The sequence below is a fragment of the Podarcis pityusensis genome (assembly GCF_964106645.2).
Source record: "Podarcis pityusensis genome assembly, chromosome: 5".
Classification (NCBI taxonomy): Eukaryota; Metazoa; Chordata; class Lepidosauria; order Squamata; family Lacertidae; genus Podarcis; species Podarcis pityusensis.
In genome coordinates, this window is record NC_138032.1 from 65115464 (window position 1) to 65187552 (window position 72089).

Sequence of the window (72089 nt, forward strand, 5' to 3'; positions counted from 1 at the left end):
ACACTGCATGAGTTGTAAATACGAGAACAAACTTTGGTTCCATCTTGTGGTTTGTTTGGAGTGAGGCAAAGCATGAGCCTGGGTTTGTCCTTCATGCTAAAGCAGCAGTAAGGAGACCAGAGAAGGGTCAAAGTGTCTGTGCAATCCTCTTAGGCAGAGCGCACATTCATGCTCAGTCATAGTTGGGCTTAATGCTACATGAAAACCATCTCATTCTTTCGGAACAATCAGTAAATCCAGACAATCAGTGCTGGATTTACAGCCAGGCAGAGCGGCCTGCAGCCCAGGGTCTCGGCCACTTGCCATTAAAAACAAACAAACAAAAAACAAACAGGCAGATGTTACTATCTAGGCTCAGTTGCTTAGTAACATTAAGGACAAGAACAAAGTTCAGGAACTCAAAAAATCATAGAATCACCAAATAACAGAGTTGGGAAGGATCACAGGGGTCATTGAGTCGAACCCCCTACAATGCAGGACTTTTTTGCCCAGTATGAGGCTGGAAGCACATCCCTGAGATGTAGATTGACCAGGCAATCTGCACAATTTCCTCTTCATGGATGGATTATGTGCACTTTCTTGCACAATTTCTGATGAATGCCCAGTTGTTATGCACAGTAATAGTTCAACATGCGCATTAATGGTACAACCCTCAACTTAGATATGTTTGTGTTTTGCAAGTGTGTGCGTTTGAGCAGGGAGTCTTTGCAGACTGTTTTTAAACTTTTTTTATCTTCTCTCTTTTAGTCAACACCACCTTTCTACAGTGTACAACGGATGACTCTTCCAACAGCTGTCTGGAGTGGTGGTAATGACTGGGTTGCAGACTCAAAGGACATGGCCCTCTTACTGCCTCAGATCCCAAACTTAGTTTACCACAAGGATATTCCTGAATGGCAACATCTGGATTTTATCATAGGCTATGATGCCCCACAGCGCATGTACATAGAGATAATGGATTTAATGCAGACTTATAAGTGAATGTGAAATATTCCTTCAGAACCTATTACTGTCAATCTGTGTTGATGAAAAGCACTACAAGATTTCTTAAGATTCCATTTCTCATACAGGTTCATCACGGTCTCAGTTATAAGAAAGATTTGCTTAGTAACCTTGCCTTTTCTAATTCTGTCAGTGACCATGGGTGTTCCTCCATTGTTTTAGGAGCGGCTAAGATTCTTTGTTGCTCTTGCTTCATCATGCTGTGTAGCAGATTCTTGTTCTAGCACAGCATGCCTATTGAGGGTAGAAAAAGTACTTGTGGTGATATCCCAGCCTTGGGATCTATCTGCTCTGGGATAGAGTGCTGCCTTTTCTTAGCTCCCTCAGCAGTTTCTGGTCTAATCTCTCTCTCTCTCTCTCTCTTCCTCTCTGCCGCTGAGTTGTGGACTTTAATTTGATTAGTTTCTCTCTAGATTGGAATCCTCCCTTAGTTAGCAGTTGTATTGCTGGAATTTTCTAGTTAGTTTTTCTTATCTCTAATTTTCACTTTGGATAGAGAAAAGGGGAGAGAAGCACTAATTACAGAGGAGCCTCTGTTGGGATATGTCACTCGCATATTTCTTAACAAAATTCACCCTGGAAAGCATTCCCTACCTTCCCCTTCTCTCCCCCACCTCTCTCTCTCCCCTTCAACTCACAATGCCTACGACAGCAGTGTCTCACACCAAATGTAACTGACTTGTAGAAAAGATGGAAAACAAAAATGCTAGATGTTCCTTTGTTATTGAAATATACTCAGAGTCGCAAAGTGATTTCATGCTCTTTATTCAGCTCATAGTGGTGAGGAGGAATGAATGAAAGTCCCCTCACAGTATCCGCTTTATATACATTATTTACACAATGGGCTGCACATGATTGGCTAATTCCGGAATTCTACTGTAAGCCAATCAGGTTGTGGATTCACTTCTATCTGGAGCAGGATTGGGTGGTTCCTGCCAACCAATCATACTGCTGCATTGTTCTAGGACCAATCAGACTGCTGCATTCTGAATCCTATTGTTCTAGGACCAATCAGACTGCTGCATTTTGGATCCTATTGTTCTAGGACCAATCAGACTGCTGCAGTTTGGATCCTATTCAACTCAGTACATAACACCCCTCCCCTCTAAGTTCCAGTCCTGCCCGGGAGGTCGCATTCATAGTCCTCAAGGTATGCCGGCGGCCTACATGTGCGTTGCGGCCTGGGGTGTTCCCTGGACCGGGCTCCAGGTTCTGGCTCGTGTTCCAAGTATGCTGGCTGTGATGGGGCTGTTTGGTCTGGTGCAACCAGCTCGCTCAGTCGTGGTTCTGGTTCCCGTGTCCTTTCGGCCTCACGGGTCCTCTCTGTATTTACTGATTCTGCCTCTCCTGCTGGCCCCTCCTGCTCTATGGGCCTCACTGTCCCGCTGTTCCCTTGGGACTCCTCTGACCTGTCCTCCTCCTGGTTTTCTCCTGGGAATCGTCACCGTATCTGGTCGCAGTGGCGGCGCCAGCATTGCCCCCCATCCGTTAGCACCTCGTACGACATGGGGCCAGTGACCCTGGTGACTGTGGCGGGTACCCATGCTGGGCCTGCCCCAAAATTCTTTGCGTACACTGGGTCCTGGGCCTCGAAGGTCCGGGGGTTCCTGCCTTCCCCCACCACTACCTCATCCTGAGCTCTATCGGGGTGAAGGCGGTCCAATCTGATTGCAAGGCGCCGACCCATTAGTAGTGCAGCGGGGCTCCGGCCATTCGTTGAGCTGGGGGTGCTGTGCTGTGCTAGAAGTAATGTGGCAAGGCGGTACTCCCAGTCCCCTTGCGTCATGCGGCGAAGGGTGTCCTTGGTGGTCCGCACCATGCGTTCTGCTTGGCCATTGGTGGCAGGGTGGAACGGCGCCGAACGGATGTGGCGGATGGCGTTCTGCGCTGTGAAGGTTTGGAATTCTCCTGACGTAAATGCAGTCCCGTTGTCTGAGACGAGAGTGTCAGGGAGCCCGTGGGTTGCAAACAGCCTGTGTAGTACCCGGATGGCTGCGGACGTGGAAGTGGACGGTACCAGTGCGACTTCCAGCCATTTGGTGTAGGAGTCCACCACTATGAAGAATGTTTTCCCCTGAAAGGGGCCAGCGAAATCCACATGCAGGCGTGACCATGGTGCTCGGGTGGACTCCCAGGACTGGACTGGGGCCCTTGGGGGATCTGGGCGGGATTCTTGGCAGGCCTGGCAGTGTTTGACCCAGGCCTCTATCTCTCCATCGATCCCCGGCCACCACACATAACTCCTGGCAAGGGCCTTCATTCTTACTACCCCTGGGTGTGTCTCGTGTAGGGCTGTGAGGACCCTTTTGCGGAGGGGCTGGGGAACAACGACTCTGCTTCCCCATAACAGGCACGCCTTGTGGGCCGACAGTTCATGTTTGCGGGTTGTGTAGCCGGCGAATTCTGGCCCGGGGCTGCTGCTGGGCCATCCCCTCCACACCCAGTCCAGGACCCGGGAGATGACCCTATCTTTCTTGGAATGGTGTGCAACTTCTTGTGCCTGAATGGGGCGGTCGGGAAGCAGCTCCAGGCTCATAACCTCTTGTGCAGGTGCTGGGTCAAGGCCTGTTTCCGGTAGTGGTAGCCTGCTGAGGGCGTCCGCATGGCCCATCGCCTTCCCAGGTCGGTGAATCAGTGCATACTGGTAGCTGGCAAGGAAAATTGACCACCTGAGGACGTGAGGAGACAGCACTTGGGGGGTCTGCTTTTCGGGAGCAAACAAGCCAAGCAACGGCTTGTGGTCAGTCACCACGGTGAAGGGCCGCCCGTACAAGAAATCATGGAATTTTTTTACTCCCTTCACGATTGCCAGACCCTCTTTGTCGATTTGCGAGTAGTTCCGCTCGGTTGCGTTGAGTGTCTGGGAAAAGTATGCCACCGGTACCTCTCTTCCATCCGGGAGTTGGTGCCCCAGGACAGCGCCAATGCCATAGGGTGAGGCGTCGCATGCTAGCACCACCGGCAGCCTCTCCTCGAAGTGTGCCAAGACCGAGTTTGAGACAAGCAAGTCCTTGACTGCCTGGAATGCGGCCTCCTGGTGCTGGCCCCACACCCAAGGGGCCCGCTTGTCCAGGAGTCTGTGTAGGGGCTCCGCTACCACCGCCTTGTGGGAAAGGAAGGAATGGTGAAAGTTCAATAGTCCCAAGAAGGCCTGAAGTTCAGTCTTGCTCTTGGGCGCTGGGGCACCACAAATGGCCCGTACCTTGTCCCCAGTTGGGTGGACCCCTTCTGCGTCCACCATAAATCCCAGAAAGTCCACCTGAGGCACTCCTAGTAGACATTTTTCCCGCTTCACCTTGAGACCCGCTGTCTGGAAACGGTGCAGAACGGTGCGGAGGCGGTCCTCAAACTCCTCTGGTGTGGGCCCGGCAATCAACACATCATCGAAGAAGGGGGTGACGCCAGGAATCCCTTTAAGGAGAGAGTCCATTAGATTCTGGAATATGCCTGGTGCCACGCTGACACCGAATTGCAGCCGCTTTACCCTGAACGCTCCTCTGTGCGTCACAATCGTCTGTGCCTCTGCTGTGGCCTCATCTACTGGCAGCTGTTGATATGCTTGGGCCAAGTCCAGCTTGCCAAAAATTTTCGACCCAGCCAGGGTGGCAAGGACATGGCTGACCACTGGCACTGGGTATGCGTGGGCCGTGAGGGCCTTGTTTATGGTACATTTGTAGTCTGCGCAGATGCGGACCGAACCATTAGGCTTGACGGGTGTGACGATTGGGGTTTCCCAGGGGGCATTAGGCACCGGCTCCAGCACTCCTTGCTCAACGAGTCGGTCCAATTCCTCGTCTATACGGGGTTTCAAGGCGAATGGGACCCGGCGGGCCTTGAGCCTGACCGGTCGTACTGCGGGGTCAAGCTGTAGCGCAATGGGGGGGCCCGTATACTGTCCCAATTTCCCATCGAAAACCCCTGGAAATTCCTTGCATATGGCGTCCACGTCCACTTGTAAGCTAGTGTGGTTCACCCCAGTGACAGCTAGCCCCAGTGGTCCAAACCATGCCAATCCCAGTAAGCTAATGTAGGGGCCCTTGACCACAAGCAAGTCCAGTTGCCGCGTCTGCCCTTGGTATTGCACCCTGAAGGTCCCCACCCCCATTGTGGGGACCTTATGTTTCTGGAAGTCCCGTAGGGTGAATGGGGCCAGCCTGAGTTTGGGACCCCCAGTAGGACACAGTTTCCTTAAGGTCCTTGCCGAGATTATGGATAGAGTTGAACCCGTGTCAAGCTCCATGCGGCATGGGGCCCCCTCTATCTGTACCTCTACATAAATTTTCTCTACGTTGGGGTGGGGCAACTGGTATACCTGGCAGTCCGTGAGCTCCGTCGAGTTGCCTTGGTGCGTTGGGCCCCGGGACCTGGGGCTCTTGTATTGGTCATCTGATGCCTGGTGTCGGGTGGGCCGAGCCCGACACACTGGGGCAATGTGTCCCGATTTTCTGCACTGCCTGCACTCTGCGTTGCGGAAACGGCAGGTCCTCCTCTCGTGACTCTCCCCGCAGCTTGCGCAGTTCCCTCCTTCTCGTCGAGGCAGCTGTGGTCTGTGCACTGCTTGAGTGCGCTGCTGTACTCGGTGCACCTCCTCCCTGTCGGATCCTGAGTCGTCGGTGAGGTCTTCGTGGTGGACCCTCGGTTGGGATGGCAGGCTCGGCCGTGCCTCTTGCGTCGACCTCTCGGCAGCTTCTGTTGCCAGGGCCTCCTCCAGAGCGACCTGGAACGTTAGGTCCTTCTTAGCGTAGAGGCGTCGTTGCAGCTTCTCATCCTTCAGGCCACCGATGAGGCGGTCACGAAGCATGTTCTCCAGCTCTGAGAAGTTGCAGAACCGGTCGGCTTGGCGGAGAGAGGTCACAAACCCAGTTATGGTTTCCCCAGGGGCTTGCCGCTTTGCGTAGAAGGCATTTCGACCAGCCACCACTGAGGGCTGCGGCAAAAAGTGCCCCTTCAGCTGTTCCATTCTTGTTTTGTATGGAACAGTAGCGACGTCTTCAGGCGCAAGGAGAGCCCAGGCAATTTCAAACGTCTCCTCTCCGCAGACGCTGAAGAATATTGCCCTCTTCTTGGCGTCTTCTTCGTCGGTGACCCCTTTGGCTTCTAGGAGGAAGGTGAAACGGGAGGCGTACGCTTCCCACTCTCCAGATGCTGGGTTGAATGGCGAGAAGCTGCTGTTGGCTGCCATTCTGAGTTCCTTGTGTCCCGGAGCTGAAGCCTGGATACACGGTGCGAGGCAGCGGTGCGGCAGGTGGCGGTGCTGCGGTGCTGTGTGTGGCAGTCAGCTCAGCGGGATCCCATCCTCGTCGCCAGTGAAATATACTCAGAGTCGCAAAGTGATTTCATGCTCTTTATTCAGCTCACAGTGGTGAGGAGCAATGAATGAAAGTCCCCTCACAGTATCTGCTTTATATACATTATTTACACAGTGGGCTGCACATGATTGGTTAATTCTGGAATTCTACTGTAAGCCAATCAGGTTGTGGATTCACTTCTATCTGGAGCAGGATTGGGTGGTTCCTGCCAACCAATCATACTGCTGCATTGTTCTAGGACCAATCAGACTGCTGCATTCTGAATCCTATTGTTCTAGGACCAACCAGACTGCTGCATTTTGGATCCTATTCAACTCAGTACATAACAGTTATCCATGAAAACCCTTCCATAAAAAAACAACCATTGCTAGGATGTCTATGTGCAGTTTAGTAATCCCTCAGGGAATTAAACCTTTGCCTTCCTCAGAAGGATTTAAATCCATACATCTTTAATGGAGGTATTGAGATGCAACTTAACTTGCATTCTCATCACAGTAGTCCTGATGAAGGGAAAAGCCTTATCATCAAACTTGCATAATAATGTATATCTGAAAGTAAATCTGATCGGCTTCTGGGGTTGGCCGCGAATGGCTGCAAGGTGGAGCCTTAACCTCTGGGAAAGGCTTGATCACTAAAGAGGTCCGGGGGAGAGCACAAGGGTACTGTGCCCCCAAAAGAAGCCCAAAAGGAAAGTTTGGGTGTGGAGCTTCGGCAGCGCTGTTTTGCAGATTCTCCCGTCCCGTCCTGTCCCATCCCGCCCCATCCCCCGCGTGAAAAGACAAAGAGGGAGAAGTCATGGGATTGAGCGAAAGAAAAGCAGACTTCAGCCTCAAGGTGAGAAGCCTTGAATTTTGGCCAGGACTTTTTTAAAGCCACATTGGATAAACTAAATTTTAGACATTTGGAAAAGAGATAATTTGGCAAAGAGACGCCCTTTCTTGCTATACATACTTTGCATGGAAACAGTTCATAAATTGCTCCTTTCTTGCTATACATACTTTGCATGGAAACAGTTCATAAATGTGAAATTGAGGAAGACACACTGCTAATATAAAAAAGCTGAAATTTGGATAAATTGGGCTTAGATAATGGATATAGATATTTTAAATTGTGGTGGATTAAAACTGAAAGTAAATCTGCTCTCTGGTAAACAGGAAAGGGAAAGCGGCTTCTTTAATAGCGAAAACCACCCAGGTATTTATTTTGTTTAAAACTTTCAGAAGGGACTGACTGGAATGTAACATACTGAAAGTCTTAAGAGTTTCAACCGTGGCGAGTTCAAAACAGATACTGAATTGGATTTGTAGAGAGAGACAGCTATTAGCGGGTAAGAGTTGGATACAAATATATCCCCTTTTGACTTTAGTTACAATAAAATTGATGGTTATATACTTTACATGCTTTATATCTGTTGTAGATAAGGCAGAGAAGAAACTGAAGAAATCCAAGTGTGTGTTTATTTTGGGGAGTGAAGATCGCTCTGTGTTGTTGGCAGACATTTGGGATTAGGCTGAATAGAGCTGAAGATTTTTTTGAACCTCTTATTTACCTCCTTAAGTTTTGGATTACAAACTTGAATTCTCTTTGGATCTTCTTTTGGTGATGAGTAAATGGCCACTTGTTGCTTGCTTCCCATAAGCATTCTGCAGTGAGTTAAAAAATGGCCAGTTTTGGAATGCTATAACTAGAGTTAAAGGGTCAGTATTACCACAAATCTAACGAGTCTAACGAGCTGTAGCTGCTTCTTCAGTCTTCTCCTCTTGCTGTTTGTTTTTTTTTAAATGAAAATTAACATTGTCCCAAAATATAGAGCTGTAGGACTGGTGCGATTGCCATGGCGTTTGACACTCCCCCCCCCCAGTCGTGCAATTTATCATGGATAATATGGGGGTAATTATCCCTGGTGACCCCCCATGGCAGGGAAGGGGGGGATTTCTCACCTGCGGGTTGTCCGATATCTGCCACTCACTTCTTTTATTAAGAGTCCTCCTGGTTTAAAGTGATGGTCCATCTAGTCTAGTATTATGTTTCCACTGTGGGTAAGCCAGATGCTTCTGGTGACTTTACAATTGGGAAATGAAGGAATCAGTTCTCTACCTCCCTCCCTCCCCCCTCCCTCCCCCCACAAGATCTAAGCTTTCAAAGGATATGGATTCTAAGTATGAATATTCCAATTTCATTAACATGACTACTAACCCTGTGAAGTTGTTGAACATCATTTTCACAATAATCTCTGTGTTAGAGATACAGGATGCAAACTGTAGTGCTGATGGATCCACTACCAACCACATAATCTGCTCTGGATGGCTGTGTTAGGTTTCTGTTATGCCACTGTGCAGTTCTTGGAGTCACAAGACTTTATTGACATTCCAGACTGTTGGAAGTCCCACGGGAGACAGATGTTGATGTTACTGGTTTCCTCTTTCTTTGTGTTCAGTTTGTTTTTTCTCACAGAAAGCAGATGCATAATCTTTTCTGTCTTACGTAGTTAGAAATAATGTAGCAATGTAGCACATATTTCTGGCTCTTTCTGCTGCTGTCTGATACTCTGCATGAATGGAGAGTGTGCCTGAAGTTTCATTCAAAGGCTTAGGTCATTAATCACCGTTGGAGGAGAGCCTGGATGGGTTCCGAAAATACAGCCGAAGGAGTAGCCATTACAGCTCGGTCGTACGGAAGCTCCAACAGGATGGAGGGCCTTCCAGATTGGGGGGCGGGGCAGAGAGAGAGAGAACAAATGCTTGGGGAGAATCTGCCTTTAACTACAGTTTTAGGTTTTACATAATCATTTAAATTATATCACTAGTAGCTAATTGATTTGAATATGTTGTCTGATCATCTGTGGCCAAATAGCATGGCGTGTGATTCCAGATACGTTGATATTTCTGTTTGTTCTGAAAGGCATAAAACACAAGTAAAAACCATTCAAGGTAGGCACAGAGATCTTGAGCTTCCTATCCTTCTTTCAGTCTGTCAGATGGAGTGAATAAAGTATTATTATTAAGTAGAAACATGAAGAGTTGTAGCCAACACTGCACAAATGGAGTTCCACTCATGCAAAAGGTCTTCCCTTGACTTACCTATTCCCACCAACTCAGTTCCAGGTGGTCCTGCAACACTCTGGAGCAGCTTTTGAGGGTGCACAAGAAGCTGCAGGGGGGGAGAAGAGTACATGGAATTCCATTTTGGAAATAGAGGCCTGTTGCATGAGTGGAACAGCAATGTTGGATGCAAACTAAAGTTTTCCTAATGTTTCTTTGGGGTGTTGCTATTTCCTTCTAATTGGCACCCTGTCATGTAACTACATAACTGGCTGTTGAAAGGTGGTTGTTGCTGTTATATTGATAGCCACACCCCAGGTTTTCAAAGGGCCCTGAGCTAAAAAGTGTTGCCTAAACCATTTGCGCTTCAATGACCTTTCATGCCTTTCTCTCAGATGGTGTTCTTGGAGCATAATTACAGTTGCAGGAAAACCTTTTATATGACTTGCCACAAGGGGTGTGCAATTCTAGTGTGCATGTTTTAAAAAACATTTATAGAGAACTACAGTAAAAATCATAACAAGATTCTATGTCAAGACAGGTTGAATTGGAACATGGAAGGAAATCCACTTAATAGTCTGTTTTCCATTAGTTCCCTACTCACCACCCAGTCCCCAAACATTAAAATAGGAAACCTTGACACAGCCATCAGTATATAAATTCCGACTCTTCTCATAACCTCATAAATAAATGTTCAGATATTCAAACGGCTCTCTGAACCAATCTCTTTATAAAAAACCAACATTTTGAAGAACCCTTTATCTCCCTTAGGACAGCAGAACATAAGCAATGGAAGCAAATCTGTAAAATTCCAAAGAGAAAAATGAAACAGGAATGGGATCACCTCAATCAGCCATAGGAATTTAAACCGGAAGTTCAAACTCTGCCCCATTTTCAATGGATCCTCCACAGGGTCCAAGTTGGCATCATTTACTCAAAAGCAGAGACAGGTGTGCTGGGACTCTGAGAGAAAGAATGCAACTCACTCCCCAGAGAGCAATTTGACTTATGACATCTGTGCCGTACAAATACAATCAGGTTCTCATTTCATTATGATAAAATAATTCATTTTTATTTCTGCTTCCAAGTATCTTTATTATTTTAAAGGAAGAAAATGAGGACAAAGAAACAAATAATAACAAACTACATCAAAAAGAAAAATATTACGTAGATAATTATCTTAACCACTCATATCTGTTTAACATTATAGCTAAATTATATCTATTCTTATTCCCCAAATACATGTCATTCCATGCCATAATAAATAAGGACCATGTCTCCATCCAGCTACTAATAGGCACAGCCTCCTCTCTTTTACAAAATGTGAGTTCTAATAATGTTACGATTTTTCATATTTCATCAAGCCATTGTTATATAAACGATGCTGTGGTTTTCTTCTAAGAGTTTGCAGTTGCTGATTTTTGCTGCTATTGGCAGAGTTATGACCATTTCCAGATCAGAATCAGGTACCAGCAGACTTTTCTTTTTTAAAAAAGAAATATATCAGAACATACACATATGTACTGCCTGTTGACCATCAGCACCACAGCTGCTGAATGTATGTTGAGTTGCAGTTTTTTCTGTAGCAAGTATGGGTGTTGGGATTTTCACTCCTCTTCTTCAGTTTTCCACCCTTCTCTGTACAACAAACATGTTTTGCTTTTCGTATTTCCCCAACTTGTGTTCCCCTGTTCTAAAGCTTTTGTGTTCTTTTAGAAGCCATGTTTTCCCCACCCACATGCTTCTTTATTCTCAGTTACCCCAGTTGCTCCCTCAGTTGAGAGCCAGTGTGGTGTAGTGGTTAAGAGCCGTAGACTCGTAATCTGGGGAACCGGGTTTGAGTCTCCGCTCCTCCACATGCAGCTGCTGGGTGACCTTGGGCTAGTCACACTTCTTGAAGTCTCTCAGCACCACTCACCTCACAGAGTGTTTGTTGTGGGGGAGGAAGGGAAAGGAGAACATTAGCCGCTTTGAGACTCCTTTGGGTAGTGATAAAGTGGGGTATCAAATCCAAACTCCTCCTCCTCCTCCTCCTCCTCCTCCTCCTCTTCTTCATGTGGACTACAAATCCTGCTGGTACTCACAAAATGGTGACTTAATATAAGTCAGAAGATATGGGGCAATAGAGGGGCATGGCTTCCAATTCTTGCATTAAATGAAGCCATTGCATGTAGTTTCTGGGTGTGCATGTAATTGAAAGGCATCATTAAGAGCTGGATCCTGGCATCCTTTACATGCTAAACAGGAAAGGCCAAGGGCAAGTTTGGCTTATGCATATCTTGATTTATTAAGAGTAAGCAACTGTTTCAAAACACCTCTCTTGGGTAGTTTTGAGTTATACATTATACAATACACATGAGGTTACCAGTAGTTGCTGTATTGATTACAGTCCTTTGGAGAACCAGTGACCGCCATAACTCTCTGGAAAATTCTAGAAGCAGATTCACCCCATGGAGTGATTGGGAGGTGGCTGCCTCTCTGTGTGGTTGCTGTTGTCATGTGATCAGCTTTCTCAGAAGGTCCATTGTGCATGTCAACCACATTTGCAAAGTATTCTTTTTCATCTATCCAACATTAACTCCATATGCCTGGGTGGCACTGTGATCTAAACCACTGAGCCTCTTGGGCTTGGTGATTGGAAGGTCAGCAGTTTGAATCCATGCAATGGCGTGAGCTTCCATTGCTCTGTCCCATCCCCTGCCAACCTAGCAGTTTGAAAGCATACCAGCACAAGTAGATAAATAGGTACCACTGAGACGAGAAGGTAAACGGTGATTCCTTGTGCTCTGGCACTTGTCCTCTGTGCACCAGTAGCAGTTTAGTTTACCTGCAAATTGATCATTGTACTCTTAACTGCTGTACTAAATGATCTGTTACACGTTGACTAATCTTTTATTGAACTGAGACTGCAGTCCTATGCCCACTTGCCTTGAAAGGTGCCACACGGAAGTCAGTGGAAATACCTTCTGAGAAATTTGCGTAAGATGATATTAGGAGTTGGGCAATATTGAACCAATGATATCAATTAGAGACAATGTTTCTTTTCCTTCCAGGAATGTGTTGTCTGTACTTGGTGAAGAGTGGCAAGCTATTTAAGCCACACTCTCTGCCTTTTCATTCTCCAGTATAGGATATAGGTTAAAGCTCATATTCTTTAATCCAGCTTTGTGGAGTCCAGTCTTGTTCTTTACCCTGAAAGATGGATTTGCTTCCATGCACATCAAAGATGTGGCTCTTTATAATGGGGGCAGGCTTGGTCCAAGCCCTTGTTACTTCAGGAATATTTATGAAAAGAAGAACTGTACACCCAGAAGCTACTATGGATGTTGTAAGCCACCTATCTGTTATTCTTTTGTTTGCTTAACTCAAGGCATTTATGGTTATTAGTGCTGCTTAATTGTGCTATATTCCACATACCTGAAATTTGTTTTTTTATGGAATGCTGGGATTGCCAGGGGCAAGGAAATGATGATGATGATGATGGTGATGATGATGATGATTTTGAAGTATGTACCCTGCCCTCTCAATGCATGATTGCTCAGGGCAGCGTGCAGCATCTTTTTTTGTTTTTTTGTTTTTTAAGCATTCCCAAAGTAGCTCCCCACATCTGCTTCATGTAACCCCAGCACTCTTTGGGCTTCATTTAGGTATCAGCAGTAGCAAGTTTAACATCTTGCCCTATGCATTATTATTGCTCAACAGCATGAAGAAAAATCTTTAAGTGGTCCACAAAGACCTTCAGCAATTTTCAAGTCGTCCAAGAGGATTGAGTGGAGTTTGGGATACATTACTATTAAAGATGTACGGTAGTCTTCTGTGTCCAGGAGTTTTACAGTCCCAACTGTCAGAGAACTGGACTTTCTGACAAGCAGCGAAAGAGAAGGCACAGAGGAAGAGGGGGGGGGGAGAAGCAGTTAGCCACAGGAATTTGACCTTTGTAGACACAGAAACGAAGAGACACAGAGAGCAGGAATTCATCTGCAAGGCTCTGATAGTGACACAGACACAGAAATAGAGAGAATGCACTCACCCTGATCATGTAGACTCATAAGATTAGCCGAAAAGCGTGAAAATTACAGGAAGTGGAGGTGGGGGTTTTCCTGTTGGGCGAAAAGGGGGCGGAGCTCAGTCCCGACAACAGTGGCATCGGAGGAAGACTGAAATTAGTGGAGTTCCAACCAGGGCTTTTTGTTGAACCAATAAATCTTAATTAATCAACTGCCGCCTTCATCTCATGTGTGTCGGAGAGACCCAAGCCTTACACCAACCAAACCGTTCTTTTCTCCCCTGCCACCAAGGGTGAAATTATTTCTTTCAGAGGATATCCCAGTGAGACATATGAAGTGGTGACAGATGATGGGTATATCCTGAGTATTAACAGAATTCCTCATGGGAAACGAAATAACCGGAAATCGGGTGAGTGTGTTTTTTGAGGTATATATTATGTATACATGCAAATACTGTGAGGACTTTTAATTTTTTTGTTAGAAAAACAATAATTTCTTGCTTTGGAAACTTTTTACTTATTGCAAGAAAACCTTATACCAGATGAATCTAATTTATTTTTCTGATGGAGTTTTTGATGGGGGTACAAGTCTGGTGGAACAAAGGAATGCTATGGACATTGTGTAAGGTTTTTGACAAAGTCCCCCTTGATATTCTTGCAGAGAAACTGGTAAAATGAGTACAGTATCCAATGTCACTAAAGACAGAATTGGGATTTGAGTTGCTATTAACAGATTGGATAACTGGCCAGAACTTTAAGTAAGGATTGGGCGGCCATCTATTGTGGATGCCTAACGAAATGAATTTCAGTATGGACAAATAATAATAATAATAAATAATAAATTTTATTTATATCCCGCCCTCCCCAGCCGAAGCCGGGCTCAGGGCGGCTAACAACAATAAAATAGTACAACACAATACTCTAAAACGATTCATTATAAAATCAATTCAAATCAAACCAATGGCAATGGCAACCATTGGGCCAGAGTTCCACGAAGATTGCCGAAGGAGGGAGTCAGGCTGTGCCCTGGCCAAAGGTCTGATGGAACAGCTCTGTCTTGCAGGCCCTGCGGAAAGATGTCAAGTCCCGCAGGGCCCTAGTCTCTTGTGACAGAGTGTTCCACCAGATCGGAGCCACAGCCGAAAAAGCCCTGGCTCTAGTTGAGGCCAGCCTAACCTCTCTGTGGCCTGGGACCTTCAAGATGTTTTTATTTGAAGACCGTAAGTTTCTCTGTGGGACATACCAGGAGAGGCGGTCCCGTAGGTACGAGGGTCCTAGGCCGTATAGGGCTTTAAAGGTTAAAACCAGCATCTTAAATATCATGTCCTGCACAAATATAAAATTGGGAAAACCTGGCTTACCAGTGGTACGTATGAAAAGGATTTAGGAGACACAGTATACCACATGCTGAACATGAGTCAACAGTGTGATGCAATAGCAAAAAAAGCTAATGCTATTCTAAGCTGCATCAACAGAAGTACAGTCTCCAGGTGAAAGGAAGTAATAGTGCAGCTCTATTATGTGTTGGTCAGAGTACACCTGAAATACTGTGTCCAGTTCTGGGCATCACAATTTAAGAAAGATATTGACAAATGCTTTGGAGTGTAGGACCTGAACCAATGGCTTTAAGTTGCAAGAAAGAAGATTCCATCTAAACATCAGGAAGAACTTTCTGATGGTAGGAGCTGTTTGACAGTGGAATGGACTCCTTTGGAAGGTGGTGGGCCTTCCTTGGAGGTTTTTAAGTAAGGATTGGATGGCCATCTATCGTGGATGCCTTACTTGAGATTCTTGCATTGCAGAGGGTTGGACTCTATTATTCTGTGTGTGCAGAGGAGGATGGCAAAGATGATAAAGGGTCTGGAAAACAAGCCTTATGAGGAACAGTTGAGGGAATTGGGTCAGCTTAGCTTAGTAACTAGGAAACTGAGAGGAGATATGATAGTCATCTTCACATATCTAAAGGGCTGTCCCATGGATGATGGAGCAAGCCAAGGGATTCAAATTATAAGAAATCAGATTTTGACTAAACATCAATAAGAACTTTCTTACCATAAGAGCTGTTGAACAGGGGAACAGAGTCCCACAAGATGTGGTGGACTATCCTTCCTTGGAGATTGTTAAGCAGAAGTCGGATGGGCATCTGTCATGGATGCATGCATTGCAGGGGGTTGGACTAGTTGATTCTTGGGGTTCCTTCAACTCTAGATAACTATGAATCTATATGCGCTTCAGCCATCAAGAGTGAGTCACTGCCTGATTTTTTGATATTTTTTTAAAGGAGAGGGCTAACAGGGTAAATGTAGACACTGCCAGCTCAATTTCCCAATGTAATTATGTGTGTTGTTTGCAGCTTTTCCTTGGGTGAGGAGTTCAGTCTGATGAAAATGTGGTAGGAGAGCTTGAAGGCGTTGCCTTTGTTAAGCTTGATTAAAGGATGATCTGAAAACTGAGCAGCAAAGGTGGTGCATTGAAGGAAGGGCAGATGGACTGAGCCTCCTGCTTCCAGTGCTAAGCTCCATTATAAGTCAAAACAAAAAAAAAATTAAAATAAAAATTGCCCAGTAGCACCTTATAGACCAAGTAAGTTTGTTCTCGTATACGCTTTCGTGTGCATGCACACTTCTTCAGATACATGCACATGAAAGCTTATACCAGAACAAACATAGTTGGTCTATAAGGTGCTACTGGACAATTTTTTTAAAATTTTTATTTATATTTCAATTGCGTCAGTCCAACACGGCTGCCTACTTTAATCTCCATTATCAGGTTCAAAGATCAAGCAGTAAATTATTTCAGCTTAATCAACACTCTAATCAATACTTTAACAAGCGCTGCTACCTACGATTGCTCTACATAGTTGAGCTATTCACATGATACCAGATAGATGAAAGCAATCATTCACAATATTAAGGCTAGTGTTCTGATTCCTCATATAGTACTTATAAATCAAATGTGATCAATACTGAACTGATGATTTATGTTGGTTCTTAAAAATACCTCTACCTTGCTTTCCATATTGCATTTAGAAGATACTCATTCCAGACTGAAATTCCAGACATGTGAAATTGCTGGGCTGCTCTGCATCCCACGTTTATAGTAGGCGATACACACTAGTGGTCAGTGAGGCAGAACAAGCGGGGCATCATTGTTCTCCTGGCTTCTTAACACCACCATCACTGGTGATTATTGGGAAGGAGAGCAGAGGTGCAATGTGAGGAGAGCTTGGCCACGTGAGGCTGTTCTGGGTCAAGCTGCCTGTGCCTTGCCCTTCCCTTCTGCATCTTATTGGATGGAGACACTGAAATGACTTATTGTAGCTATGCTTATAACTATTAACTTTTAGGTCCCAGGCCTGCAGTGTTCTTGCAGCATGGCTTGCTTGGTTCTAGCAGTAACTGGGTGTCAAATATGGACTACAACAGCCTGGGCTTTATATTGGCTGATGCTGGTTATGATGTTTGGCTTGGAAACACCAGAGGTAACACTTGGTCCAACAAACACACCAACTATACTGAGAAGCATCAAGAATTCTGGCTATTCAGGTAGAGTGAGCTTTCTAAACCTAATTTCTTGTTTCTGGTTCCTAGTTTACCCTTTGGGGAAAATTTTAATTAGTCAAGCTCTTCCTACTGGAGCCATGTTTTTCCACCTCCTCTTATAATATATGATATGGAGGTATAGAAATACATTTCCAAGTAAGTAAAATTGGTAGTTGTTCCTTTAAACAAACAAACAACTTGTTTGTTCCTGGGGGGAATATGGTCTTGGTGAACTCCATAGATGTTAGCAGATCAGCTTAACTTCAGGTGCAATTAGATTTGATCTGGAAAGACTCAATATTGGTCCTTCTGAATCTCTGCTGGAATTTGAAGCTCCTCAGACAGACATGGGTTGGAGGGAAAGCAGAGTCCTCTCCTGCCCACAGCATAAATACTGTTCTTCCTGAAACTGATATTTTAAAAATCTTTTTGTTCTTGTATTGCACTGGGCAGAGAACAGGGCATTTTAGGCTTACACAATGTAGATCCCACTGCATATACACGTCTGTTAAACATAGGCTGTTCCTTTTTCTTTGCAGTTTTGATGAAATGGCTAAATACGACCTTCCAGCTTCAATAAACTTTGTCCTGAACAAAACTGGTCAGGAAAAAATATTTTATGTTGGTCATTCCCAGGGCACCACAATGGGTAGGTTAGCAAGATTCGTAAACACATGCTGGCAATTCTATTAGCTACATACTTATTTGTGCAGCTGCTGTTGTATATTAAATTCAAGAAACATCTTGCTCATAGTACAGTGATATTCCATGGAACCTATGGACACCTATGGAGAAGCTTCCTGAATAACAATCCCTGCATTTGGGTTTCCTGCATTTTCCTCCTTAGTGATATTTCCCATATAAGTGATGATTCAAATTGGTTAAGGGGCTTATAAAAAGTGGTTTGTCTGGACTGAGAAACTGTTAAAATCCTGGGTTGCAAACCAGTATCAAGCCTAGTTTGCAGTCAGAGTTTAGGTAACAGTTTCCCAGTCTGGATGTAACAGCAAGCTATTGTTTAACAACCCCGAGATGAAATATCTTAAGGCCCCTGAGACAAGAGGAGAAGAGAACTTGTTGGCTGAACACTCCTTCTTAGTCTGATAAATCATAGTTCTCTAACCAAACCGGTTTGAACTTCACCTCACCTCTGACTCTCACTTCATGTTTTATTGGTTCTTAGTACAGCCTAGAGTGGCTTGAGAAACCTAGCTAGATGGGCAGGGTATAAATAATAACATTATTATTAATGTTGTTATTAGCCACAGAATGTATTACGTAAGTGAATTTACAATTATTACACCACTGAGGAAATATATGCAGCACTATAAAGTTTTAAGTAGGTCAGAAACAAGGCAGGGCGTTTTCTGTTGTAATGCGCAGATTATAATGCACCATCCCTAGTAGGGTTGCTACCAGCGATGGAGTCTGCCTGCCTCCTCACACTCAGCCGCCGTACAGCTGGGGGGAAGGCAGCAGGTTGACCGTTTGGGAAGCACGGAGCCTGTGCGCGCTCAAGACACCTCATTTCTCCCAGGAGAGACGCGTGGCTCGGGCACGCTGCAGGCCCCGCAGTGAGTGTGGCCTGGCATTTTGTCACTCCCCTCAGTGGTGACACCCGGGGCGGCCCGTGCCTACCTCACCCCCCTTCCTCTGGTTGCTAGGTCAAGATGATCCCAGAGGTGGACCCCAGTGATGTCATGAACAGCTACTCTTGCTCCACGAAGTACTAAAGTACTATGAAGGGGTTGAACCATAGTGAGACTGGAGAAGCCAGTATTAGGTGCATTTTCAGCTCTGCGGCTGGGCCCACAATTCAATTGCATTTTGTTTTAATTTGCTCATTGCAAATAGCTGAAAGTCTCTAAATTTTGATAATGAACCCAATTTGCAATGGGGGTTGAATAATTTCATTTGCAACTGTAATTCTGCCTTCAATCCAGATTTTAGTTTGGTAAAATGCTCCATTTCCTTAAACACTCTGCTCCCTCTTCCATCATGTCATTGATTTCTGTTTTGAAAAGGAATTCTTGGTGATTTCTTTGCTTCAAACTAAACTAAATAATAAACACCTCCTTTAGTCTAGACTCTGCAGTCTCCACTTCTGTCAATTTTTGTCTTTACATCTTTTTTATACCTACCGCCCACTAATGCATCTTTCTTGATGGTAAAATTTCCTTGCCGCCCACCAGTGTTCGATGGAAGGAGAATTCAGCTTGTGCTGTAGAACCCCCTACCGCCCACCTGGAATCATGAAACACCCACTAGTGACCTAGTGACCCACTAGGGACCAGGTTGACAACTCCTGGTCTAGACTCTCCAGTCTGTCAATTTTTGTCTTTGCCTCCTCTGACTTATTTGAGAGCCATCCAAGAATTGCTCTGGGGTTTCTTTTTTGGGGGGGGGGCAGGAAGTCTCAGCTATGGCTGTTACTCTTCATGTGCTCTGCAGCAATACGCCTTATGTCAACCACATATGCACACTCTTAAGGCTCTCCTCCTCTTGAGCCCAGCTCAGTTCCTTTTCTTCCTCTGCACTCCTTCCCACCACAAAGCCCTGGAGATGGAGGTTAATGAGGAGAGGGTAGAAGTGAAGGAGGGAAGACACACACCCCCGCGCGTGTGCGTGCGCTCCAGAGAGTCAATGTTACAATTTACAGCCAGCTCTTGCTGAGCTTAAGCTTGCAATCCCCCTGGAGGGGACCGGGCAAACCTGGAGACTAGGTCAGCCCTAGAGCCCTGGCAACCCTAGAGTTCTGGTTTGCTGCTTCTCTTTTAAACTTCTGGCCTTTCTATTCTGTCAATTTTTCACTGTGATTTCATGTGCCTATTCCACTTCATTAACGCTTTGCAAAGCAATATGTGAGATGAAACACAACCATCCTTCCAAATACACCCTTCTCTAGACTTTGAAAAGAAGTTCTGCATCCAAGAAATGTGCACAAAAGTCATATACTAGGGTAAAAATGCATGAGTGGAAATATATACAAAAAAGCATTATATTTGGAAAAAGTGCTTTGCAAAACTGTGGGTACTAGATAAGATGGCAGACAAACCATGCAAGCTTCAAGAAAATTGCTCTAAAATGATTTTCATAAGCACTTAAAAAACAGGTGGGGCATCATCACCATCATTTTATTTGTACGTCGCCTTTCCACAGTTAAAACAATGCTCAAGGTGGCTTACAATATGAAAAGATTTACATAATTACAAATATAGCAAAGTAGTCATAAAAATAAATAAAACACATTAAAAACTACATAACCAAACCAAACAATTTCTACATAAAATTACAGATACAAAAAGTTAATACCAGAAACATGGAGAACTAAACTTCAGATTTGCTTATCCTCAGTTTTAGCTACTATTATTGCTGTTGTTTTATTTCACTAATCTTGTACGTCGCTTTGAATTTTTTTTAAAAAAGCTTCAGATTTAATTATAAATAAATAAATGTTTTGACTTGAAATGTTTGAGTATAAATGGTCCCTCGCAGGGCATACAATTCCGTGTACTTGATTGCTTTTGCATTATGCGAAAACCGGGTTTAAGATTTTGTTACTGGGTTTTTTCAAGACTACATTGCTAACTCTATTCATTTCTCTCCCCCCCCCCAGCGTTCGTTGCATTTTCAACCATGCCACACCTAGCCAAGAAGATCAAAATATTCTTTGCATTGGCCCCAGTAGCCACTGTAAAGTATTTGACCAACACGGCTTTGACCAAACTTGCAATGGTTCCTGAACCTCAGCTCAAAGTACGTATTTCGGACAAAATATGTGTTCAAACAACAGAATGCAATTATTGCTGGATGTAGCTAAGTACCATCCTTTTCCGTCTATGGAACGCCCACACGTATAAGACACCCCCTATTTTGGGGCCTCAAAATTTAGAAAATACGGGGTTTGGGGGGAGGATTATTTGGGGGGAATGTTGAAAATCGCTCACCCACCGGAACGCAGCACACAACTGCTCATGTTGCAGCTGCCCAATTGCCGCCATTAGCCCTTCTGATTCCACTTTCGTAGCTAATAGACAGGTGCCCTTGTCACAGCAAGCAGGAGTGTGATTGGCAGCCTCTGGTGGCAATCGGGCAGCTGATAGGTGGTTTCCGCTTGTGTTGCTGAAATTGCCGCTTACAGTCTCAGGCTCGTGCCAAAAAACCATTCGCCCATCCCTTCTCAGCAGTACCCGTGTATAAGACGACCCTAAATTTTGAACCTCATTTTTGGGTCAAAACAGGTCATCTTATATACGGAAAAATACAGTACTTGGGGATGCCCTTTCCATTTGACCTGAGGCCATTTATAATGCTCTTAGACCACTAAAGAGCTCAAGCTAGTCAATGCTGCAACTTGATAGCACAGTGTCGCTTTGGCTGTTCTGTGCCAGGACGTTTTTTGGGGTAAAAAGAATGAGGGGCTGGTTCTTCTCCCTTGCTGTATGTGCCATGGGTTCCAGTTTCTGCTGTGGACAGAAAAAGAAAGGTGTTGGTATTCTGTACTCGTGGATACTGTTTGCATCTGGTGCCCATATTAAATAATTTGGCACAATTCTCTACGGTTCCTAATAAAATTGCCATGAGAAACTTTTCGGTATGGTGGCAGATCACACCTGTGGGTAACTCAGTTGCCGTTAAAGCAATAATTCTGAACAGTTACATGGGAATGTATTTATAACAGTCTTGCTTTATTTACAGTACAGTAAGCCTGTGCTCCAGGGATCTTGCTTAATGTCAAAACCAAGTAGAGTCAAAACCTTTTGGGTTCAATGGCAGGTGGGATTGCCAAAGCCCTTTCCCCTGCAACCCTGCAACCCTGCCCCGTTTCCACCTTTATTTCTTTATTTCTTTAAAGTTGCGGACTTAATTCCTTATTAACAATGAATAGCTCTAGGGGAAGAGAGCCATGCTGATCATATTTACAGGCACATGCACCCATTTTTAGGGCTCAGAGACACTCGCTGATCATGTTGGAGGCTGTTTACTTGGGTCTCCTGTGTTGTCTATGTCTTCCGCCCTGCTGCTTTTAGCTCTATAAATCCATAAAACAACATTGGAGCATGGTCAGTTTTCCCGCCATGTTATAGTCACGCTTGGCTGCTATGCTACACTTCTGTCCTTTTCAGATTTGAGGAATAGCTACTTCTCATCTTCTCAGCCTGGGGATGAAGTCAGGAGACATGACACTAAATTAAGTCACTAGGCATACAATAGAGCAGTAAGGCACTTTTCCTGAAATGACTGGAGAATTAAGTGATTTCAAGCACATCTATTTAGCTACTGGACATTTGGCAAAATGTTTGCATAACTCATGTCTTTTGCATATTTGGGCTCCTACTGAACTAGTGTTCCTGTTGTGGGAACCATTACCATCTAGCTTGTTCCTGAACCACTTTAGAAGGACTCCAGCTGCACGTTGTGTACATGGCAAGATGCACCTGAACTGCATCACGTCTCTTAGATGGCTCTAATTACAATGTCTGTGTCTTAAATATTGCAGAGGATCATAACCTCCAACATTTCTCCTATAAAAAATAGGGACATCTTTTTATTTTATTTTATTTTATTTTATTTTATTTATACCCCACCCATCTGACTCGGTTGCCTCAGCCACTCAGGGTGGCTTCCAACATATATGAAAACATAACAAAACATTAAACATTTAAAAACTTCCCTATACAGGGCTGCCTTCAGATTACTTCTGAAGGTTGTCTAGTGACTTATCTCCTTGTCTGGGGGGCTGCAAAACTCCATACTCTTCATCATTTCTCTGCTGAAAATAGGGACATCCTAAGGAACAGTGGAACTTTCTCAGATCAAATCAGAAACGAGGATGGCTTCTGTAAATCTGGGATAGCCTCTGGAAAATAGGGACACTTGGAGGGTGTCTGACAGTGCTTGTGGGATTTGAATGGGTATTCTATCCTAAATGTCTGAGCGGAAGATTCTCATAACAGTTTTTTTTTGTAATATTTTGTTGCTACTCGTTAGAAGTATCCATAGGAAAAAAGAATTGACTAACAAAATGGTGTATGTACTAATGTTTTTGTTTTGGCAGAAAATGTTTGGAACTAAGCAGTTTTTAGCTCAAGACAGAACAATGAAATGGTGTGCTACTTCCTTGTGTAACCGTTTCCCAATGGATTATCTTTGTGGCACTGTTTTATTCCTGTTAAATGGCTTTAATGTGCTAAACTTCAATATGGTAAGATTTCTGATTACTTAATAGGAGTGTGCTCTAAAAAAAAGGTAGGTGTATGGAGGCTTCTCTGAAGTGATTGCTACTTGTGCCATCCATAACTTAATTACACTTAGACAAAACACAGAAGATAACTGCACATTTTGCCTCATCATTTTGTGTCTATGATGGATAGAGATTTATTTTTTAAAGGAGAGCTCAGAGTCTGGGATACTAATAAAAGCCTGTGTGGGTGCCATGGTGTCTCCTGCACAAGGAGCAGTGACATAGCATGGGTTGCCAGTGCCTGCGGCAAGGCAAGTATTGTACACCCTAGCCCCTGGACTGTGTGCTGTGCTTGCCCCATGGAAAGAGTTAAGTGGAGTGGCCAGAGAGACTCCTCTCCACCACCGCTCAGATTCTGGGGCACTAGTAAAAGCCTGTGTGGGTGCCATGGTGTCTCCTGCACTAGGAGCAGTAACATAGCATGGGTTGCCAGTGCCTGAGACAAGGCAAGTATTGTGCCCCCCTGGACGGTGTGCTGTGCTTGCCCCATGGAAAGTGTTAAGTGGAGTGGAGTTACTATGTAAACATGGATTCCTGTGTGATATCCCGATGTTGAGCTCTGGTGCACTGCTTTTGTTCAAACAAACCAAATGGAAGGGAAGTGGCTGTTGCAGTTTGTGATAAATTCAGCTAATCACTTTGCGCTTTCTTACAGAGTCGAATCGATGTTTATTTATCACACTTCCCAGCTGGGACATCTATCCAGAACATGCTTCACTGGACTCAGGTGGCACCAAAACCCTCTCTTCTGTTTAAAAACAGTTTTCTGTATTGATTGAAGAATGGGTGATCAGGACAGGCTTTTACAAAGACTTTTAAGAATGAAATGAATAAATACGATGAAAAGAAAAAATATTTATAACTCAGCCTCTCTTTTTAACATACTCCAGAAATATGTTTTGTTTTTATGAAAAAGGATTTAAAGCTGAGAAAGTTTTATTGTGTTTAAATGTTTCCAAACAGGAGTATTTCAAAAGCTAAGGATACAATAATATACCCAATGGATTTGTTTTTATTGTCAAAATAGTCCCTCTGCATGTAGATGGACAAAATACTACATTTCTGTGATATTTTACTGAATTGTGTCTCAGTGAAGAACCCAGTGCTACTGGAACCTTTGCCCACCTGATTGGACTACAACTCCCATCAGCCAGGCCACGCTGCCTTGTGCTGATGGGAGTTGTAGTCCAAAGCATCAGCATGGCTCCAGGCTAGCAAAGGCTGTGTCTTCATATCATTGGGCAGGCAAGGCAGTGCTATGATTTGGGAGCACATGATCTTGAATGCAGTAGAACAGAACAATCTGACAAAGAGGTACAAGTCACAGACTTGTAGCACTAAATAACATGGGGTTTTTTTTCTCCTATCTGCGGTAGAAGAGGATATTAATGCTTGTTTGTAAATGGTTTAAAAGAATAAAAGGAGAATTCCCTACATGCCTTGATCCAGGTTTGGGGCAAATTCACTTTGGTGAGGGAGCCCCAGCAGAAATTTAAAATCACAAAACATGGAAATATAGGCTGTTAGAACTTTTAAATATCTCCCTTTAAGATGCTTCCAAAACTCCCCTTCTTTCCCTTAGCATAGAAAAAGAGCATATGTTTGGTAAGTTATAAATGGTTTATTTACAGAGTCATGTGCTTTCCCATAAGAGTTGCAAGAAAAGACAGGCACTTTAACTAAGTGTCATCTGAATTATTTGTATAGAAACACAAAGTTGGCTTGCTAAAGCCATACGGTAGAAGCTTGGAGCATCTAGCTAAGATGTCCTTTCTGATTGGATTCACAGGGTGGAAAAGAGAATGAATAATGGCTTTGGTAGCCCTTCCTTCCAAAGTGAGGGGGAATGACCTAGTTAAGCCTGGCTGGACTGTCTTAAACCCTTCATGAATTAACTAGGGTTAAATATGCTGGTTATTTGAGGCTCATATATCCCACAATCGAGTTGTTTCTTCCCAGCCACTGCTTCCCTTGAACCTGCTCTCTATTTTGGATCAATTCTGGAGAACCTTTTTTTGCTCCACAGGCCCGATTCTTATCAGGAACAGTTTCACATGCAAAGTTCAACAACAGGGTGGGGCATCTAACCTGTTCATAATCTATTAGATGAATCAAGGATGTCAAAGCTCCTTGCAAGGTGCTCCTTCCAGATTCCAGTGCAAACCACTTTAGTAACTTTAGTAACACTTCATTTCTAGTAGGACACGTGTCAAACATTCTCGAGATATCAGATAAACTGAGGAGGCGTAGAAGGTTGAGCAGTACTAAAAAACAGGTCTACTGCTTTCAAATAGCTTTGTGTACCTTTTTTTTTGTATGTTTACATTAACTTTTGTTCTCACTAAAGATGAAGTTAGACATTATTGCATAGCCTTAATCATAGCATGGTTTTTGACACAGTCAACATCCCTGTTTATGCCAGTGCCACGGTCTATTCATATAGCACACTTCTATATCACCTGCTTTGCCCATTTGGTTTTTCAAAGTATGGCACACCTCTTTTTCAGATTGTGAAGGCTGGGAAGTTCGAAGGCTTTGACTGGGGAAGCAAGGAAGCAAACATGGCTCACCACAACCAGGTAAGAATTTCTCACAAATTGAGTATTTCTCTCTGTAGGTGTTTATATGAGGGTAGATACTGGTAAGGCTTGGCCACAGGTACTCGTGGCAAAGGCTACTGCTCATAAAACACATGGTGGATAATATGAAGTTCCAAGGTAAAATTAAAAAGACTTTAAGTAACAGACTTAAATGAAGTTTATCACCAGGTTCTACATACACAAAATTAAACGGTTGTTGTGCCCATAAATATATTAACTTATTTAACTTACGTAAATCCAAAGAATATTTCTTAAAGCCACAGAAGTGTCCGCCATGTCTTCTATTCTCCAAAGGGACACAAACCCTGTATGGGTGCCTGGGACCCCATGGGCTCTTGCCACCACTCGGCAGTGGGAGGGACGGGCACCTGACTTTTGTCACAGTATGCTCACCAAATCAGATCCAAATAGCACCTTTGTTTATGTGAAGTCAAAAGCCAATATGTTCAGTTGATACAGCTTTGTACAAAAAAAATAAAATAAATGGCAACCATCTGTTAAAGCAATGCATACAACATTCAAAAATAGGAACATATGCAAATAAACAAACAAAAACACAAACAAATGGAAAAACTTGCCCAAATAACATTTGACAATGCAGTGGTCATGGGTGGTTTCAATGAACTCACGTAAGAGGATCTGCTATTACTTTACGAACAATAGCCATTGCATGTATAATCAGGTTTCTGTTTCCCTCTTCACTGAGCAGCAGCTGCAAGTCATGGGACTATGTTTTCATTCTACAGTCCAGATACTGTTGGGTTCCCATGGGAAAGGGAGACGGGATGTGACGTACACTGGTTTCCTGTTTCCTTTGTTCTGTCGTTCTTTGTTGGAGTTGCTCTCTGCTTCTCACAGAGACAAGATGTATATTTGTATGCTCTCTGCATAGCTTAGGAATAAAGCTTTTAGCAATGTAGCCCCATACCTGCCTCATCCTTTCGTTGCGGACACTGGATGTATACTCTGCTGGGCTTGATCCAAGATGAGCCGTATCAGCTCCAGATGGGCCGGAGCTGAAAAATTCTAACCTCTAGCTCCATTTCATAAAAATTCCATGCATTGTGTCAATACAGTGACAATAATAATAACTGGAATGGCAAGAAATGTGGCATAATTTCCAATAAAAGTACATCTTCAACTTGTTGTATAACAGTCACCCATTTTATGTTCTCCTTAAGTCCACCAGGTGCTACTGTTCTTAATCTATAAATTCCTCTCTCTCTCTCTCTCTCTCTCTCTCTCTATATATATATATATAATATCGTCCAGTAGCACCTTAGAGACAAACTAAGTTTATTCTTGGTATAAGCTTTCTTGTGCATGCACACTGTGTATCTGAAGAAGTGTGCATGCACACGAAAGCCTATACCAAGAACAAATATAGTTGGTCTCTAAGGTGCTACTGGACATTTTTAAAAATATTTTTATATATTTCGACTGTGTCAGACCAACACGGCTACCTACCTGAATATAGATCCCTCGTATTTCCTTCCTTTTAAATTGTGTCTATAATTGTTTCTCTGAACCATGTATGTTCTCAAAGCACCAATACTTTAGATTTAGCATCACTCTGCTCCTCTATACAATGTTTAAGCAATGACACATTGAGTTTTTTGGTCCTTATGCAACTTTTGCATTCCCCTGTCCAGATCTTAATCTTTCTTGTGGCCATGCCAATGTGTGAGGGCATTATCTTCATTAATCACTCCCTTGAGTATTGTGGTTGTATGCTTCATTAAGGTGGTAAATTTGATTAAAATCAGGATTGCTCAAGGAATTCCTTTTACCACCATTACAACTCCCACATGGGAATTATTTGGCGCAGCTTGATAATATCTAGGGGGTTAAAGAGGTTTTGGATTTACTTTAGGCTATGCCAAAATATCTCTTAAATTTGATGCACATTTACTATAGGGAATGGTCTCCAGATTCCCTTGAGAATATCTAATTTCTATATCCCAAAAATATATCTCAAATGTAATATGGGGATGTAAATTTGTTGACAAATCTGCCATATGCCAGGTGCCTATCTTCACTCCCCTGTCATATAATGAAGATCATTTTTTTATAAAGCAATACATCACACCCATGAGGATTGCTTCCATCCTTTCTTTCAAATTTATCCCTCTATACATTAGCTAACTAAGATATAAGTCTGGTTCTAACAACCATACTTGAAATTTGCCAGAAGAGTCTGTCTTGAAACTGCAATCATGTTTCTTCAGTGCTAACAAAACTGGAGCAGTAGGAAGAATCACTGTTGGGAATAATGAGTCAAAGACACTGAGCTGGTTTGTAGGTAACGCTAAGCCAAACCAAAGCTTGCTATGAATGCTGGTGTGGAAGAGCTTCCTGAGAGGAGAGCCTGGCCACTTCACCCTTCCCTTGACTCTCCTGCTGTTGCAATTCTGCACACTAATCCGTAGTTTGGTTTAGCAAGTTGCTCAACCCAGGCATGTGGCTTGTCTTTCTCAAGACACTGCATGAGTTGTAAATACGAGAACAAACTTTGGTTCTATCTTGTGGTTTGTTTGGAGTGAGACAAACCATGAGCATGGCTTTGTCCTTAATGCTAAAGCAGCAGTAGTGAGACCAGAGAAGGGTCAAAGTGTCTGTGCACTCCTTTGAGGCAGAGCGCACATTCATGCTCAGTCATAGTTGGGCTTAATGCTATATGAAAACCATCTCATTCTTTCGGAACAATCAGTAAATCCAGACAATCAGTGCTGGATTTACAGCCAGGCAGAGCGGCCTGCAGCCCAGGGTCTCGGCCACTTGCCATTAAAAACAAACAAACAAAAAACAAACAGGCAGATGTTACTATCTAGGCTCAGTTGCTTAGTAACAGTAAGGACAAGAACAAAGTTCAGGAACTCAAAAAATCATAGAATCACCAAATAACAGAGTTGGGAAGGATCACAGGGGTCATTGAGTCGAACCCCCTACAATGCAGGACTTTTCCCCCCAGCATGAGGCTGGAACCACAACCCTGAGATGTAGATTGACCAGGCAATCTGCGCAATTTCCTTTTCATGGATGGATTATGTGCACTTTCTTGCACAACTTCTGATGAATGCCCAGTTGTTACGCACATTAATGGTTCAACTCTCAACTTAGATATGTTTGTGTTTTGCAAGTGTGCGTGTTTGAACAGGAAGTCTTTGCAGACTGTTTTTAAACTTTTTTTATCTTCTCTCTTTTAGTCAACACCACCTTTCTACAGTGTACAACGGATGACTCTTCCAACAGCTGTCTGGAGTGGTGGTAACGACTGGATTGCAGACTCAAAGGACATGGCCCTCTTACTGCCTCAGATCCCAAACTTAGTTTACCACAAGGATATTCCTGAATGGCAACATCTGGATTTTATCATAGGCTATGATGCCCCACAGCACATGTACATAGAGATAATGGATTTAATGCAGACTTATAAGTGAATGTGAAATATTCCTTCAGAACCCATCACTGTCAATCTGTGTTGATGAAAAGCACTACAAGATTTCTTAAGATTCCATTTCTCATACAGGTTCATCACGGTCTCAGTTATAAGAAAGATTTGCTTAGTAACCTTGCCTTTTCTAATTATGTCAGTGACCATGGGTGTTCCTCCGTTGTTTTAGGAGCGGCTAAGATTCTTTGCTGCTCTTGCTTCATCATGCTGTGTAGCAGATTCTTGTTCTAGTACAGCATGCCTATTGAGGGTAGAAAAAGTACTTGTGGTGATATCCAAGTCTTTTCCTTTGAGGAACTGGTCCAATTCCAGTTGTTTCCCAGCCTTGGGATCTATCTGCTCTGGGGTAGAGTGCTGCCTTTTCTTAGCTCCCTCAGCAGTTTCTGGTCTAATCTCTCTCTCCCTCTCTTCCTCTCTGCCGCTGAGTTGTGGACTTTAATTTGATTAGTTTCTCTCTAGATTGGAATCCTCCCTTAGTTAGCAGTTGTATTGCTGGAATTTTCTAGTTAGTTTTTCTTATCTCTAATTTTCACTTTGGATAGAGAAAAGGGGAGAGAAGCACTAATGACAGAGGAGCCTCTGTTGGGATATGTCACTCCCATATTTCGTAAGAAAATTCACCCTGGAAAGCATTCCCTACCTTCCCCTTCTCTCCCCCACCTCTCTCTCTCCCCTTCAACTCACAATGCCTACGACAGCAGTGTCTCACACCAAATGTAACTGACTTGTAGAAAAGATGGAAAACAGAAATGCTATATGTTCCTTTGTTATCCATGAAAACCCTTCCATAAAAAAAAAAAAAATTGCTAGGATGTCTATGTGCAGTCCCAGCCTCAGGGAATTAAATGTTTGCCCTCCTCAGAAGTATTTAAATCCATACATCTTTAATGGGGGTATTGAGATGCAACTTAAGTTGCATTCTCACCACAGTAGTCCTGACGAAGGGAAAAGCCTTTAAGTCATTAAACTTGCATAATAATGTATATATGAAAGTAAATCTGATCTTCCCAAATTTTGTCATGGAGAGTGGGGTTGTTAAAACCTTGCTAACATCTGTGGTAACATGAAATCTGCTTTTAGGAAGCTTTTTAGAAACAAGATATTGGGTAGTAGTCAACTAGGTTTTCCTCAGAGTAGACTCATTGATATTAATGAACATGTCCAAGTTGGATACTACCCCACTCCCCATAACAGAGTTAGGAAGACCAGCTCTCATTCAGAGTGCTCCAAAGCAATAAACCTTCGTCTTGAAAGCAACACGATGTGTCACGCTTACTTAAAAATTGGCACCTTGGGACTAAACACCATTTACTTGGAAATTATTTTTTTTAAAAAAATTGCATTGATGTCAGTCCCTAGTTGTTGGAATGCAAGATTTGACCATGTATTAGAGTGTTGTCCTCGGTGGACCAGGGCTGAAGTTTCCACTCTCCATAAATGCAAAGAGAAGCATGGAAGCAACAAGGAAGACAAAGGGGGCACATAATTCTTCTGCAGTGCTGCTACATTCAGTCCAGTAAATATTGCCACTGCAAGGACCTAAAGTGACATCCACTCCCACCCTCCTTCTCTTCTATAGCCCCTCCTTTAACCCCCCCCAGCCATTTACCACAAGCACAATTGCTCCCGACAACCTTCCTCAAACCTATATTCCTCATCTTTCCTCCCAATGCCTCATCTTTAATCTCCTCAGTGCTAGAAACACCACCTTCCAGATCTACTTGACCTCTTCTCAATTCCTCCTCCTCTCCAGCTTTCTCTTCCCCTTGACTCCCAGCCAGTTCCACTGTTCTCTCCTCCGGTTCCTTCTCTTTCCCTTCCACCCATTACCAGCGGACTAAAACTGCCATATTAACCTGTTCTCGCTTGCCTCTCTCTTGCCCCCACCGTCACACTGTTTTCTCAGAGCAACTTCACCCCACCCCTACCATTAGAACCTTGGATAACAACCAATGAAAACAGAGTGATGACACCTTACAATCGATCTACTGTATTGGCCTGAATATAAGCCTCACTTTTCTTCCAAATCCCGACCGTGAAAAGTTAACGTACAGCTTAAATTTGCAAGCTTACAAAAATGGGCTTTTACGATATGATTGCTGAAACAGACATACGGTAAAACGGAATGAGTGTGAGTGCCTGTGGAATTTTAAGGGAGCAGCTTATATTTGAGTATTGTCTTTCCCCCCCCCCCTTGAATTTTAAAGGTGTGGCTTATACTTGGGTGTGGCTTATATTCGGGTCAACACAGTATATACACCCACACACCTATAAACACCCACACCCACCAGGAACCATACTTGCAGTTATGAAATAATGAAGAAACCTGTGCACTATGCATAATAATTATAATAGTATAAATAAATAAATAAATAAGTAAGTAAGTAAGTAAGTAAGTTAGTTTATTTATACCTCGCCCTCCCTGGCCAAAGCCTGGCTCAGGGCAGCTAACACCAATAAAATTACAATAAAAACATAATAGAAAAAATAAATAAAGCAACTTAAAATACAGGTTAGAATGCAATTTAAAATGCAGCCTCATTTTAAAAGTAGCCCATAGGTCAAAACTGTAAGGGGAGGGAAACTTAAGGGTCAGACTGAGTCCAAACCATAGGCCAGGTGGAACAGCTCTGTCTTGCAGGCCCTTCGGAAAGATGTCAAATCCCACAGGGCCCTGGTCTCTTGTGACAGAGTGTTCCACCAAGTCAGGGCCAGTATTGAAAAGGTCCTGGCCCTAGTTGAGACCAATCTAACCACCTTGCGACCTGGGACCTCCAAAGTGTTATCATTTGTAGACCTTAAGGTCCTCCGTGGGGCATACCAGGAGAGGCGGTCCTGTAGGTACGTGGGTCCTAGGCCGCATATGTTTCTAGGTTTGGGGGGTTTGGGAGGGTGCTGGGATGGATCCAGAATTGGCCCCCACAGTCACTTACGGACTCACTGTTAAAACCGTGTTTATGGAAGACAATCTTACTCTGTTACGAGTGATCGCCAAAGAAGAAGGAAGAAGAAAGAAGGAAGAAGGAAAAGAAGGAAGAAGGAAGAAGGAAGAAGGAAGAAGTTTTCCTGTAGATATGATACTCTGGAAGGATCTCTCCAAAAAAGAGATGGTCAGACAATCACTTTTAGTCACAAAACCACATGGAGCAAGAAGCTGTACAAGACCAGAGAGAAATAATGCAATTACTTGGGTATCCAAAATGTCAGAATTTCTGTAGCTTTAATTTCAAAACAGATGACAGGAATGTCTATAAGAATAACCAGTTTTGTCAGAAATTCTTGACAATTCAGAACAAGTGGTTTAAATTTTGGATCCAAGAGTTTTTATTTTACATTAATTAATTAATTAAATTTCTGTACTGTCCTTCATACGAGGATCACAGGGTAGCTCACAGCATAAAAACACAAAAATAGTAGCAAGTTATTTCCTAGTGCCCACTCCTCAGTATCCAGGCAGTCCCTGGAAGTTCCTAAACATTGATCCACTGTCTACAAAGGAAGACTTTGGGAGTGTTTAGACATCCCTGTGCCTTGTTATGCATCAATATTAGGTAAAGATAAATGATCCTTGGATGGTCCAGTCGAGGGAGCTGGCATTTGTCCACAGATGACTTTCCAGGTCATCTGGCCAGCATGACTTAACTGTTTCTGGTGCAACGGAACACCCTGATAGAAGCCAGAGTGCACGGAAACTCCATTTACCTTCCCACCGCAGTGGTACCTATTTATCTACTTGCACTGGTATGCTTTCAAACTGCTAGGTTGCCAGAAGCTGGGACAGAACAAGGGGCGCTCACCCCGTCAAGCGGATTCGAACCGCTGACCTTCCGATCGGCAGGCCCAAGAGGCTCAGTGGTTTAGACCACAATGGCCCATTTCCTTGTGCAACCACTCTACACCTGCTAACCTCCCCATCCTTTTAAATAACTGCCTGTTCATTTTCTCCATCAGGTTTCCTTGACCTAGGTTTTGGTAAAGAACACGTTCTTTGGTACCTAAAAAATGTCAGTAATTGTGATGCTAAGCTCACACTGTTAACTCTTTTGTGCATTCTTAAATCAGAGGTGGGGATGGAAAACCCTTCTGCATTTCTGAGTTGGGGGTGGTGTTAACTCAGTACTCTTGCTGTCAACCTCTGCCATAGAAAATTGGTGGGATTAGGATGGAATGTATAGTTAATTAATGTAATGTATCTGTATTGAATGAAATGGGTTGAGAAATGGCCTCGGCCCAGTATTCCTGAAGTAGTGTCTCCACCTCCATTGTTCAGCAAATTGAGGTCCAGCTCTGAGGGCCTTCTGGCGGTTCCCTCACTGTGAGAAGTGAAGTTACAGGGAACCAGGCAGAGGGCCTTCTCGACAGTGGCACCCACCCTGTGGAATGCCCTCCCACCAGATGTCAATGACATAAACCATTTGACTTTTAGAAGACATCTGAAGGCAGCCCTGTTTAGGGAAGTTTCTAATGTTTAATCTTTTATCGAGTTTTTAATATTCTGCTGGATGCTGCCCAGAGTGGCTGGGGAAACCTAGCCAGATGAGTGGAGTGTAAATAATAATAATAATAATAGTAATAATAATAACCTCCATACAATAGTGCCATTTCATCAAGACCTCCCTAAGCCTTCTCCTAGCCCATGTAACCTCTCGCTGTCCCAGCAGTGATCCAATGGAAAAGTGGTACCAACAAACACAGTATAGCAAGCAAGTGCACTTACAAAAGGGGGGAAGTGTTCTGCAAGTCCCCCCCCCTTTGCTCATTGTTTAATTTCACACACACACACATATATATACACACATATATATTCTTATCAGGTAAAATTTATACCTTCTTACTATCTAATGCATATGGTAAAACTAAGAGAGAGGGGGGAAACAGGAAAGAGAGAGGCAAAAGAAAAAAGAAGTGGGAAAGTATAGAAAGAGATAAGGGAAAAAAGGAGGACACATAGAAGAGAGAGAAAGGAAAGAAAGAAAACCTCACAAATATTCTAAAATCCCTGTATTACATTGCACAATATGGACACTTCAAAGCAACATACTTAATCCTTAAACTCTGGTTTCTATTCAGATCATATATACTTTTCACCTTTTACTAAGTAGCTTTCATTGTAATGGCGAAATCATTAGTTAAAGATCCTAGACATAGGAGTTTTTGTTGCTTTTTTGAATCTCATAGTGCTGCCTCTTTTTGCTTTAATTTGGATACCTTCCTGGAACAAGCTACTATTTAAAGTGAGTTGATGCTATTTGCCATCAAAAGATGCAGCTGTGGCACTTACAAATAGTGCTTTGTAACTGCTCTGTAACATCTTTAGATGGAGGATGCTGCTTTTGCAACATGTATCAAAGAGAGAGAGAGAGAGAGAGAGAGAGAGAGAGAGAGAGAGAGAGAGAAACAGAAACAGAAACAGAAACAGAAACAAAGAGAGCCAGAGACAAAGAAACCTTTTGCTAATGCCTGAAAGCAAGATTCCCAATATCTAGCCAACCCCCTAATGTAGCTTCTTTTGCAGAAAACAAATGTGATTGCTTAAGCAGAATGACAAAAATTTGTGGGTTCTTGTGTGAAGATGGAAAAGCATGCAAGAATCAGCTCTAGCCGGTACATCCACCAGTGCAATCATATTACACAGAAGACCTTTTAGAAAGCAAGATTTTAGCTTGGGGCCTTGTTCACAAATGCCTGTATAGTGTGCATCATGTCAGGTACACCCAGTAGGTGGCAGCAGAGTGTGTAAACAGGGTCTATAGGAAAGCACTGAGATCTGGGATGTATCTCCTCCCACCTACTGAACACAATAGCTCATTCACAAGTTATGTTTGGTGCGGCCGTTGCTTCCCCATCAGAAGGGCCACATTTTCAGCATTTGTTCCCATTCTGACACAATCAGGCACGTTAAGCCAATCACCCATCTCCCACTAACCTTCTGAGAAAAACCCCATCCCACCCCCCCACTATATATAAAGGTCTGGTGACTTCTGTTTCAGTGTATCTGAAGAAGTGTGCATGCACACCAAAGCTTATACCCAGAACAAACTTAGTTGGTCTCTAGGGTGCTACTGGACAGGTTTTTTAAATTTTATTTATTTATTTCAACATGGCTCATACGTCATTTTATTCAATGGGTATATATGCAATCAGTATATATACCCAGTATATATACCCAAGTTCATTTTCCTGGATTCTTAGTGAAACAGCTTTAAAGGCAGTTTTTACCCAGATTCTCTTCCACAAAGTATTGTCTAATGGCTCACCCAAGTCGTTTCCCCATCACTTCAGACAGCAGGGTGGAACCAGTGGCCTTCCAGGAGTTTTTGGATTCCAACTCTCATCAGTCAACATGGCCAATGATAAGGAATTATGGGACTAGGAGTCCAACAACATCTAGGATATGGTTACCAGATTTTTTTCAATGAATCCTGGGACCCCCCCCTTTTTTTTTTTTTGAAGCTGAGTAGCAACAGGGAGTCAGTAGCGGGGATGGTGAGGCAAAAGACCCTGGGCCCAAGCACACATGCATATTGTATAAAGGTGCAAACCCCTTCCTTCTCACCCTGTGAAACATAAATGCACAGTTTCCTCCTTTGTTTTGACTGATCGGGGGAGGCTTGGGAGTCACAGGTGGGCAGCTGTTGCCCAGTTTTTTTTAAAAAAAACCTCTGCACATTTATGTTTCACAGGGTGCAAAAGAAGGGCATTGCACCTTGCCTGGCAGAGAAGCCACGCACCTTGCACCCCTCCTGGGCAATGCCTGCCCGCCCATGACTCCCAAGCCTCCCCCGATCTGTCAAAACAAAGGGGGAAGGGGGAAGGAGATCTGTACTGCCAGACGTCCCTGGTTCTGCTTCAGCAGTGGCGGTGGCAGCGAGCAGCAGGCAGCTCCTGAAGCCAGCCAGAGCCAACTGTGCTATCAGGCTGGCTCCGGGCTGCTGAGGCTGCCACTGCCACGTTTCCCAGGGACAAATTTGTAAATCTGGGGACGTTCCACGGACAGAATCTGTCCGGGGACAGATTTGCAAATCCGGGGATGTCTGGTTACCCTAATCTAGGGGGCCCACAGGTTCCCCATATCTGATCCAGGATTTAGGGACACACCACCTGAACACGAATGCAGTTAATAGAACTAGCAATTTCATTAAGTTGTTGAATCTTTGTAAAACATCTTGGATCCATTCCATTCTGGCTTCTGACCAGGTCATGGCACTAAAACTGCCTTGGGCACCCTTGTTGATGACATCTATCAGGTGATAATTATGGATAGTGTGACCCTCCTTGTCCTCCTTCATCTCTCCATAGCTTTCAATACTGTGGACCACAGTGTCCTTCTCAAGTATCTCAAAGAGGTGGGAGCTGGAGTCCCTATACATCAGTGGTTTTGCTCTTACCTCTAGGGCTGCTTCCAGAATGTATTCATGGGAGGTTCCAGTTCAGCACTATGGGAGTTGTCCTGTGGTACCACAGTGTACCATATTGCCCCTCATGCTATTTAACAACTTTAGGAAGCCTCTGTGATTTGGCATGAAGTGTCATCAATATACAAATGACACCCAGCTCTAGCTCTCTGTCTCATGTGAATAAGAAGAGGCAATTGAGGTGTTAGACCAGTTCTTGGAGGTAGTGATGAGTTGGATGTGGGCCAATATGATGAACCCTGAAATGAGAGAGGTGTTATGTGTCTTGGAGGATTGTTAAGATTAGAAGTGCTTAATCCTTGACACATCCTTAATTTCCTATAGCCCCGAGGGAAGTGAGAAACAGCACTTACAACAGACAAGGCAAAGTTTATTCCCTTTGGGGAATCATTTTAATTCATTAATAGTTTCTAATCCCTCAGGATTAGCACTGCGTGCAGTAGTAAGGGGTGCCCTGCATATTTAATTGTGTCCAATAGATGGCAGTGACACTTAATTTCCACAGTCCCTTCAAAAGTTAAAGTTTTGAACCATTTGTGGTGCCTCGTTCTGGTAATTTCTTCCAATAGACATGTCATGGATGATGCAATATACCCCTAGATGCAGTTGTGCCAATAACCTCAAGTGTGGAGGACGGAGAGCTACAAGGCTCTTCACAATTTCCCCTCGTTTATGGTCTTTAACCATAAGTGGGGATAGTTCTGGAAGACTTGAACTGTCAGAGGACATTGGTTCTCAAAGGGGTGGCATGAACTTGTCTGTAAACCAGTGCTTAGTACAGTAGAGCAATACTGCTGCTAGTACTATTATTATGATTTATTTTATTTTGTCTCTGTTAACATTTATAGCCCACCTTCCCTCCAAGGGGCTCAGGGTGGTTTTCATGGTTCTCCCCCCCTCCCCACCATATTCTCACAACAACTCCATGAGGTTGATTAGGCAGCGGGATTGGGACTGCCCCAAGGTTACCCAAAGTTACCCAGGCTGAGGCAGGATTTGAACTGTGGTCTCCCAGGTCCTCAACCAACAGTGTAACCACTACACCACACTGGCTAAATTACCCTTTAAAATCCTATCCATCTCTACTAAGAAGTAATTCCTATTATGTTCACTGGAACTTACTCCCAATTAAGTGTGCATAGGATTGCCGCTTGAGTGTTATATATGAATGACTGGCATGGGTTGCATGCATAAATGGGGGAGAAATCCAGTTCAGTTCCTATTTAAAGGTGAATCAACCTAATTTGAACTTTCCAAAACAATACATGAACTGAAACACAGTCATCCTTCAGAATTCACACTTCTCCAAATTTTGCAATGCAGTTCTCTAGCCACCTGTGTACCAAAAATAAAAAAGCAAAACGGGTAAAATGTTGATACAAATGCATACATGAATGAAAACATGCAAAAATACACTGTAGCAGGGGAAATGGCTTTGCAGAAATGCATATACAGTGGTCCCTCTAGTTGCGGACACAATCCGTTCCGGGGTGCCATTCGCACCCCGAAAAGTGTGCAACTAGAGCGGAGCTTCTGCGCAAGCACAGAGCACAATAGAGTGCTTCTGTGCATGTGTGAAGCATGCAGAACGCTTCTGCGCAAGCACACGTGGAAGTATACACTTCCGGGTTTGCCGCATTCGCAAGCCGAAAAGACACAACATGAACCTAATGCAACATGAGGTATTAGGCAAAGTTGCATACAATTAGGAGAAATTCACACTAAAATGCCGGTGAGTTTTCATGTAGACTATTTTCTTTAAAAATCACAAACAGATGTGGAAATGAAGTGTGCCAAACTTAAGACTGGAAAAATGGGGGAAAGAAACAAAATGGACACGATTGCCTAGCAGCCCTAGTTATGTGCTGATCCCTATTCCAGATGGGTGGGGTATAAATAATAAATAATTGTTGTTGTTGTTGTTGTTGTTGTTGTTGTTGTTGTTGTTAGCTGATAGGAATTGAAGTTCAACAATAGCTGGAGGGCACCTCATTGGCTACCCCTCCTCTAGTACATGCCAACAGTTGAGAAGCCAGAAGTTAAGTTTCCAGGTTTTGTTTTTAGACTCTCGTGCTTTCAATACGTCTCATAAATCTGAGAATGTGATTCACTTCTTTCCCAGTTTTTGAAACACACCCTAGTCAGACTCTACTGATTTCATTTGCCTGGAGGTTGTGCACGTGTTCCTCTTTTATTTCCCTATGCCTTTGCATCCTGCAGAATGTCATTTCTTTCACAAACTAGCTTGGATAAGCAACAGGCTATACAGGCTTGCGTCCAATGGAAAAATCCAATGGAATGTGCAGAAGAGGGGCCGTGGCCAAGGGCAGCTCAGCCAATGGGAAACGCGTGAAATAAGCAACGGGGAAATTCCTTTGACACGTTTTGCTTTCTTTAACTTTGAGAAAGAAAGGAAACTGCATGGGTTAGTTAAAGGAATTTCCTCCCCCTTCTTTTGTGATGTCATATGAAGGAGTGGATGAAAGAAGGCTGGTTAAAAGGAGCCCGGTTGCAGCAGCAGCAGCAGACCGACAAGCAGCGGCAGCAGCAGCACAAGGCAACATGAACTCCAGTGTTCAGAACAGAGAGCTGCTCAGTTGTGATGGGCTGGAGGACAGGGAAGGCATGCTGACTTTGCAGCCGGTCTGGGACTTCATCGTAACACAGGAGGCTTTGCTCAAATCACCCTTCTTCCCAGTGCTGTTCAACTTTACGCTATACACAGCTTTTTGCCTGCCATTCATCGCTCTGGACTTCTTCAGCACTCGAGTCCCAGCCTTGAGAAAGTACAAAATCCAGCCCCAGAGTTCTCCCACTCTGAGTATGATGGCGCTTTGCATGACTCAAAACGTCTACCACCACCTGGTCTGCATTTTCCCAGTGACTGTCGCTCATTGGTACTGGAGACCAGTGAGTTTGCCAGTGAAAGCTCCTGCCTTGCCGAGGCTCTTGCTGGACATAACGCTCTGCCTGCTGCTCTTTGACTTCCTGTATTTCCTGTGGCATCTGCTCCATCACCGGGTGCCTTGGCTCTACAAGACCTTCCACAAGGTCCACCACAAGCACATCTCTACATTTGCTCTCACCACCCAGTACGCCAGCATGTGGGAACTGCTTTGGCTGGGATTTTTTGCTGGGATCAGCCCAATGCTGCTGAAGTGTCATCCTTTGACGGAGATGACATTTTTCATTGCCAACATCTGGTTTGCGGTGGAGGATCATTCTGGCTATGACTTGCCGTGGTCAACCCACAGACTGGTCCCATTTGGTCTGTATGGAGGAGCACCACACCACGATCTCCATCACTTGAAGTTCAAATTCAACTATGCCCCATACTTTACCCACTGGGACCGTCTCTTTGGAACGCTTAGCCATGCTGTCGGGGAAAATGACATGTCAGAGAAGCTGGCCAGAAGCTGAGTTCAGCCATCCTCTCCAGTTTAACCATTTGGAAACAAACCCACACCATTGCACTGCACTTATTTATATTAATGTATTTATGGAACAGTTTTTGTGAAGTATGCATAGCCCTATGGTTGTTTGGAATAAGCAATTTTAATGAAGCCATCGGAGAGAGGCTATCACTGTGAGTCCATTTTCTTTTGGCTATCCAAGCTTTTATAAGGCTAATGTGTATGCTCAATGTGTATGTAAGAGAGTTTCTGCTTGCTGAAATGAGAAGATGTGTTGTGAGAGTCAAAATAATGCTTATTATGATTCCTATGGAATATATCTTGGCTTCATATTGGAAATAAAATATGGACACACAAAGAAAAAAAGAAGAAGAAGAATCATCTAACCTGATAACATTTCTGATGACTGTCAATAGATATAACGGATATGTGATTTGTTATAATTTGTTCAGACAGAATTATTTATGTTTTATTATTTTATACTGGAAAAATAAATATTTATATTGTTCCAATTTTCCCCCTTTTGTGTTTATGTTCCACACTATTTTTCAAAAGCAATGGAATAGATTTTTCTAGGTGACCAATTTGACAACCCAATCTTATGCATGCCAACCCAAAAGTGACCTTTATTTATTTCCATTTGACTTACTCCCAAACACGTGTGTCTAGGATTTCAGTCGTAGATCCACACTATACATTTAAAGGCTATTCAACACACATTTAAAGCACATGACTTCCTCCAAATAATCCAGGGAACTGTAGTTTCTGCCTCACAGAATTACCATATCTAGCACACTTAAAAAACTACAGCTCCCAGAATTCTTTGAAATAAGTCATATTAAATGTATAGTCTGCATACACAGCAGAAAGAGGTGATACAATTTTCAAGTGGCAAGGTGGACCACACCACTTTAGACTGCATGGGTTCCACATGTGAAAAAGCTTCCTAAAATTAAAACAAAAACACAACCTAGTATAACCAGCCTACTTCTTGCCGTGTTTTTCTTTTACCTGCAGCTTCAGGAGGGCATTAAATCATGTGATATCCACCCTCCCCAGGTAGTCTGAATTTGAAGAGCCCAACTACTCCTTTAAAACCTTATTGTGTCATTCTGCTACAGGTGAAGATCAAGCCTCACAATGTAATCCTATGCATGTTTTATCCGAAGTAAGCTCCCATGAATTTTCAATGGGGCACACTCTTGGATCATTGCATGAAGAAAAAGCATCCTCGGTTTCCTAAACTGTGATTTCTGCCATCCCCTCCAGCTAATCACACTGCATTTAAAGTTCATTCATAGGGATATGGACTACATCAGCGGCAGAATCTGGAAAATATTCTTTTTAGGAAGGGAAAAAACCAGTAAAAGCTCCTTCCTAAATATCCTCCTTCCTAAACATTTGTGCTGGCCTATTTGCATACGATGCTGGTGTACCGCTGTTGCAGTGATGCTTATATAGCTGCTTATAACTTGTCCTAAGCATTGTGGTTCAGCCAAATTAGCATTTTTCTACAGGGACAGTTCCTTTTTAACTTCCAGTATCCCCCCCTTCATCTCTCTCTCTCTCTCTCTCTCTCTCTCTCTCTATATATATATATATATATCATCTATCTATCTATCTATCATCATAATCATCTATCTATCTGTCTATCTATCTATCTATATCTATCTATCTATCATCATAATCATCTATCTATCTATCTATCATCTATCTATCTATCTATCTATCTATCTATCTATCTATCATCTATCTATCTCTATCTATCTATCTATCATCTATCTATCTATCTATCTATCTATCATCTATCTATCTATCTATCATCTATCTATCTATCTATCTATCTATCATCTATCTATCATCTATCTATCTATCTATCTGTCTATCTATCTATCTATCTATCTATCATCTATCTATCTATCTATCTATCTATCTATCTTCTATCTATCTATCTATCATCTATCTTCTATCTTTCTATCTATCATCTATCATCTATCTATCTATCTATCTATCTATCTATCTATCTATCTATCTCTATCTGAAATAATTCAAAACAGTAAAAGAAAAGGGGAAAAGGAAAGGACCGGCAATAGCAGAACATAACAGAACATAGAAGAAAAATTAATGGAAACTTCCAGTGCAGCAGAATTTCTCAGACATTGGGCTGAGACCCACACATGGGACTTGAGCCACTTTCAGTTGAGTCTCAGTGCCACAGCCTACAAATTGCTTCCTCACTTACCTGCACCATCCCCGCTAGCCATGTCTTTCGGCTGGACCAGCAAGTGCTTGCATGCTGGTAAAGATGGCTGAGAGACAGAGAAGTTTGGGAGTGGGGTGGAAATGGAAGGATTTAATAATTTCCAAAGACAAATCAGATATCAGTAGAAAATGTCAGTAACTGCCAGCTGTAGTATGGCAATCTCTACCTCCAGAATTCTGTGACTGTTGGGCTCTCAGTCGTTGTCAACCTTTCCAAGTGAGCCCTGGGGGTAGAAAGTCTGAGAGCCCCTGCAGTAGAAGGTTTGGGGAAAGGCATCCTATAGAAATGATTAACAAATATTGTAATTAACTCGGCCCTTCAATTTCTATTTCTACTGAGATATTTGTGGGTGGTGGGCAGTCTATCTACATACTTATGGGTGGATATGTTTGTATGCCCCTCTTTGCAGTTGTTGTTGTTGTTAAAACTGGTATACCACCCTTCATCCAGCAGTTTTTATTTTGAAACATTAGCCAGAGAGACATGGGTTTGCTGTTTTCATATGAGTTCATGGCTAGCTCTGTGGGGATTTGACCACTGGAATCAATGATCAGAATGCACCACTGAAACCACTTACTACATACCCACCAACATTTTAACCCTCCAATATCTAGGACATGGCTCTGTTCCTGTGTGAGTCATGTGACCCACGCAAGATCACCTAGCCTCAAAAATGCATTTTGGGGCAAAATGCATGGGATCACAGCCTCACGCCATATCACGGAGCCCAAAAACACACATTTTGGGGCTCTGTGATCTCACACGAGGTCATGATCCGGCATATTCTCTCCCACACATTCATTTTTGGGCTCCAAGATCATGCATTTTTGGAGACTCACGGTGCCCCAAAACTGGATGCCCTGATTTTATCAGGCCAGTTGATGGGTATGTTACTACACTGACTCATGCATGGGAAAGTGTCTAATGCATCCGTTCCTCTTCAAGAAAACAAGTCTTTATGTTTTGAAATTCCCAAACATAGGAAGCTGCCTTATACTGAGTCCGACCACAGGCCCATCTTGCTCCATGTTGTATCTAAATTGTGCAGCTGTTGTTCTCCTGGGTATCAGACAAGGGTCTTTCTCACCTTGAGATGCCTGGGACTGAATATATCCTTACTGTACTCAGTGCATCTGTACTGGAGATTATTGGGATTGGATCTGGGACCTTTGATCTCAAAGCATATGCCCTGCCACCGAGCCATAAATCAGATGATGAGACCTTTAGACACACTTCTCATGTTTTAGTACAGCAAGTTTCAGGACTGGCACCATATTGCAGCTATTGGGTGGTTTTTAACTGTTTTAGTGTTCTGGCTCACCCCTGACATGGATGGCACAATTTTCTCCATTTCACTCCAAATGCCTTCCTTAAGTCTGGGTTGGTGTTACCTTCGTGAGTAGCCAAAGCACACCATGTGTGATTATATCCTCTGCATGGACAGCTCTAAAAGGTGCTGCAAAGTTTAAGTGGTGGCTGTAAAGTATAACTGGCCTGTAAAATTGCCTGGGTGGAGGCAGCCTTTAAATAAAATAGATGGGACCTGAGTCATTTGCAACATGGGTACAGCACCCATGTGAAAGGTCACAGCAGAGCCCTGTTTCCCAATCCTGCAGGCAGAGACCACATTCAGAGTTGTATGAGGCACAGGAGACCTGCACACACAGCTTTCATATTCCCACCCAGCTTGCTCTGCCTAGGCCTTGCAACAGGTAGGTAGCCATGTTGGTCTGCCATAGTCGAAACAAAATAAAAAAAAATCCTTCCAATAGCACCTTAGAGACCAACTAAGTTTGTTATTGGTGTGAGCTTTCGTGTGCATGCACACTTCTTTGTACCTGAAGAAGTGTGCATGCACACGAAAGCTCATACCAATAACAAACTTAGTAGGCCTTGCAAGCTCCTTTTGCCCGAGGCATGAAGAGTGATGACTGGATACAAAGCACTGAAGGGCTAGTTGCACTTTTTTGTATTTGAGTAAAGGTGGAAGGCTAAGAGGGGCAAATAAAAACAGTTTTCATAGTTGCAGATGAATTTTGTGGTATAAATAAAGTGTGGCTTAGGGGGAACAGAGTGATGTACATCACTGTTTTGATCTACTGGCTTCTTACACAGACTGCGTTGTCTCACAAGTCTGCCCCTCCCTTGCACTCATCAGCAGAGACCCTTCAACCATCATAAGAGGTCGGATTGGTTGGAGTGAAGGACAGGGCCTAGGCTGGGAAATGCCGTTGGTCCCTCTTTTGGTGTTCTGCCAACATCTTTTTGTTCTGCCACAACTTCGACTTGGTTTACATTCCTCTTCCTCTTCAGTGTATGGGTTCTGTTTTTTGTTTTTTTTTAATCTTTTGTTTTGGTCTTTTTTCTTTTATGGATTGCATATTGTTTTAATTGATGGTATACAACTGAAAGGTAGGACATACACTTATACACCCAACACTTATGAGTACAAATGGACTGTGGAAGTAATTAAGATAGCTATCTACTGATCTTCACAGCTGCTCTGTTGGTGACTTCCTGGATCTATGGAAGACTTCCTGGATCTATGTAAAAGCAAGTTGGATCTTCTTCCACTGCATCATAGGTTTGTGCGTCACACACATACATACCACAGCCATGTGAGGAACAGCTTGCCATGTAGAAGGTTGAAGTCTCCCTTAAAGCAGTGTCTTCTGGTTCAGCATGGAGCAGAGCTGGGGAACCTGTGGCACTCCTGATGCTGCTGGACTACAACTTCCACCATTCCTGATCATTGGCCATGCTGAATGAGGTTGGTGAGGTTAGAGTCCTAAAACATCTGGAGGGTTCCTCTGCCCTGGCACAGAATAAGTGAAGGAGGCACAGCTTTGATGGAAAGCTGACTAATGGGTCTTTCCCTATGCCCAAGCCTCAAATCAAGGGGAAAATGATTTACATTATGAAAACAGGTCAAACCACATAGGCATGGCACTTCCTGTTTGACATGCTTAAACCAGAAGCTGTCAGAGATTTAGTAATAGATTATTCTATTTTTCTTTGTACAGTAACTAGTCATTCACCAAATGTGAACACTTTCCATAAAGCTGGTGGGTATGCCGATGGTTTCGCGTTTTGATTGCTCATGCTGTTGTTGCGAATCTATCCCTACTTTTAACAAATCCAGTTAAGTATCAGAAATAAAAACTCCTGGAGAGTTCACACCATCTATATATAGTTAAAGGCAACATGTTCGATCTTGCTCTGCATCCTTCTTCCTGACAGTTTCGAGACCTGGAGCCTTGAAAATGCTTTGCCTGGTAATGGAAAATTGTTAGAATATTTCATGCAGCTAGTACGGGCTTTGAGCAGGATTAGATTTAGGGACTTAGACCCAGGCTCAGCTGACCTGGGCAAAAAGTTCATATTTACTTTTAGAACTGAGCTGGGTTACCAGGATTTCAATGACATTTTAAAAATGGTTGTTTTTCACAGTGAAAAATACAATACTGCTGTGCATTGAAACACTGTACTTGTGATAATTCTAGCGTTATCATAGTGTTACAAAAGTTGAGTTCACCCCCCCCACACACACACTTTCTGCCAAGTGGTGGTAAGAGCCCCCAGGCATTCACCCGGGGTTTGTGCTTCGTTGAAGAATTGAAGACACGGTGGAGACTGCAGTCTCCAGCTAGCACAGCTGATAGTCATGGAACATGGAAACTGTAGTCCAATAACATCTGCAGGGCTACAAGTTAGGCTGTGTCCAGGTGGTAGGCAGTCATGATGCTAACTCAGCAGTTGTGCATTAAATTAGTACAGTGGTACCTTGGGTTAAGTACTTAATTCGTTCCGGAGGTCTCTTCTTAACCTGAAACTGTTCTTAACCTGAAGCACCACTTTAGCTAATGGGGCCTCCTGCTGCTGCCGTGCCGCCGGAGCCCAATTTCTGTTCTCATCCTGAAGCAAAGTTCTTAACCTGAAGCACTATTTCTGGGTTAGTGGAGTCTATAACCTGAAGCGTATGTAACCTGAAGCATATGTAACCTGAGGTACCACTGTAATGCAGAAAGCTAACCACCTGGGCACATACAAAACCTGCACATGAAACGTAATGCAGGAAGTAATTTTCTACGTAATTTTAGAACAAATCACTCCTGATCTGCCCATGATCTCAATGGGTGTCTTTTGCCTAAATGCCACCCATTGTAAAGGGCACCAGGAAATCAGAATCTGATTATATGGATCATCACTACTGGAGCTTGTGGTGTGTTTGTCTAAGCAATCAGGATGCGCTGCTGAACAACATCTGAGCCACATCAGAGAGAGAGAGAGAGAGAGAGAGAGAGAGAGAGAGAGAGAAGCAGTTCAAATCCTGTTGGGGGAAAATATAAGAGGGAAGGGGCGCAGTGAGCAGTGACATCAGGCACAGATGGTGGGTGACAACACTTCCTCCAGGTAACAATGGTGATTACATTCGACTTGAGGGAACTCAGCAGGGAAGGGGGAAATATTTCAGCTGCTGCTTTTCTCTGCAAGATTCTTTTAATAGTATGGATGTCCATAAAGGAGGAAATGCAACATGACAAAGAAGATGAGATGCTAGCTTTTGTGTGTGCATCGGTCACAAGTGTCTGATTTTGTAGGTCCATTATAGGAGCATGCCTGAGTGTACAGGGGGGGTCTCAGTTTAGAGCAGTGGAGGCTGGTCCATTTGGGTACATGAGAGCACTGCCCCACCAACCTCAGTCAGCCCTGCCTGCCTGCTTGCCTGCCTGCATACAGACAGCCCAGGACTTGACAACACCTGTCAACTTCCCCTTCGTCCTTAATTTCAGTGTTGCCCATGTAGAATTCAGCAGTGAGGAGGAGGGTGGCGGCAAAACTAGAATTAGTTGTCTCTGCTTGCTATTGGCTCTGGTTCTTCCTCCTGTTTTCTGCCCTACCAGTCACAATGGGCATCAGCCACTAGTTCAGAGTATCTAAATGTATCTGTCTAAAGGCACAAGCAGAACTGTGAATGAGCCCTAACTCCCATCCCTGGCTACCTCTAAGGGCTCATCCAGATTTCCTTTCGTGCTGCACGTGTCTGAGTGTTTTTTTTCCTGGCACTCATAGAAAATCCAATTGCCATTTGCTCCAATTCAGCAGCAAAGCATAGGGTTTCTCGGGGAAAGCTCTGGGACAAACAACAACAACAACAACAACCACTGCCCAGAAGTGGAGTTTTAAGGCCCAGGCCTGTGCCTAGAAACATAGCAAAAAAGGAAGTCTGGATGAGCCCTAAATCTTATAGGAAGGTTGAATAAAGTGCAAAAGCAAATGCTCTTGTGATCTACGACTCTCAAAATTTTCTGAAGCCTTTAATTATGAACTCCAGTTATCGCTTGATCTTTTCACCCTAAAGGTTTCTTCTAATAGTGCCTGCTGCTTGCGTTCACTTCCTCATGCCATATAAGGGCTGCAGGAATATTGTTATGTGATCCTGAGGCGGAAAGGTGCAGCTGGCGGGGAGACAAGTCTCTCTAAGCAAAAATGTTGGAGTTTCTACAGAACCAACCAGCAACAAAAGAAAACTTCCTGTGCCGGCATTCATCTTTGAGAAAATTGGCACCCTTTCATATGACCTTTCAAAGACTCAGGAAGGAAGAAGAAGAAATATTGAACACCTAGTTGTATCAAACTAGGACTTGGGAGTTCAATTTCCCACTCTACCATGAAGCTCACTGGGTGACCTTGAGCCATTCTCTATCTCACAGCCTAACCAACCAAAGACGGTTGTTGTGAGGATAAAATGGAGAGCAGGGAGAACCAAGTGTGGCACCTTGAGGTCCTTGGAGGAAAGGGAATGAGCCTCCATCAAGGTAATACATTTTAAAACATAATCATACTACTTTAAACAGGCATGCCTTCCCCCAAAGAACCCTGGGAACTGAAGTTTGTTGACATTGATTGCCAAACCACTCTGCTAATTGTAGATGTGTGAGGGGAATAGAGCTCTCCTAGCATCTCTTAGCACTCTTAACAAACTACACTTCCCATGATTCTTCGGGGGAAGTCATGATTGTTCAAAGTGCTCAGAAACTGTGTTAAATGTATAGTGCAGATGTGGTCTGAATTTACATAAAGGAGTCTTTAAGACATATCTTAAATGAGAGAGTGGCCAATGATGATTTCTTAGTTGAACATTGAGGACTTCCGGGGTGGCGCCATCGGCAATGGCAGATTCCCTCTGAGCTGGATGGACCAGCTCCACGGGAATCGGGTCCTTTCCGCTATGGTGAAGCGGGAACCCATTCAAAAATCACAGGCGGATGAAGCCTGTGACCATGGGACTCGGTGGGCACCCTTAGCGCCCCCCCAACCCGCAAAAGAACCCATTAATGGGCTCCGGAGCGAAGAGGGGGAAGTGGCGCGGTGCTGAGAGTCAACTGCTTCTTCCGTGGAGTGAAGACGCACAGCCATTGCTGGAGAGCGCTGCCTTTTTCCTGGGACAATCTGGCTTCTAAAATAATCACCCGTGAGTACCTAAACTCGGATAATTGGACTCTAAATAAGGACTTGTGAGCAGAAAGGAAAATTGGACTTAAAAGTTTACCTTAATTTGGCGCTGAAACGGGAAGGTCTAAACAGGAAGTCAGCCTTCCGTTTCTTTGTAGATAGACTAAAGCAAAGACATGGCAAACTAGAGCTCAGAAAATCGCCTGTAAAAGATTAACTTTCATCATTTAAAATTGTTGAACCCCCTTTGGAAGCAGGAGAAGGGGGGGATTTTTTCGGACTGTTTACACCTGCAGAAGTGAGGGTAAAGTAAAGTAACTTTCCACCGTCCTGATCCTGGAGCGGGGTGTTAGGACTGACGTTTTTTGAAGCTCATTGACCAGAGACAACGTTTTTGACAGATAGCTATAAGAAAAGAAACTTTGACTCCATTGTTCCCCTTCGCTTCTTAAAGGAACAAATATTGACAAAATATCTGAAAAAGGAAACTTTTGTTGCTAGATTTGTCTGTAAAAGAAAGAACAAATAGAAGTTTTCCCCCTAGAGAGAGACTGTGAAACTGTAACCAACTCCAGGGAGCTGACAGCTGTTACAGATTACAATCATGGGAACAGACATCTGACCTTGCAGGACAATGTATTCAGAAGCTCTGTTGTGTGCTTTCTATAAAACAAATGCCCTACTGGAACAGCTACATGAGAAGACGAATTTAATGGCTGATTCGATTAGAAATTTTGAACAGGCAGTGGGAAATTTTGAACAGGCAGTGGGAAAATATGTGGAGCCCACCCATGAATTAAATCAGGAGTGTGCCCTGACAGAACAGGCCCAACAGGAACATGAGCTTTCGGATTTGACAAATGAACTTGGAAAAAGCCAGATTTGGAAAGAAAAAGTTTAGTTTGGTTTGGAAATGGGGGGTTGGATAGACCCCCCTATGCAGGGACGTTTGGACTTTCCAAGTCTGGCAATGGGCCGTGAGATGTCTGGGATTGTGGGGGCTCCTAATTTTGGAGGGATTTTGAAACATGTTCTTAAATACCACATGGAATTTAGTGTGGATTATGGAAAAGGGGCTGATCTGTCGAGAAGGGTCAAAAATATTGTTAAGTTGGAGTTCCCACGAGTGAAACGAGCAGGAGACAAGGGAAAATACGGTTACAAATATGAAGAAGAGCTGCGGAAGGGACACGGAAGAGACTTAAGGGCCTCGGATATAAGGTTACCAGATTAATGCGCTAGATCGATGGGATAACAAGGACTGACAAAACCCGGGACCAGGAGGAAGGGACGCTGGAGGAAGATTGGATTGTTTTTATTTCTTTTTTTTACTACTAGGATTGTTTTATAAAATTGATGAATGTTAGAAAAATGTTGGAATGAAATTACTTGGCTTTAGTAAAAATGTTTAAAGAATTATGTAAGAATATTATGGTTATGAGAAGTTGGTAAAAATAAGATTTAAGTTTTAAGTTTCAAGGTTTTTTATAGTAAGATAAGATCAAAATAGTTTAAGGTAATGTAATGACAGAATTTTATGAAATATGGAAAGGATTTGCTGCAACAATTAACAACTAGGATACAAAAAAAGGGAGGAGGAGGAGGTCAAAGAAATAAGGTAATGACAGTTGAGGATTTGAGAATAATGGATTTGTTTTTAAATGTTTGCGGTGTATTTTTGTTTTTTTTTTAATTTGTATTGTGGGATGTGGTTTGTGTTTTTCTCTGTTCTTTCTTTGTTCTTTTTTTTTTGTAACTCTAAAAAATTCCCCCCCCCATAAATATCATTTTTTTTAAAAAAGAACATTGAACCAGAAGACGATGATGATGATGATGAGGAAGAAGAAGAAGAAAAAGAAGAAGAAGAAGAAGAAGAAGAAGAAGAAGAAGAAGAAGAAGAAGAAGAATTTATACACTGCCCATCTGGCTGTGTTTCCCCAGCCACTCTGGGTAGCTCCCAACAGAATATTAAAAACACGATAAAAGATCAAATGTTAAAAACTTCCCTAAACAGAGCTGCCTTCAGATGTCTTCTAAAAGTCAAATGGTTGTTTATTTCCTTGACATCTGATGGTAGGGTGTTGCACAGGGCGAGCGCCACTACCAAGAAAACACTCTGCCTAGTTTCCTGTAACCTCGCAGTGAGGGAACTGCCAGAAGGCCCTCAGCACTGGACCTCAGTGTCCAGGCTGAACAATGGGGGTGGAGATGCTCCTTCAGGTATACTGGGCCGAGGCCGTTTAGGGCTTTAAAGGTCAGCACCAACACTTTGAATTGTGCTCGGCTCGAAAACGTACTGGGAGCCAATGTTGCTCTTTCAGGACCTGTGTCATATGGTCTCAGTGGCCACTCCCAGTCACAAATCTGGATTAATTGTAGTTTCCGGGTCACCTTCAAAGACAGCCCCACGTAGAGTGCATTGCAGTAGTCCAAGTGGGAGATAACTAGAATATGCACCACTCTGGAAATACATAAATATATAAAATCCTGAAAAGTAAATGGTCTATTGAGGAGGTATTCTCACACAGTTCATTCTGTTCCTGGATGACTGCTGAAACACACAGGGCTCATCCAGACTTCTTTTTGTGCCACCTTTCTAGGCACAGGGCTGGGATTTAAAGCTTCATGTCTGAGCCTTGATTGATTGATTGATTGATTGATTGATTGTCCTGGCACTTTCTCCAGGAGTACCCACATTTAACTGCTATATCAGAGCAAACAGCAGCCGGGTTTTCTGCTGATTGCCATTTGCTCCAATTCAGTGGTAAAACATGGGTTTCCCCTGGAAAAGTGCTATGCCCAACACACACACACACACACACACACACACACAACTCAAGACACAGAGCTTTAAACCTCAGTCCTGTGCCTGGGGGACACAGTGCAATAGGAAGTCGGATGAGCCTATAGGCAATTTGTGATCATTTCTCAAAACAAGTGTCTTTGTATCTTAACTCTTCCTCAATTTGTCCTGATATAACAATGTCACTCATCGTTTGTACAAGAGCAAAGAGTGAAGTTATGAAGTGCAGCGGATCCAGGTGCCATAAAATGTGCACAAAGAAATGTGTTCAGCAAACCCGAGGGCTCAAACTTGAAGCCAAGGTGTTGACAGAGATGGGTGTTGCTTTCATTTAGGACATTTGGATGCAGCAGGAAATAGGAGTGGCTGTGAAGTAATTGACTGTACCTTCCAAACAAGGAGTGATGTAACTCTGGGTGGCTCAGCCTCACTCCCACCTCTGAAGCTATGTGGACCCTTGGGCATGAGAGCATTCAGGTCATCGCCCTAGGCTGTTCATATCATAGTGGGACATGGATCACTCTTGGCGATTGCATAAGCACACGAAGCAACAGGATGTGCAAGCATCTTGGGGGACATGGAGCTGAAACAGCCACAACCTAAGAGGAAAAGGGTTTTATGAGCTGTAGAACTTTGCATTTAGCAGGACCAAAGTACAAGACCAGATCTGAACATAATGCCATCATGAGAAAAAATGTTTTCCTCTTGGGTTGAAACAGTAGAGGCATTTTAGCTGAGGAATTCACGTTTATAAGATATGTTCTTCAGAGCAGGTTATTATACGGTTTTAATGATGATGGCTCTTTACCCATTGCTGAGTTTCTTGCATTTCTTAGGAATGAGTCTTGGTTAGGTGGACAACCACTGTGACTGAATTTGCACGCTTATTTTTTTATCTGCTGCACTTTCCTCAGTTTGCCTATGGCATATTTACTTATTCACCATGTTTGTGGCTGACATCCCAAACCTCAGTCCTTTCTGAGGCTGTGCCAAATAGGCTGTTTATTTTGTATACTGACTAATGCAACGAATGAACCACATGTGTGGCTGATGGCAAAAACCAAGCTACAAGGAGCTGGGGGTTTCCCACCCAAAATTTTCTGGCATCTTCTTCCTCTGCAAGGCATCTGGACTCAATAAAAAAGCTCTGAGGGGGCTTCAACCTAGGGCTCTGTCTGGCCATAGGCAGCTGCTTTATTCTCTTCAAAGTTCAGAGAAATTCTATAGGAGTACAGTATTGCCACACTGAGCACGGAACTTATTACGTAACTAATTCCCCTGTCTTTGCCCCTCATAATTTGTAGCTGCTGGTGAGCATTGGGAAACTTGGTGAGCCAGATTTTTGTGGTTTATTCTGCTTAACAATACAGCAAAGAGAAGAAGTTCAACACTGACACCAGCTTAATGTTTGGGAACTACAGATAACCAGCTTCTAAGTTAGCCAGCAACCAGGCATATTTCCTGCTCATTTTACCTACTTGTAGTGAGGGAGAAATGTGCAGTATCTCTAGACAGTTTGGCTTTGTACTTTTTTTTTATTTTTAAAAATGATATTTATTGAAAAAATTTTAAAGTTACAGAAAAGAACACAGCAAAAAAAGAAAAAAGAGAAAACAAAGAGAAAACAAACCACATTAAACAATGTAGATTCAAAAAACAAAAATACATCACAAACAGATAAAAACAAATCAATCATTCTCAAATCCTCAACTTTAATTACCTTCTTTCTTTGACCTCCTCCTCCTCCCTTTTTTTGTATCCTAGTTATTAATTATTGCAGCAAATCCTTTCCATATTTCATAATATTCTGTCATTACATTACCTTAATCTATTTTCATCTTATCTTATAGAAAACCTTAAAACTTAAAATTTAAGTCTTATTTTTACCAACTTCTCATAACCATAATATTCTTACCTAATTCATTAGACATTTTTGCTAGAGCCAAGTAATTTCGTTCCAACATTTTTCTAACATTCATCAATTTAGTAATAAAAAATAAAAAAGAGATAACAACAATCCAATCTTCATCCAGCATCCCTTCCTCCTGGTCCCGGGTTTTGTCAGTCCTTTTTATCCATTGATCTAGCGCATTAACCTGGTAACCTTATATCCAAGGCCCTTAAGTCTCTTCCATGTCCCTTCCGCGGCTCTTCTTCATATTCTCCTTTCACTCGTGGGAACTCCAGCTTGGTAATGTTTTTGACCCTTTTCAACAAATCAGCCCCTTTTCCAAAGTCCAGACTAAACTCCATGTGGTATTTGAAAACATGTTTCAGAATCCCTCCAAGATTAAGAGCCTCCACAGCCCCAAACATCTCACGGCCCATTGCCAGACTTGGAAAGTCCAAACATCCCTGCGTAGGGGGGTCTGTCCAACCCCCCATTTCCAAACCAGTCCAAACTTTATCTTTCCAAATCTGGCTTTTTCCAAGTTCATTTGTCAAATCCAAAAGCTCATGTTCTTGCTGGGCCACAGCTCCCTCCATCTCTGGCACCCAAGATTCAGCAACATCCTCTTCTCTCATCTGTTCTGTCAGGGCACACTCCTGATTTAATTCCTGGGTGGGCTCCATATATTTTCCCACTGCCTGTTCAAAAATTCTGACCGCATTAGTCATCAAATCCGTATTCTCATTTAACTGTTCCAGTAGGGCATTTGTTTTGCAGAGAGCACACAACAGAGCTTCTGAATACATTGTCCTACAAGGTCACAAGTCTATTCCCACGATTGTAATCTGTACCAGCTGCAAGCTCCCTGGAATTAGTTACAGTTTCACAGTCTCCCTCTAGGGGGAAAACTTCTATTTGTTCTTTCTTTTAAGGACAAATCTAGCAACAAAGTTTCCTTTTTGAGATATTTTGTCAATATTTGTTCCTTCAAAATGCGAAAGGGAACAGTGGAATCACTATGTTTCTCTTCTTATAGCTATCTGTCAAAAGCGTTTGTCTCTGGTCAATGAGCTTCAAACGTCAGTCCTGACACCCCGCTCCAGAATCAGGATGGTGGAAAGTTACTTTACTTTAAACTCACTTCTGCAGGTTTAAACAGTCCGAAAAAAATCCCCCTTCTTCTCCTGCTTCCGAAGGGGGGTTCAACAATTTTAAATGATGAAAGTTAATCTTTTAGAAGCGATTTTCTGAGCTCTAGTTTACATTGTCTTTGCTTTATTCTGTCTACAAAGAAACGGAAGGCTGACTTCCTGTTTAGACCTTCCCGTTTCAGTGCCAAATTAAAGTAAATTTTTAAGTCCAATTCCTTTCTACTCGCAAGTCCTTATTTAAAGTCCAATTGTCCAAAATTTAAGTACTTGCGGGTGATTATTTTAGAAGCCAAATTGTCCCAGGAAAAAGGCAGCGCTCTCCGGCAACGGCTATGCGGCTTCGCTCCATGGAAAAAGCAGTTGACTCTCAGCACCGCGCCACTTCCCCCTCATCGCTTCAGAGCCCGTTAGTGGGTTCCTTAGCGGGTTGGGGGGCGCTAAGGGTGCCCGCCGAGTCCCATGGTCACAGGCTTCATCCGCCTGTGATTTTTCAAAGGGTCCCCACTTTGCCGTAGCGGAAAAGACCCGTTTCGCGCAGGCCTAGTCCCTCCAGATCAGAGGGAGTCCGCCATTGCCGATGGCGCCACCCCGGAAGTCCCAGTTTGGCTTTGTACTTTAATACTGTGTGTGTGTGTGTGTGTGTGTGTGTGTGTGTGTTTGACTGAAGCACGGGTGTGGAAGAGGTGCTTAATCCTTTCTCTGTAGATCATTTTTCTGATCAACATTTGCTCGCTGTCCTTGTTTTCCTGCTTATAAGGAGAAAAATACTGGGGTCCGTCTACATTTTCTCCAGTGAGGACAAAAAGAGCTGAGCGGGAGCAGTTCTAATCAGAAAACTATCTTGGGAAAGCCTTAAAAACCCTTCCCCTTGGATCTGCTCAGATCAGATTCAAAGCCTTGCTGCAGCTGCATTGAAACAAAAGCTTAAAATGTGAGGAGACAGCGCACAATCCTCATGCTTAGCTTTGCCTTTAGCATCAGTAATTTTGCTGAATACTTTTAATCGGGGTGAGTTCAGTAAACTGTTTCCACATTTAACCACACACACTGACCTACTGGCTTCAATCCACCATTTGACTCACCAAATTCTTCCATACCACAACTCTCCCTTGCCAAAAGTTACCTGGTTCAGCCCTGCCCTTTGGTTTGCCCATGTTGTTACAGTTGCTATAAGGGCAGAGGGAAATGTTCAAGTGCCTAGTGCTGCAGAAAGTCTGGCCCTATTACAACCACTTGGCAGTTCACCTTGATGGCTATGTTCTACCTCTCTAGCTGGAGGCACTAAGCTTCTGAAATCTAGTTACTGGAAAACCATATGAAGACAGAGCACTGTTGCTCTAAGGTCCTGCTTGCAGGCTTCACATAGACATCTCGTTGGCCACTATGACGGCCCAGTGCCAGACTAGATGGGTCACTGGCCTGATCCAGCAGGGTTAATCTTACATTCTTATTCCAGAATCCATTGCTCCCATAGCAAACAATTCAGAAGGAGGAGGGGGCCTTTGTTAGTATAGCTGAATGCACCAAGGCAACCCCAAAATCCAGAGGCCTGAACAATCAGTATTTCAGATTCTGGAGAAACTTTTGAGTGCATAGAACTATCTGAGTAAAGAGTTTGTGTGTGAGGGTGTAATGTCAGGGAGAGCACCGCTCTGCTCCTTTCAACTCACCAGCTGACAATACCTGAGCAGGGCTTCTGTGGTGCCTTGTCACCTTAAAACCAGCCCACTGCTGACATTAATCTTAATTTATTTCTGAGATAACAGAACTACATTGATAGTCAACAAAGGAAATCTGCTTTTTTGTCTAGGAATGGGTGAGATTGTCAATTTTTGTTCTTTCTGTTTCTCAGTTTTCCATCTTAAATTCAGGTCTCCACATCAATTTACATTGGTTTTTTTAAAGAAAAGTCATTCTGAAGGTTTATCAGCACTTTAGTGCAAATTTCTAATACATACTTCTTAAATGCTGTTTGACCCAATATACCCATTTGTGCAAAAGAATTTTAATAAATAAAAATAAAATAACAATAATTTCCCCTAACACATGTTTTTATGCTGTTTTTCACTGATATGTGCACTTTCATGCACTCATAACCCTAGTATATACATCTTTGTACACGTTACTTGGTTGCATTGCAAAATTCCCATAAGTGCGGATTTTGAAGGATGGCTGTACTTTGGTTTGTGTATTGTTTTGGGAAGTGCAAATTTGGTAGGTTTTCCTTTAAATAAGAGAATAATTTAATTTCTCCCCTATCCCTTGTTATGTGCAAGATTATTTTAAAACCCAGGAATTTCCTAGGAAATTATAAGCACATTATTTTGGGGCACTTTATAAAACCAAATAAAGATTCCAGGCAATAATGCGCCTGAACAGAGAGTCATGTAATCGTCTGGCCCTGGTTTACTTTAGCAATGTTTCCTTGTAATATACTTCATTTGATTTTGGGGTGTTTTATGGCCTTGGGAGCTTTCAAAGTATAGACTCAGAATGTCTCTACTTATAAGTGAATCGTGTTTTCATTGGAACATATATGATAAATGAATTGTGTTTTCATTGGAATATGTATAAAAGTTTTTCCAACATTAATTCTGGAAGAAACAATGGATGTAACTAATGAATTTTTCATTGCTTTTGACTAACACGTTGCTTGTTCGATCCTGTTACCCCTAGCAATTGAATGCTTCCAGAGAAATGTGGGTTTCAGTATGTAGGTTGATTATGAAAGGTCACAGTACTTCCCATAGAAATAACAGCAATGAAGTTTCTGGCATAAATATCTACCACTTGTATATAATTAGCAGCAATTCAAACTGACCAGCATTCATTCTTCCCTGATAAAAAACTTCATCATACTCCAGCATCCCTAAGTTGGACAACTTACTTGCAGAAGGTTAGCCTGGAAGGCAGATGCTAGAAGTAGTTCACAGCTTCATAAAGTATAGAAAAAAGAGAGATTTGAGCCAGGCAGAAACGGCTTCTGCAAATTCTCCACCCTATTTGGGGGGGGGGGGTGTCAGAATTGATGCAGGGCATTTCATTAAATATTCCTCAGCTGTGTAGGATTTTTAAAGTAATCTGTGTTTGTATGTGGTGAGGTAAATTAAGATATTTCCCAGAAAATTCATTTTGTGGGGGGTCAGCTCAGTTAATACTGGATGAAACTATATTGTTAGTTTATATTAATGGGTGAAAAATGTTGTGGATGACTGGAAAAAAGAGGGACCAAACTAGGGTTCTGGGAGAAATGATGTAAAATCAGTTTGCATTTACAACTGAACCTAATAAATTGGCCCTTTGCGAAACAATAAATGGACAAAATTTTGGAATTTGAAATCCTAAGAATTTTGCAGTGCACTTATGCAGCCAAGTAATGTGTATAGAAATGCATGGGTCAGGGGAAATGTATGCATAAAAATGCATATTTTAGTTTAGTGAAAACTGCTTTGTAAAAGTGAGCCCATTTGCGAAAACTGCATACAAGCATGTGTATATGAGGAGAAATTCACACTGAAATGCTAACGAAGTTATTTAAGGACTTTTTTCTTTGTAAAAAAATAATCGCAAACAGATGTGGAAAGTGGAGAAGTGGACATAAGGGTGGGGAAAGTAGAGAAACCAAAATGGACAGATTTGTACAGCGCTAGCCCAGGTCCTTTTCTTTCTTTCTTTCTTTCAGCAATATTATAAACAGATCTATGCTTAGTTCCACTTTATTCATCAGCTCTAAAGCTGTCTTGGGATGGGGAGAAGGGCTGAAGTCTTTTGTCACACTATGAAAGGGATGCCACCGGATTCTCACTTAGAGATCCCTATTGAAGCACATCTGCCAAGTGAAGAGAAGGGAATGATTTTGAAGAATGGTTTGCTATACAGGTATTTTGCCTTTGTTAACAATAAAGATTTTTGTGACATCTTCCCACCAGCTCTTTCCCAAATATGGGACAGAATCAGGGTCCCAGCAGCAGTAAACCAAGAGTACACTCAGTTAACAAATAATCTTTGTACAGCAAGCACCACAATGATGTAGACCTGGTTATTTGTTTGTTAATTAATTAAAGGCATTTCTAAACAATTTAGTGTTTTTTTTAAAAAATCTCAAAATAGCATTCAAACACAAAAACAGTAAAATAGCATGATAAAATCCAGAACAGGAGCAATTGTGTTGTGTTCAAAAGTTGTGTTTTCTATGTATTATTGGTTATAAAATAACCTTTTGGGATTGTTGCTGCAGTTCATTTTAGAAATTGGGTTCCATACCTAACCGTATATAGAAGAAAGAGATGCAGTAGACTGCTACCTAACTGTCAAGAAAGAGCAACAACAGTAATTTCTTAGTATCCTACCATCAAAATTGCTATCTCAAGGTTTTAGGAGTTGGGTGACTATAGGATTGCAATAGTCTACCTTTAAAATAAAAATGCTAGCAGTATTTGAGATGATAGAATGTGTTGTTGCACTTACAAGGTTGCCCATGAGGCTTGCTTCTCCTTGGTCCCCGTAGCTTGGAGCCTGCATCTTTGTGCAGTGTATCCAGGTAGAACTGGAAATGGGTGACAACTAATGATCCTAAAACGGGGATGGAGACTGACTGACTCTCCAGAGGTTATTGAACTCCAGCTCCCAGCAGCTTCAGCCAATATGAACAATTGCCAAGGATGATGGGAGCTGTAGCTGAGCAACAGCTGGAAAGCCACAGACTCCCCATCCCTGTCCTAAAATATGGCCCTAGAAACCAGACAATATCTGAACAGGAAGTCACATGCTTCTGAATACCAGTAGCTGGAAATGGCAGGAGAGGATTGTGCTGTTGTGCTTAGGTCCTGCTTGCGGAGTTGCCATACACATCTGGTTTGTCACTGTGAGAATAGCATGCTGGACTATATGGGCCATTGACATGATGCACTATTCCTATATTATTATGTACTTATATCTGTGTACAATACATTAATACTAGGAAAACTAGAGAGGGTGACATAAATGTTCCATTGATTGTGAAAGAAAACTGCAGTGCTGTCTAACTTCTCCCTTTCATTTTTCTTAATTTTTTCCATCACCACAGACCCTCAAGACAGCTTACAATTTTTTAAAAAACTACTGTGAAATTTCATTGTACCACAACTAAAACAACTCAACGCACCCCCAGAGAGTTGTGATCATCGCACTATTTCCTTCTATATATCCTGCTTGCTAACCTTACAATAGTTCCCTTTATTGTATAGCTTAAAATATAGTAACAAGTCTAGATCTGAAATGTCTGCATCCATTTATCATCTTTGTGGTTGGCTGTCATCACTGCTTATTTACCCACAGCATTGCAAAACTTTGATTGCTAGCCATGATCCTTACAAGAAAATGGTCTTTAATGGGTTGACAGCATTACGATGTATGTTGCATAATTTGATGTGGTTTTGCGAGTGGAGCCAACTGGAAAGCCTTCACTTCTTGGCCCCATGTCACTTGTCCAAACAATTTTTGGCATTTTTTCTCTATTTTCATGTTGTGCTTTTAAAAATCTTGATTATTTGGGTCTAATATTTCAGGCAAGCCTTCTTTAGTTGAATGACTATGTGGCTTCCCATTATGAGAGTGTCCCATGGTGAGCCTAGGGTTCACATGCTCCTTTTCCTTTTCCAGCTTGGAGAAAACAGCAGTTTTGGTTTACAACTTTGGTTTGTTGGGCTACCAAAACTAGGATATGAAACCATGGTTTGAGACTACTCGTTCTGAACTTCCTCTCCCCATGCACAAAGGAGGAAGGGAATAGAGTTACAGTGGGAAATAATTCTCCTAGCACATTTGAGCTAAATTGCCCCCAGCCAGTTGTGTTCTAGAAGGGCTAATTCCCTGAACCTGAAGAAGTACTTTGCAGGTGGGTATTGATGTACATGTCCCAAGCCAGTGCGGTAACAGAGTGAGAAGCTTGGTTGTTCTTTGGGGAAGGGCCATAGCTCAGTGGTAGATCACCTGTTTTGCATGCAGATGGTTTCAAGTTCAATTCCTGGCATCTCCTGGTAGGGCTGGGAAAGATTCCCTCTACCCTGGAGTGCCTTTGCGAGTCAGTGTAGACAATATTGAACTAGATGGACCAAGGATCTGATTCAGTGAAGAAGAAGAAGAAGAAGAAGAAGAAGAAGAAGAAGAAGAAGAAGAAGAGGAGGAGGAGGAGTTTGGATTTGATATCCCGCGTTATCACTACCCGAAGGGGTCTCAAATCGGCTAACATTCTCCTTTCCCTTCCTCCCCCACAACAAATACTCTGTGAGGTGAGTGAGGCTGAGAGACTTCAAAGAAGTGTGACTAGCCCAAGGTCACCCAGCAGCTGCATGTGGAGGAGCGGAGACATGAACCCGGTTCACCAGATTATGAGTCTACCGCTCCTAACCACTACACCACACTGTAAAATAGCTTCCTATGTTTCCTTTATGACTGAACTTAGTCAATGTGTATTTCACTTTTAAATTCATTTGTTTTTATTTTAGTGATTTGTATACTTCTTAATCACTGTCATCTCTAAGTGTTGCACATGAGACTCGACACAATGAAACTCGAAATGAGTTAAGACAATAAAATCAGAATTCAGCTGAAAGCCTGTTGGAATAATAAGAATAAGAATACATTTGAAGCAAATGCCGGATGTTCAGCAGGGAAGGTGCTTTGAAGTAAATCAATTGGCAGAACCAAAATGCCTGGCAATTCATGACTCAGGAGTAGAAATATATTTTGTTTGTTTCTCAGCCTGAGTCGGCTCATGATATTTGTCGCACTGAGCCTTGTTCCTGCATTCTCCTTGATAGGAATGGGGAAACTGGGGCTCTCCAGAAATTATTTTTAACTCCCAGCCAGCATGGTCAGTGGTCAGGAATGATGGATGTTGAAGTCCAACAACATCTGGAGAACCACAGGTTCTCTGTCCCTGCTCACTGACATCACAAGGGATCTGCTTCCAGTATCTTCTCTGACATTACTGAGGAATCCTAGAGTGCCCACCTCATCTTTGGTTCCTATAAAAGCTTTCCCAAAGCAACTGGTTGGGCGGCTTATGCAGTTTAGTTAATTTTGCTCTCAGATTACTATTTGCCCTGTCTTTTGGTTTCCTGAGTGCCCATTACTTCTGATAATGATAAAAAGTAATTATTTAGGCTGAAAGTATTGCATAAACAATACCTTGAAGTCAGCACTTATTTCTTTGCAGCATTTTCTTGGTATAGCAAGCAACATTTCAGATGATGTCAGATTACGAATCTAGTTGGCTCTCTCTTTCTCGGTTCAGCTCATTACGAATGTTTTCCATTATATTCATAAAATAAGCTCTTCACTTCTGAGCTGCTAAGCCAAATCAAGTTAATCATTTCCAGTGGTTTACTTTTGTCTCTCAACATCCCACACCTCCGGTCCTGACAATGGCACAACACTGAATTTTGTTTCCTACTCTCACCATTTGAGCCTTCCTTTATGAATCATTGTCGTGTGATACCTGTGGAATAAAACACCTTCGTCAGCAAGAGCTGGTGCCTACTGTATTTGAGCGCATGGGATCATACAATTAAAAGACCTGCCCAAACAGATATTTTAAATGTATCGGCCCAAAATGTCTTAGATGCATGGACATAGCAGGTGACAGAATTTCCTGTTCCAGAACAGGAAGAGAACAGTGGGAATTGGAACAGTATCTGAAGCAGCCTTCAACAATCTTGTGCCCTTCAGTCCCAGGGGATTGTGGGATTGTAGCCCAAAACATCTGCAGGACACTTGAACTGAATATGAATGCTGGGATTTATGGCTCCATCAGGGGTAAACTTCAGTCACCAGGATTCTTTGGCCGGGGGATTTGCTTTATGCAGCCCCAGTTGCCTTCACTGATTTACCTTAAATCACAGGGTGTCAAGGCTCTGCCAAGGCTTCAGGAAAGCTACTCCTCCCTGGTTGCAGCAAGAGCAGAGAAAACAAGGAGAGACCTTTTTAATGAGTTTTATTCAATCCTAATAGCGAGAGACAAAAGAATGCAACAAGCCTTAGCATGGCGTTGCTCCAAACTGGGCTCCTCCTCCCTCCTCCCTAGCAACAGCATCTTGCCTTACGGTGGCCACTTGTGATCAAATGTCTTTGAGTCCTTTGTCCCTGGACTCTTAACGAATGCCACATTCTGGGAGAAGGGGGATCAGAAATACTTTCCAGTGGCAATGTGTCATCTGGCTGCCCTGCTGCAGCCCCCCCTCCCAGTCCCTTCTTCTAACACTTCCCAACTTTTCTGTTCGTCTCTCTCTGAGCTGTGGCTTCCCTCAAACCCCTCAAAGCCTTGCTGCAAATCAAGGCTGTCTCCCTCTTCTCCTGCAGCGTCAGGAGAAGGGTGTATGTGACCACCATTCCTCCTCCTCTAACTCGCCCTCTAGAGTCCCATCCCTGACATAGGGTTGTAGCAAGGACATTTTGAGGTAATAACATATTGTAACAGAAGCTATTTCTTTGGGATCAGATGAGTAACACACAAACAAACAAAATCCACCTTCCTGACATACACACTTTATTCCATGAGCGTCCTCCCCACTTCATAGCCTCATTCTGAAAGCTGTCTGGAAACGAAATCAACTCCAGAAAATGATGACTGATGCTGAGTTTGCACACTGATTTAATGTTTGCATGGGTGAACGCTAGTTGTTTGTCTTCAACTGAAGATGAAAAGTCCCAGCAGAGTAAAGATGGGCTGAGAGACACTGCTGCCCTCAGCACAACCTCGTCAGGGTTGTGACAAGGTCATTCAATGTACTGACAGCAATTGGAATCCTGGTATGTTTTCATCTCAGCATGTAATAGCTAAGCATTTTTAAAACCATATATGTACAAAATACCAGTTATCAAGTCACTCAGGGCTCATCCACAGTTATCTTTCACCCAGCCCTTTCTAGGCACAGGTCACACTTTCAACCTCTATTGTGTAAAAGCTTCTGGTTTCTTAACAAAAGTTATTTTAAGCATTTTTTTCAGTAGCTTCTTACTAGGAATTACAGGTACCGATATTCCAAAGGAGCACAAAAGACTTTTTATGTATGGAACAACAGCTGCTCGGATGCTATTAGCCCAGAGGTGGAAAGAAGACAAAATCCACACCAGAGAAGAATGGCAAATCAAGCTGATGGACTATGCTGAGATGGCAAAGCTGCCAGGAAAACTCAGAAACCAAGAGGAGAAAAAAATTATAAAAGAATGGGAAAAATTCAAAAGTTACCCAGGAGACCACTGCAAGCAGATGGAAACAAGAGCAGGATTTTGACTCACTTGTGGTGGAAAAAATACTATGGACAATATGGTTTAATATAAAAATTGGAATATGGATGAATATGCAGCTGTAGAAGCTTAAAATAAGACTCCAAGGAAGGAATGTGTGTGTGGGGGGGGGGGAGTCTCAAGATTCAGGGAATCTCTTTTTATAGATATGTTTTTTACTAGTTTGTGTTTATTTGTATTTTGTATTTGTAAAACCAATAAAAATTATTTTTAAAATAAAATAAAACAAACCTCTATTGTTTTTAAATTTTTTGCCCCGTTACTTTCACCAGCTTCAGTGATAAACAGCAGGTTTTTGTGTCGGGGCAGAGCAGAAAAAAAAGCTCACATACATATTTTTTAAAATGCTGACCTGTGCCTAGAAACATGGCACAAAAGGAAGTATGGAAGAGCCCTTAGTGAGGCCAATACAGCTTCTCATTGCAGTTATGCTCCATACCCATAGCTATGGGAGTCAATGGGACACCTGCCCCTCTCAGAATATACATCTCTCCTGCCATTATTATTATTTTTTTTATTGTTGAGATTAGCCCCTTCACTAAGGTAAATTATTCAAGCAGTATTCCATCCATTTGTCCTGCAAAGGACATGGAAGGGAATTGGCAAGATGGCTCTGGTTCCTGAATCAGTTAACCCCTACCGACCCGAACACATGCTTGTATGTGCTGTTCAGGGAGCTGCTCTTGCGTGCTGCTGTCCTCGACAGTGCAGCCACTTCTGGTTAGCAGGCCTGGTATAAATATTCCATACAAACAAACAAACAAACAAACAAACAAACAAACAAACAAACAGTGGCCTGGTGGAAGCCAGGAATAACTTCCATATGAACCTCCTCCAAAATAAAGGTTTATGAACCAAGCTGGGTTTCCTCTTCCAATCTGCGTGGAAGAAGCTGGGTCTTTTAGCCATGGCGGCAGAGGTTTTGTTGTTCATCCTCTTCCCTTGTGACATTCTGGAGGAAAGATAAAACCTGCTGCATTTTGGGGAGCTAATTCCTTTGGGTTGTTTCTCATTTGCTTTGATCATTAGGATTATTTTGTCACCATTTTATTGATTTTTTTTTAAGAACAGTTTTTAATGTGTACACTCCTTTGGATATTTATGGCAGCCTCTAAATCTTGGCAAATAAACTCTCTAAAGGACTTAGGGCATTAATGTGAAAGAATAGCAATAAGTTGGAAAGTGGTGTGTTGAACCATATGGTTGGGGTTGGTGTCTGCCAACTTTTGAGTGCCCTTGGAGCCATTGGCCTCTGCTTACTCAGCCTGTGGAGGAGTAGACAGCAGATGGGAAGCATTGCAATTGCCACCAGGAAATGGATGGTCTTCTCGGGAAGCAAGCTATTGCCGTCTTCCTTGGAAATTTACACACATTCTTTGCATGTGAGGTGTAGTAGGCCTAAAATAAGTCATTACGCGATATCATTATGTGGTTGATGACCGTCACACAAACAACCTTTGGGCTGTTAACTCTGGTTTTAAGAATGCATCCCAAGGAGCTCCTTTAGACTAAACCAGACCATCTAGCTCAGCATAGTCTACCCTGACTTGATGAAACTTCACAGTTTCTCTTCAGGTTTTTCTGATGGGGTCTCTCCCTGTCTTACCTGGAGATTCCTGGCATTCAGCCTGTGACCTTCTGCTTGCAAAGCAGGTGTCCTGTCACTAAAGCACCTCATTAAAATCCCACTGCCCGAAACTGGAAGTTTGGAGATTTCCCCCCCCCCCCCAATTTTTTTTCCAATTGCAGAGTTTTTCCGTGTGAAACCATGCACTACTGTATCCTCCAGTGTTTCATAAAAATAGGGACACACTTGTATTGCCCCCATTTCTAACTAAAGCCTCCATTCCTTTCTGCACAGTGCTATTTTTTGTGATGGCACAAAGTACTGACACCTCCTATTTTTTTGCTGACACACACGGCTTTTGTATCAAGAGTACCGGCACCTCCTTTTTTTTTTACCAAAAAGATAAAGCACTGCTTATACAATATTTAACTGCTATGTGTGGTATCCTTTTGTTCCCCAATATCCCACCCTCTGCCAGAAGCTAAGAGCAGGGCTGGTCCAAGACATTTTGCCAGGACAAAATGGCACCCCACCTTCATTCCACATGCAAAGGTTGTCTGGACTGATATTTGAGCTTGACTCCAACACGGGTGGTTGAACAGATCAGCGTTGAACAGATCAGGTAGTTGAACAGATCAGAGGACAGCAGCATAGCTTACAGGGCTCGGGGCAGTCTGCAAGGCACGCACAGTGTTGTACTCTACCAGAAGAAAAGAGCTTTGGGCAGTGGCTTCAGGAGGAATGACTGGCTGCTGCCACAGCTGCAGGATTTCGAGAGGACATTTGCACAAAGTCCTACCTAAACTGGCACTAAAGTCTACTGGGAAGATAACTTTGCCAATGTGAGAAGTAAAGCAGTGCCAATGCTTCTCTAAGCCAATGCTTTTCTCATATGTATTTTATTTCTATTGTTCAGTAAGCAAGTCCCAGGGCCAAAACATAAAGTCATTTTTATAGTGATTTTTCTGAAAGCAAATCCAGTATTTTAGTGCCGCAAGGACTTTCTGAACAATGTATTTTTAAAAAGTTTGCCACAGCTTACTGATTGCAACCTGGGTGGTGTCCAGGTTCCCACTTATGGCCATGGCCAGATCAGACAAGAACAGGATTTATGTGCAGCTCAATGACATGAAGAATTTTATTGCAGATAAGTGGTTTATTGAGGAAGTTTACATGTTAGGACAAACCCTACTGATGTTGCATACATGAAATAATGGCGGAAAGGGGAAGAATTTATGATGTGGAATAATTCAAAGTAGCTGAATAAAAAAGGGAGGACTATAAAGAGGTGACCATTCATGTGGAGCATGTGACCATCATGATCCAAGCAACCTTTTCTTTTATAACATGGGTGGGGAACCTTTATCCTTCTGGGCAAGCTTCCAGGGGACACATGGGTATAAGTGGGAAGAATAACAAATGTCAACTAGACCTTTCTACAGTAGGCTAGTTTTACCACCCTCTATCCTTAATCCAGGCAAGGGTCATGGTCAGAGTTCAAGGACAAAAATACTCAATGGAGGAACAAAGGAGGGCTGGTGAGCAATGTGGCCTAGGAAGGAGAAGGGTGGCTGAAGAGGAGGTGTAATCTGAGGCAAATCCCAAGGGCTAGACAAGGGCATAGAGGGCTGTGTTTGGCCTCCAGACCTGAGGTTTCCAACCCCTGTTCTATAAGTGGCCTTAAGTCACTAAAAAGACTTTCGTATCCTTGGTCTTCTGAACAAATTCATGGGTTGAATAAAGAAAGCAGGATATTTTGGCTGGAAGATGCTATGGCAAACCCCATGCTGGTGAGCTCTGTGGAGCTTGTCAGCTTTAGAAAGGCTAAGCAAATCAATCTCTTAAGCTTAAGCCAAGAAAGAGTATTCTTTATGAAATTGAATATCAATACACATATCAAGGCTTTGAGATTAGACCACTGAAGAAGCCCGGAAAACTACCTTGGGAGTGTGCTACCTGCAAGCCCCAGTAGAAGGGCCCCATCAGGGGTGAACAGCAGCCTTACTTGGACTGCCAGGGTGAAACAGGTGCAAAACACCAGCACCCTGTCTACAACTTCACTAACATTCATCTACAACTTCACTAGCATCTCTCAGTATTGTGAACAACATCAAACTTACCCTTTGTTGGTATCTTTATGAACTTACCTAAAAATATAAAGAAAACAAGAGACTGAGTTAAGCATTTGAAAAATCCATCAAAACCAGACATTATAAGTTCATCTTAAGTTGGGTTGTTCCTAAGTCTCTGTGGCTTTACACAAGGTTTTGTATTTTTCTCAAAAGATTGATAAAGAATGTAGAATTATTTTGGTAATTATTATATGTATATTAGTCACCAATGTGTTGCATGAGTCATACCATTTCTATCAGCAGCACAGGTTGCATTTTTCTAGCATTGGAAAGGCCATCTGGCAGTCTGCTGGTCAGGGGTGGAGCAAGGTGGGGGCAGATCGCCCTGGGTGTCATCACTGAGGGGGGTGACATTTGGCTCGCCGCCTGCCTGCGACTCCCACCTACCCCAAGTCATCTTGGGAAGGGTGGGAGCTGCAGCGCTTTGCCGGCGGCTTTCCCCCCTTCTGCCTTCATTTTGACAGCCCCACATTCCCAGGCTGCTGGAGGAGGCAGGCAGGCAGGCAGGCAGGGAGAGGATGGGAAGGAGGCAGGCGAGCAAACAAACAAACAAGTGAAGGAGAGAAACAGAAGCTTCCTCAACTCAGGACCCAAACCCTGTAACCCTCCAAAAGCTCAATAACTTTGGTCAATCCTTCCCTTTAAAAAGCTGAACAACTCCTGGCAATGACAATGGTTGGATCACAGCCAGTCTGTGAGTAGTTCGCAGTCTCTTGGGAGTCCAACTAGATTTCAATGTGTGTGGGGGGGGGGGTTACAATAAATTTTCTGCACCGGGTACCACCTGACCTTGCTACACCACTGCTGCTGGTACTCGATTGTTGGATTTAGCAAGTTGAAACTGAGATGAGCAGATAATGGGAGAGCTGCCCCTTCAAATACCTGGCCCCTAAGATGTTTAGTACTTTATAAAGTGAGCACCTAACACGAGATCTGGTATTGCCAATAGCAGCTTCTTAAGGATTGCTGACATACAATCCCAACTTGCAGCACCGATCAGTAACCTGGCAGTCACATTCTGCTCCAGCTGCAGCTTCCAAACAGTTTTCAAGGTCAGCCCCAGATAGAGTGCATTGCGGTAGTCTAGATGTAGCTACCACGGCATGTACTACTGTAGCTAGGTTAGAGAGGGCCATGCCTGGCAAGCTCCTTGCCAGTGGGGTTACCTGAATCTCAGGTGACAATGATGGCCCTAGAAAGCTATGAACATTTTCCTTCAGGAGGAATGCAACTCCATCCAGAGCAGGCCATCTACTGACCTCCTGGACCTGGAAATGGCCCACTATCAGTGACTCTGTCTAATTAAGATTCAGGTTATTGGCTCTCACCCATTGCTGTTTCCAGACAGCAGAGCAGCCTCTCCTGATTTTGGTGGAAAGGAGATATAGAGTTGGGTGTCAAAATGAAGAAAACAAAACAGAAGCTGAAAAATTGGGAAGAAACAAGCCACAACTCATTTTTCTGTTCCCTACCCAGGCCCTTACATCTTTAAACCAGTATAAATGCTAAGCAGATGAACAGAAGTCTCCAGTGCAACTGTCTGGAATCTGTGCTGCAAATAGGAATTAAACCACTGTGATATGGTGCCTCTAGTTCCAGAACTTCTGAGCTGATCAAAAAGAGTCAACAGGTCACATTCGCCCCCATATCTCCCCAGAAAAAGAAGAGAGCAACAGCATTGTCACGAGGGCACTATCTCCCCCACTGCTGAGTAGGACATTGTTGAACTGATTTTGATGGCCTTGTCCCAAAGTTTGGTGGTAGCAAGCTGATGACTTCTCCATTTCTTCACCCAGCAAGTGTGAACATGCACAGAAGTATCTTATATTGCAAAACTCGGGGGGGGGGGAGCTCTTTCCTCATCTAGAAACTTCCCCTGTATCCTCAGCCTACCTCACACATTGGGAACAACAGGCTTTAATTAATTGCTTGCTGTTGTTGGTTAAAAGCTTTCAAGCACCTCTCAGAATTTAAAAAGTCAATCATTACAGCTTAGACAGATGTATTGTGGTTTACTTTTGTCCCTTTGTTTGTCCTGGAGTTTTTCTGCTTCTGAAATGACTCACAGTTATCATCAGCCCTCAACACGGTCGCTATCTATATTGTCTGTCTTTGATTAGATCCAAACTTTAAAACCTATTTGTGATTGCGCCAGCTTGTTAAAACCATTTGGCTCCATTCTTGTGAAGCAGCCTGAATAATACTCTTTGGAGGCAGCGAGATATTAGCCAAAAGTAATTTTAAGGGCAAAAGAGAGGGAATGTACAAGCAGAATTCCAGCGGGAAATGAGTGGTAGGCTCAACAGAGACTTACTGGAAGAAACAGATTGGCAGTCCCTGTGGGAAAACAGCTGAAAACTGGCTGATTCCCAGTGAACTTTGTTTTCTCCATAAATGGACAGATACTAAGAAACAAAAAACTCTCACTTATCATATTCTTTTTTCCATGCTCAGCCCTTATTGGACTCCCCCGCCCCCGGTTGCATCTCCCCATTATGTTGGTGTGGGTGGTTGCATACCCTCCAATATTTATCCAATGAAAATAGGGATGTCCTATTCAATCATCATCATCATCATCATCATCATCATCTTATATTAAAAACATAATAAAACATTATGAAACTTCCCTGTACAGGGCTGCCTTCAGATGTCTTCTAAAGGTTGTAAAGTTACTTATCTCCTTGGTTTGGGGGCCGCATAACTCCATACCCTCCAACATTTGAAATAGGGGCAGCTGAAAAAGAGACAAAAATTGAACTTTGTTACCAATCTAGAGGTTGAAGGAGAATGTATTCAGAAACCAGAAGAAATTAGAAAGTGCTTCCAGAGATACTTTAAAAAATTGTTTACTCAAGGACCCCAAGTGGAGACTGAGATAAATAAATTCTTAAAAAGTCATGGCCTGCAAAAACTTACACAAGATAAACAAACAGCCCTGAATTACAAAATATCACAACAGGAAATTGAAAGTGCCATTCAGAACATGCAATTGGGCAAATCCCCAGGCCCAGATGGACTTACCTCCAAATATTATAAGACATTGAAGGAATATTTGGCTCAACCACTAATGGAGGTATGTAACCAAATTATGGAAGGGAAGGGGGCACCAGAATCGTGGAAAGAGGCATTCATCACTTTGATACCAAAATTGGAATCTGAAAAGACTCAACTTAAGAACTACCGTCCCATCTCACTCCTAAACGTGGATTACAAAATTTTTGCTGATATCTTGGCAAATAGACTGAAAAAAGTTTTAAAAGAAGTAATTCATAAAGACCAAGCAGGCTTTCTCCCTGGCAGGCATTTGTCTGACAACACCAGGAATATTGTTGATGTTTTGGAGTTATTGCAGACAAATTTGAACACAAAAGCAGTTTTGATTTTTATAGACGCGGAGAAGGCCTTTGATAATATATCTTGGAAATTTATGAAGAAAAATTTGGAAGGGATGGGAGTGGGAAGGGCGTTCCAAAATGGTATTGAAGCAATCTATTCAGAACAAAAAGCTAAATTGATAGTAAACAATGTGGTGACAGAGGAGTTCAAAATTGAAAAAGGAACACGACAGGGGTGCCCCTTATCACCCTTGCTATTTATCTCTGTCCTGGAGGTGTTGCTTAACTTGATTAGGAAGGACCAGCGGGTGGAAGGAATACAGGTCGGAGGAAAACAATATAAACTGAAGGCTTTCGCAGATGATTTGGTTTTGACATTACAGGAGCCAGAATCCAGCACAAAAAGAGCTTTAGAACTAATTTCTGAGTTTGGTCGGGTGGCGGGATTTAGGTTAAACAAACAAAAAACTAAGGTTTTGGCAAAAAACTTGACACCTTCAGAAATAGATGGGTTTCAAAAGGAAACAGAATTAAATGTGGTTAAAAAAGTGAAATACCTGGGGGTCAACTTGACCGGGAAAAATTTGAATCTATTTAAAGACAATTATGTAAAATGCTGGTCTGAAATCAAAAAGGACTTAGAAATTTGGTCAAGATTGAAACTCTCCTTGTTGGGAAGAATTGCTGCAGTTAAGATGAATGTATTGCCAAGAATGTTGTTTCTGTTTCAGGCCCTGCAGATCGTGGACAGAGTGGAGTGTTTTGGAAAGTGGCAGAGGGACATTATGAAGTTTGTCTGGCAGGGCAAAAAGCCCAGAATAAAATTTAAAATATTAACAGATGCAAAGGAAAGAGGGGGATTTGCCCTGCCGGACTTAAGGTTGTATTATGAAGCTGCATCCTTCTGCTGGATGAAAGATTGGTTTTTGTTAGAAAACACTGATGTCCTAGATCTGGAAGGGTTTAACAATGCTTTTGGGTGGCATGCATATTTGTGGTACGACAAGGTAAAGTTTCATAAGTTGTTTAAAAACCATATTGTCAGGAAATCTTTGTTTACCGTCTGGACTAAATACAAGGACTTACTTGAAAACAAGACTCCGAGGTGGTTATCACCGATGGAGGCTAAGGCCACAAAAATACTTAATATGGGGGGTGGCTGGGCAAAATATTGTGA

At 42.9% G+C, this 72089-nt stretch overlaps 3 protein-coding genes across 4 annotated transcripts in view; all 3 read left to right on the plus strand.

Moving 5' to 3' along the window:
* The window catches only part of LOC308476773 (lysosomal acid lipase/cholesteryl ester hydrolase-like), a 5029-nt gene extending 3756 nt beyond the window's left edge, over positions 1-1273 (plus strand). The window contains exon 3 of the mRNA XM_081004641.1: positions 748-1273. Within this exon, the coding sequence (XP_080860767.1) occupies positions 748-981 (234 nt within the window). The 3' untranslated portion in view covers positions 982-1273. The remainder of the gene's footprint in view (positions 1-747) is intronic.
* An 11155-nt stretch (positions 1274-12428) lies between these two features.
* LOC308476750 (putative lysosomal acid lipase/cholesteryl ester hydrolase) lies at positions 12429-29285 on the plus strand. 2 transcript variants are annotated; one of them, XM_081004603.1, is made up of 9 exons: positions 12429-12680; positions 13651-13768; positions 16705-16903; positions 17440-17549; positions 20517-20656; positions 22959-23105; positions 23800-23871; positions 25652-25723; positions 28951-29285. In XM_081004603.1, exons 1-9 carry the CDS (start codon positions 12552-12554, stop codon positions 29182-29184), a joined length of 1221 nt encoding a protein of 406 aa, XP_080860729.1. In that variant the 5' UTR covers positions 12429-12551; the 3' UTR covers positions 29185-29285. The 2 variants fall into 2 exon arrangements, with proteins under 2 accessions (XP_080860729.1, XP_080860730.1); XM_081004604.1 differs by having other exon boundaries at positions 12430-12680; positions 17440-17501.
* Positions 29286-39005: 9720 nt separating this feature from the next.
* Positions 39006-40541, plus strand: CH25H (cholesterol 25-hydroxylase). Its single transcript, XM_081006045.1, has one exon. The coding sequence runs from the start codon at positions 39074-39076 to the stop codon at positions 40031-40033; it is 960 nt and encodes a 319-aa protein (XP_080862171.1). The 5' UTR covers positions 39006-39073; the 3' UTR covers positions 40034-40541.
* The last annotated feature ends 31548 nt before the right edge of the window (positions 40542-72089 follow it).

What these genes read in the sequence shown, in the direction of transcription:
- LOC308476750 (XM_081004603.1), top strand. Translation starts at nt 12,552, where the DNA reads ATGGATTTGCTTCCATGCACATCAAAGATGTGGCTCTTTATAATGGGG. An exon ending in TTCCTGAACCTCAGCTCAAA is followed by an intron (nt 20,657 to 22,958) that starts GTACGTATTTCG and finishes TTGTTTTGGCAG; the next exon opens with AAAATGTTTGGAACTAAGCA. An exon ending in ACATGCTTCACTGGACTCAG is followed by an intron (nt 23,872 to 25,651) that starts GTGGCACCAAAA and finishes CCTCTTTTTCAG; the next exon opens with ATTGTGAAGGCTGGGAAGTT.
- CH25H (XM_081006045.1), top strand. Translation starts at nt 39,074, where the DNA reads ATGTCATATGAAGGAGTGGATGAAAGAAGGCTGGTTAAAAGGAGCCCG.